Raw genomic sequence first — 70,903 nt, forward strand, 5'->3', positions numbered from 1 at the left:
CCAACTAAAGTCCAACTAAATTCTTCAAAGAATGCCAGGTTCAGTTTTAATATGAGCTTTAGGTTAATGCAGAGAAATATGGGGCTATACCTAGTTTGACCTCTTTTGTGCCAAATTGCAGGTATTAAAAAAAACTCCAGGGTCCTAGAGCTTTCCAGTTAGCAGTGTTTACATGGAAATTCCAAAAGAGCAATCAATGTATCAATATATGTGTGTGTGTGTGTGTGTGTTTGCTATGCTAGTACACAAACACGGATTAAAAACAGCTCATCACACTGTGCCTTCATACATGTGAATGGATAAAAGATGGCGCTTCAGCAGTGCCTCCACATGAAACCATTGTTTCTTTTTTCCCCCAGATGAAATAGTAGTCTCTCTTGTTCTGCATTTGCTTCCTCAGCCTCAGAAACAGATAAGAAGGGACACTATTGCAGTAATGTCAGTCTTCAGCCAAATGGATAAACCTGGATGGCAGGCTTTTTGCTGCAGATAAGCATGTTACCGCCACAGATCTGCGGGAGACAAGAGTCAGCTATCTAAAAGCCGGGGAGAATGAGGCCCCGCTGGTTTGCTCACAGCTTCACAACACGGAGACTCGTGAACTGATGCTACTATTGTGTATCTAAGCAGTATCGCAGTGACGACAAGCCCGAGGTATCTTTATTCTCGCCGTCTTCTGGATTAATGATAGCTTGGTATAAAATGTAGATTATTGACAGATATCCTGACAGCTAATGTGACTGTGGAGACAGTTCAGATGCCTCAGACTCAAGCCTGGCTTCCCATATGGAAAAGAAATAGTAAAAACTTATATGATTTACTCATGAAAGTGGCCACTTTCTCATTACTTTCATATATTGTTTTAGTAAGTATCCAAAACATACAAGTTTCATTTATATAATTTTTCAAGGGATCTTATATCTGTTTTCACTCTTGTATGCTTTTCATACAAATTTCACACAAGACAGATACAAACTTTATAAGATTTATATATATCTTTTCCATATGGGTTTATTTCACATACGTGCTGCCTTTTATGGATATGATTAGGCCTTTAGGTATAAAGAGTAGGGAAAAGTTTTTGGCTGGTTATGCAACCAGTTGCCATGCCAACTCACCCCAGACAGAGTGGGAAGGTGTGGCGTTTCCGACAATCACGCCCCAAATCGCCGCTTTTTTCCATTTCATCGGTGCTTTGAAGCACGATGCGCCAGCAGGGAAAGCACGATTATTCGGCTAAATTCTGCGAGGGAAATTACAGCTTTGTGGCAGCAGGTGCATCTACGATTCCCCCCACTCTTGTCCCCAAGCGTAAACAGGCATGCAAACGAGTACAGGGAGGCACATATTCTACAACACACACCTGTACATAAAATATATATGCAGGCGTCAAAACAAGCTCACAGAGTCACACCTGCTCTTTTTTTTCCTGCTTGCCTGTTTCCACACACAAATCCTCCCCTTCTCCTCCATTGTTGGGAAAAACACACAAAGCACTCGGCGACACAGATTCGTACATGATCTTGTCACAATGCAGCAATCGAACAGGCGGGAGCTCCAGAAGAGGCAATTCTGCTTCTGTTTGTTTGACATGGAAAAAGAGAGGGGGGAGATAGAAGTGTGTTGGGGGTGGGGAGTAAATCTAACATAGGGGGGCCTCGTGGCAGAGTCCCCAGGATCAAATCCAATTCTGGCAAGATACACATTAAGCCCTGTCTATCACAACAGTGTCCTTGGAATGTGGCAGGATGGTGATCCCAGCAGCAGGGGGGCTCTGTTTTCCATAAGAGCCAGGATGAACCTGCTTAAATGTGTGCAGGCACATCCAAGATCCTGCATCACCTTGTAAGGGTTCTTGTTTCTAAAGGGTTTGTAACACTCTGTGAAACAACGCTTGTGACCTTAACATTTCGTCTGATGGATAAAGAAAACCAAATCTATTTAGACTCTTAATACAGTGGCTACAACAGTCAACTGGCTCCTTTAAAAGCATCAATAGAGCTGAGTAGGTAGCAGCCTAATTTTAGCAGAAAGTAATGTTTTGACAGCAGGCTTTACCTCATCCACAGCACGAGCAGTGACACTAACAGTGTAATCCTGCCTGCTGGTAATTTACAAATGGCTACAGCACGTAGCTCGTCCAGCAGCGGGCTCCGACTCTGAATTTTACAATACCTTCAGCACGTACTGCCACATGCAGCAGGCACAAAATCGCAGCCGAGAAGGTCGTGTGAATATTGGCCCATAAATCAATACCGCTTTTGTTTTACTCCCTAAAAATGGATGAAAATTTGATCACGGATAGCCACACAAAAACTCAGCGTTGCTGTCCATACTTTGCATAGGATGGACAACACCCAAAACGAGCAGAGCCTGTGATGCAGCTCGTGTATTGATACCAGTGAGATTATCGAGTCGGCTTAAAGGTCAGATTCATAGTCGATTCCCTTGTTGATTCCCAATCAATTTTTCTGTTTGGGAGCAGAGGAGAAAAAAAGGCAACTTTTTTTTTAATCATCTCAAAGTTCGCACACAGGGTAGGAATACGGTTGAAAAAACATATGCACATGAATCCTGGGTGCAAAAGCTCCACTGATAGATTAGGAAAAAGCTGCTTGCGATGAGCAAGTGTCATAATGGAGTAACAGCATCGATAAAGTAACTCAGGAGCCTGGAGGGTGTAGAATTTCAATGGATTGGATGATCTGAAAACTGTTCTCGATCCTAATCCTGACATGGCGTCTTCTTTTTTTGTTGTTTATCCCTCAAATGTTAAAACACGGATAACACATGACCCACCCTGCAACCCTACTCCCCATATAACCACCAGATGTGCCAATAATGGCCAACAATCATTTTGTTGAATTTACAGATTCTGCCCCAGCTGAGGCGACTCTAAATAACATCACCTTCTACAACTTTTATGCAGTTTCAAAGCACGCATCCAAAATGTAAACGCACACAATACACACCGCACAAAGTCCGAGTGCTCGTTCCGAATCTTATTTCACTTTCAGCTGTGAGGAAAATCACACGCTGTTTGGCTCGCAGCTTGAGTTCATTCAGGCTAGAGTGGAAGCGACAGTTAGCCTATTTACTTTTATTCTGGACTTGTGCTAATTATCTTAACTACACAAGTAATTATCTTTCACATCAAAGGGCTGTGCTCCGAGGCCTGCTGATCCCCCACCTCCCTCCCCCGCAACTCACCAACCAGCCAGCCAGCCCGCCCCAGACGCGCGCCATCATCGGCACGTTTCCGGAGCCAGCTGAATCATGACATTAGCAGATAATTAGACGATCGCCTGACTGCGTTTGATGGGGGCACATGTGACGAGCAGCCGTCTGCGAGCTGAATTATTGAACGGGATTCCAGAGAGATATTATCCCCCAGATTTAACCGTAGCTATTAGATCTCAGGTGTTAAGCTGCAGCCTCAGTGAAAAGCCTGCATAGCATTTTACAGATTAGCAGTAAATAAATGACATCCCAGAGGATCGTTGATTTTTTTTTCTTCTTTTTTTTACTCTCTTTGGTTTATTCCGTGCTGAGCATCTCTTTCATCTCATCCATTACCACTGCTGTTTCTGATCACAGTCCACTCTGATCAATGAATAATGCAGCTGCTGGTTTGACTGCTGCCCAGCAGCCACGACTTAATGGCACAACCTTATGGCTAGGAATGTACGGCGCATGTTTGTGTGCGCATGCTTTCATTAGCTTCATCTTCGCCAGTGCCTCCGGGCTCCTGCTCCAGCAAACAGACAATAATCAGGTCATCTGGCATCAGGCGCAAAATCCTTCATTAACAATATAACGATAAACTTTGCAGAAACATGTGACTGTGGGAGAAAATTTACATGAACTGCATTTAAATTCCTTTGAAGTTGTTTGTTTTGCTCACCTTGGAAACACTATTTCTACTTCTCCTCTGTGGTAAGAAGTAAACGCACCCCATAAATATTTATCTACCTAGGGCCCGTGCTATTCTGGCCCAGTGTTTTGAACATAGCCACTGGAGACTGGGCCTATCAGGGACCTGCCGAGAGAGACCGAGAGAGAGAGAAGGAAAGAAGCAGGGAGGGAGCGGTGGAGGATAATATTTGTGTGTGTGTTCCAAAATGGAAAGTGGATAGTTTGCGCGATGTTTAATGCAGGAGGATCGGGGCACAGTTCATAGTGTTTCCTTTACGAGTCACCTCACACACCTCTGAACTTTCAGTCACAAACAAGATGATTCTCATCTGCATTTTTGAGGCTTTTGTGCTGGTTGGAGAAATATTTTTGCCACAAATTCACAGTAAAACCCAAGATTTTTAACCTCTGGCATGTCTGGCAATGTGATTCAAAAGAACTTTAAAACGTGACTTTTGAATCTAATGTCATTTTGAGCCAACACTGAAGCATGCCCGTGCTGACATATCCATTTTGGCAGGTATTTAAGAGCAGACCAGAGCACTTATTAAACATCTTCTGTTTAAAAGAACAATCACAAAGCGCCATTTAAGAAAAGGAATCTGATCAAAGATTCTTTAAAAGGTAAATACGCATGGAATGAAGATCTGGAAACTAAAATCCCAGCAGAGGATTGGAAATCAGCTTGTGATGGGAGCACCATGTTGGGCAGCGCATAAACGCTATAACATTTTAGGAAGCGGTCAGAGTGACATGAGAACATCTCAAAAGAAAGTCACTCCTGCTTAGTTTCACAGCTACACAAATGTGACGAAAATGAACAAAAGCTATTAAACTCGAAATTAAAATTTCATGCAAAAATACAATCATTACTACCTTTGCTGGAAATTAATCAGCTACTCTTCAAAAACTGCACTCAAAGAACTGTGTGACATGTGACATGCTAGCTGGAACCTAACCAATCTATTGGCAGACTGATGGTATTGCCTGATATTAGCCACTTGTATCAGCATTCATAACTGCTGTTAAATGAAAACCTGAAAAGTAAATAAGAAATGGGCAAAACACCCTACACAATGTTATGAGTGTTGAGATTGCACTTTATTCACTGGGGGAACATCTGCGACTGCAACACGTTTGAAACGTCCCAAACAACAACCAGCTGATTGTACATACACATAACAAATGTTAGCTAGACATAACAAATATTAGAGAGGGTTTTTTTAATGTTTAATTTGTATGAAAGGAAAAAGGATTTTTAAATCACCAAATATCAATTTCAAAAAAGCTTATCTAATGCTGTAATGCTAGCTGTAACTAGTAGAATTTACACTGGACCTCATCTTTGCTTAGTTTTTAGAGGGTCATGGCTGTGCTTCTCCTTTTACTAAGTAGCATCTAACCTCACAGTATCACACTTGCTTTAACACGCCACATCTGGTAGTTAGCAGTGAGTACTGCCGCCCTGTCCCAGTGGTTCAAATTTCCCACAGAGCTCATGGTAATGCAGGATTGTTTTTGTTTTCATTATAGTGAACTTTCTTTGGAGAAGAATTAATGATAAAGTACAGACTCAATCTCCATAGACTCCCATGTTATGTACCCCCATGTCTTGAATTCACATAACTGAAAAGTATGTTTATATCCTGGGGCAAAAACAGTATGGGCATCTATGGATATTTTACTTTTTCATAACAACTCTGAGTAAGTTGAATTCTTTTTTAATACCTCACCACCTGAATTCTGGCATGGAAGGCATGGCTGCACTGACTGACCGGTGTCCTGACATTAGCAGCTGTAGCTTCTATGTGTCTGCTATGCCTCACCTTTGCTAAACTAGATCATTCCATTGTGCTTGTGCCAGTGGTGCCAAATGAACTATGTTGGTTTCAGCAGCTTTTACTTTATAGGCAAACATTCACCATTTCTCCCATCATTTAGTCTATAAAATATAAAAAACAAACAAACAACAACTTCTCACAGATCAAGTTGATCAGGGGCCTCTGTGTTATGTTCTTTACTGTTATAAAAATACTCATGGCCGCCAGTGATACCCCTCAGCATTCTAGAAGATGCAGCTATGGTATAAATTTTTAAGTCCTCTGTGACTTCCTTCTTGAGGTCACAATCAAGGTCATAGGTCAAGTTTTCTGAAAATCGCCTAGAACTTTGAGGTCAAGGTCACTGAGGCTTGAACTCGTCAGAGGTTTTTAGTAGATGCCAATTTGAAAATCCCAGGTAACATCTTTCCCAAGTTATCATGTTCACAAGATTTTCAGAAAGCTTGACCTTTGACCTTAACCTTGAGGTCATGGTCACCGGGATTTTAAGTCATCCAAAATTTTTAGCAGATGGGCCTATGGTATTAATTTGAAAATCCTACGTTGCCTCTTTCTCCAGTTACCGTGTTCACTACTCTTTGTATCCACGCCGCACACCTGGGTGATCACAATGCCTCATCGGCTTTTTTTTAAAACAATTAAGGTGTGAGTGAAGTGCAGACTTAAAGCTTTACAGCCAAGGGGTAAAATACGATATGATTAGCCAATTATCAATTAGCCATTGTTTTTTTCTTCTTCCTCTGCTTGCATTACCTTAACTTCATGAACAAAAAACAATAAAAATATCTTCAAAGCCATAAAAAGGCAAATGCCAAATAACAACATCTCTGCTGTGGGTTTGCTGACAGAGAACGTGCGACACCAGCTCAGATGCAAAATGCATCTGCTTGACATTCTTCCTTCTTGATCTGGTGCGAGAAGTCAAAAATGCCAGGTGCCATATTCTATCCCCCCTCCCCCAAAAAATCTTGGCGGCAGGGTGGGAAAAGTTAGTTGCCAGGTCTGACACCTGTGTGCAACGCAGGCAATTCTTGCTGTCACTTGCTGACATGGAGCCAGGAAAAAAGGGCAAAAGAAAAAAATAAATAAAGCTGGTGGCACAAGCTCATAACAATCGGCTGCATGACTACGGGATGCACATTTACACCTACGAACTTGTGCTGTTCCTCACGCCTTCATGCAGAGAAGCACGCCTATGTGGGGAATGTGACATTTCCTCCCTGAACCCTGTTGACACTTCTGTGAGGGCCAGGTTTGGGGAGGGGAGCTTGGATTATAGATCCGCAGGCCTGTTACCTGGTGAGCTCTGCAGACTTCCAGAACATCAGAGCCCTACGCCTGGATGTTATTGCCACCCACAGCACCCCTGCCTGAACCACATCTCTAATGAGGCCTGCCTTCAACTCAGTCAAAGTCATCTGATGACACTGATGTGGGGAGATTGATATTCACGCTTGACTCGCCGTCCTCTCCACTTGACTGCCGTGTTTACCTCCCCGCGCAATTAGTATCTGGTGAAGACAGACAGACAAAAGAGAGGAGCGAGGGATGGAGTCAGACTGCTGTGCGACTGCATTAGCTCCAATTGTTTATGAAGATGGGAGATGTCTTTCAACAGCGGCTTGAAGGTGGCCTTCTATATCACAGGGCCATTACTAGCTCATTTAATCCCCATAAAACTGCTTTACCTCTCTGAATGTCAGGAGCCTGAAATAACAGAAACTGTATTGGCTTAAGTAAAATGCATATTTCAACAGTTTTTCTGCTAAATTTGCATCGAAGACGTGCCTCGCTTTGGCCTTTTAAGATGCACTTAGGAAAAAAGAACCCACAGAGCAAAACTCCACAAGCGTGACGGTGCAGGTTCAACTCCAGCCCACACAAAGCAGTTTACATGCCCCCCCTCTCTGAGCTAACTTCATCGCACTATTAGCATATAAACAAATAAAACACTTAAGAGAGAAATTGTCTGCCCACTCGCTGTGGCAAAAAAAAAAAAAAAGGAGAATGGAGTTAAGGGTAGAGATGGACAAGGATTGGCATTAGCAGACTTTTTATCTGAGCTGTTGGAGAGAAGCGCCAAACCCGTGTCTTCGAAGTGATTTAGCGTTAATTGACAGTCTTCTAATCGGCCGCATTCACCATTTGAACACAGTAATAAAAAACTGTTTGTATGCTGAATACTGATGCCTACCCGAGAGGAGAAACGACCGGGGCTGAGCAAAGCAGGTGGACACTCGGCTACGCCGGGTGTTGTCACGGCGGAGGGGGTGTTCGGATGTGTGTGTGTGGAGCAACAGCGCCCCTCTGTGGAAAGTGGCTGCCTTAATCAGAACAGATGCAAAACTTGTATCCACCAGTTAGCTTAACTGGTAGGGACTCCGACTGTAATTTGTCTTTTTTTAAATATTACTTTAGTACGTTTCATAGGTAATTATATAACTTTTATTACATTTATTTATCTTGAGCGTTACTTTTATGTTATTTTTAACTCCCATGTGTAACTCCACCAAGGAGAGGAGATACAGTGTGGGACTTTAAAAGAGACAAAAGCTAAAACAGGTAGCTTAGGATAGAGAATTGTGACACATTAAGGACGAGTACATAAGTGCGCTTGTTTTTTAACTGTTGGGGTCATAATTTGTTAGAAGGCGACTCTGTTTTTGTAGTTTTTTCCTTTGTATGCCACCACATTGTATTTTAAATCAGTTAAGGCGTGAGTGAAGTGCAGACTTTAAGCTTTAATTTGTATATATATATATATATATATATATATATATATATATATATATTTAAATTAACTGCTTAGGACAGGTATATCAAACATAAGGCCCAATTGGCCCCCGGCCCCCGAATCGATTCCAAGCTGGCCTACTGGACAGGTTTGCCAAATCTGAGGGCATGTGGAAAATGGATTTTGAAATTTCACCTGTATTTTTGTAGGTTTCATTTGTGGCCATTTGTAGTACACCAAAGTAAACAATTAAATGACAGAAAGTTTCCAAAAAAGGACCTTTGTTGTGGATTAATGAAAATCTTTTGCTTTATAAATACAGGACAGTCTGCACAGTCTTATATTAAGACATCTCAGGGATAATACATTAGTTAAAGTTCTTTACACTGGCAGAAGAGGCAGCTTCCAGTCCACCCCACTTAACGTTAAAGTGAGCCACACATGGCAATTATTGATGTGGAAATTATTTCTATGGTTAAGAAAAACACAACAGCTAACATTGTGTGGGGCATTATTATGGCATGGGCATGTATGTCTGCCAGTGAAATCGGGTCACTAGTGTTTATTAATGATTTGACTGCTGGTGGGAGCAGCAGGATGAATTGTACTGCATCATACTGCAGAAGTAGTCCCAGTTTCTCACGGCAAAGAAATGAGATATTTTTCAATGCCCAAGTTAAGCCACAATTTCAATCCACCTGACGCAGTAAAGGCCTTAAAGAACAATTCAAAGGAAGAAACGCAACATTTGGTGAGGTTCAAGATCGGAAAATGCAAAAGGATTTCATTCAACAATTAAAAACAGCCATTATGAAATTATGCTAGTCTAAGCCTCCGATGTATTAAAAGGTTGTAATTAGTTGACAGTCAATACAAATTATTGTTAATCCCTTGAATTCAAGTCTTTAAAGTCTGCGCATCAATCTTTGATTTAAAATCTACTACGGTGATTCACAGAGGCAAAACTACAAAGATTGTGTCTTTATTCAGCAAATTATGGATCTAACAGTATAAATGCACTCCAAGAGAGCTGAGAGCTTCATGTGGACCAGCAGTAAAACACCACTTACACACTGATGTATTAGCAACAATCTAATAACCATATCCACGATGGGCAACATTTTTCACAAGCACTTTAAGTGTAACAAATAATTAATTTTACTAGAGAGAGCATAATAAAAGGCTTGTTCGAGTAGCTTTAGATTATTAAACAGGTTTATTACCTATATGACTGTACAGTATGTACTAATATACATCCAGAAGCTGCATAAAAATTAAATTGATAAAACTTCTTGAATGCAATTTTGTACAGCAACAGAATTTTTTTTCAGTTGCAGATTAATTAGAAAATACTGAATGAGGCTTTTAAAAGAAAATAATAAATGTGCACTAGCTTGACAGTATACCTAAAAAAAAGAAAAAAAAAAAAAGGCTAAATGAGTTCTTATTTGTATGTTTTATTTTTTGCTTTACTACAAAAAACAAACAAACAACAACAAAAAAAAAAAAAAACAGTCCCAGCAATATTTTTGCATCATCTGATTAAAAAAAACAAAACAAACAAAAAAACTACTACAGTTAAATACAAAATGAAATATACCAAAACTACCCAATGCTACCCAGAAAGAAAGAAACAAAAATAGGCAAGAGTATAAAATAAAATATCTGGAAGTCTACAACTACAAAAAAAAGTTAGAAAAAGGTTACTTAAAAAGAAGGCAAGTATCCACCACAAAATGTGCCACTTTACCACAATCAGCTTGCACATCTTTCCTCGAATATAAAGTAATGCAAATACTTTACAATAAGTTAACGCAGGCGCATCTCCCTACGACTACAGCAAAACCAAGTAACAGTCTAATGTATCACATGGAAATACACCTTTTTTTTCTCCTTTTTTGTTTTGTTTTTGGCAACAGTTTCAACACATCACACAGAGAAATCAATCTAAGACTTCTGGGTAGCAATGTTTTTGTTTTATGTTATTTTCTTGTTTTTCTTTTCTTCTTTTGGTTTCTTGAGAACATATGTTGTGTCCACAACATCACACACTGCCTGTATGAGCTTCAGAGGCTTACAAACTGTATACTATGTATTCAAATCATATAAATATATAATATAGATATATATATATGTGTGTATATATATGAACAAAAATATACTAAAACTATTTGTAATACAAAATGATTTAATGCCAAATGGAAGCTTACGATAGAAACTTCAATAACTTAAAAAAAATGAATAGGTTGATACTTTTCAGAAACATGACAATTTAGCCCTAATCTCCTTAATACAAAGGCTTTTGCGTTTGTTTTACTTTTTTAATTCTTGTTCACACAGCACTGGCAAAACAGCACTCCCCCTAGTGCCAAGAATGCGTCAAGTATAAATACTAAGAAAACACCTGTACAGTACTGATTCCTGTCAAACCTACAAAATAAGTTAATGTCAGCCAACTGTACACAGTATTTACATTTACAATACAAATGGAGCTGACTTGAGAATGTAAAGATAACCATAACATCAACACAGGCTTTGGCCACAAATTTGATGCCAGTGAAAAGCCTCTGTGAAAACATGAAATGTACGATCTTGACCACTTGAGAAGTTTTGCGGCCCACTTTTTTTTTAGCATGAGGACGACTGTGGCTGGATGCCAAATTAACGGTTTAAAGTTTAAGTCAGTGTGACAGTTTTCGTTTTACTCCGAGTCTTGACACCACAGACTGATTTGGTAAAAGGCTACCAAAAACGTATGAAATTAATCACTGACACTTTTTTTTTTTTTGCCTTGAAATGATAAAACGACAGTCAAGGGTGACTAGAGTGAGGGAGGCAAGGTGGGATGACAAAAATAGCAGTCTCTAAGCCTGGAGGTGGTGAGGAGAGATCGACACATTCATTTCAGCAGCAGCCGTATCCCGTCGGGACGTGGTAGGAGTGTGTACAGACAGGAATGGATAAGGAAGAGACACCACCTGTTACAGCAGGTGCCCAGTAAACATTTCAGTCTCCTGCAGAGACAGAGGGGGTCCGGGATGGGTGTGAGGGTGAGGGTAGTCACAAGCTATTTGGTACAGGAGAGGTACAAATCTGTGTGTGTGGCAGAGAGTCAGAGTCAGTCTACGTCGCTGAGGTCGCTGACTGGCTCGTCCTGCACTATGCTCAGGTGGTTCATGGCACGGCTGAAGGCGATCTGGACAGCCTTACGGATGCTGGATGTGCGTCCTTCCATCATTTTAATCTTGTCTATGGTCTTGTCTATCCCCAGAGGAACCATCTTGGATCTAGGAAGCCATTGCCTGAAGGGGAAAGCAACACTAGTGTCACATCATTGGAAAAGCAGCTAGAGGTCAATGTTTCCTATGATTCTTGACAGGAAAATAGCACCCTGCTCACAGGAAAAAGCAGGAGAAAAGCTAAAAACACAACCTTAACATGACAACAACCATATATATTCTGGTTTTTCTTTCTTTCTTTATTTTAAAGTAACTGACCACAAAAAACTCTTTAAAAAAAAGTTTAATATTTGTGGAATACAATAAGCATCTATAATTATTTTCCCCTTCACAAACAGCTTTAATTATGACCGTTTTATCATTATTAGAAATGTTAATGTCTACACTGGCCCTGTGACATATCAGCAAATATCTTGGTATTTACCAGCATCAGTGGAGACTAAGCTGTTGTGTCATATCAACTTTGTGCTTGGTTTAAAAAAAAAAAGAGAAGATGTGATTAAGAGCTGAAAGACTAACACAGGTCAGTTCTGTCTAATATAGAAAATGTTCTTGTAAGAAAGCACAAAAAAATAAATTTTGCAATCAGTGCATCCCAAGTGTACATACAGGAAAGCTAAAAGGTTTTCTGCACGGTAACGGGAGTCATGCCAAAATAAATGTGCGTGTTTAGGAAGGTGTGAGGTTTTGCAGGTTTTTTTGTACACATTTAAACGATCCAACTACCCACTTTACTGACTGATAAATACAGACACTGGCACTCACCAACTGCGCTTGTTGTCGAAGAAGAGGACGAGGTAGAGTTTCTCTTCTGCTTTGTACTGCATCTGTTCTCCAATGCGCAGCACGTCCAGGGGGGGCATGGGGATGGAGACCCCATTGTGCTGGCAGCCCACACGTGGCATGTGGGGGTCGATGATCTATTTGCAGTAGGGGAGGTAAAAGGGGACGTTACAAACACACACCACTTATAAAACAAATGCAAAGATATAGCAGAGAGACGTTTGCAATTTACACACACATGCACCTCCACTACCAGCTTCTGCCACTAAAATTTTGCTTCCTCATTTGTCCCTTCACGCAAAGCTCAAATTGCTGGTTTACAGAGAAATGCTGCCACCTAGAGCAAAAACTGAATATTTTTACAAGCAGCAATCTAGCCACGTTGCTGCTGAAAACAACAGCTGTAGTGAAAGGATTGCTTCGTCCTGTGGATAAAAGTGTCATAAATTTGCTATCAGTGTGTCCTCAGACTGGGAAGGAGGAAAAAAAAAAACGTCAGAATAAAAAGATTACAGTCAGCGACTGTCATGCTTTCTCTCCCACAAGCACTCACCAAGGCAGGGTAGGAAGGGTATCCACTACATTTGGCCCAAACTAGCTTTAGGGGTTCCAATGCAACAGTTGCAGCACTAGCAGGCATCCAAATATTGCTGTTGCCAACCTCTATGGAAGTGGGAACAACACCAGACAAGTTATGTGTGAGAGTTTAAACGCACACAGAAACACATTTCAAAAAAATAAAGCCATGCTGCAAGTGCAGGGGCACCAAATCAGGGTGGGAAATTAACTTTGGGAGCCACGGTGAGAGACAGATATTAAAATTTACCAGCCACCCTCAGCTGTTAATTAACCAAAAGGGAATTTCAGATGAGAGCCGAGTCTCCAGATGCTGACTGGTTAGATGCCACGGTGGCAGCAGCGTATAAAGACTAGCCAGTCAGTGCCAAAATTCACGAGAACTTGGCTGGTAGCTGCAGTTCATTTCCAACCCTGATTTTATATGTATGTATGAATACCAGGTGTCTGCTGGTTAAATCAAGTTAAACCTCTGAGAGCGCTTTGACACACAGTAGCACAAAAACACAGTTCAGCCACATTATTTAATTTCAGAGACGTTTTGAAATGTACGGGACCAGCAGACAACTGGGAATATACATAACGATGTTACTTACTAGTCGTACCAATTCAAACAGACTACAATAAATATTTTGTTAATGTTGTTAATATAATCCCATTTTCACATATTTACATTGGATTGTCACGATACGCACTGTATATTTTGGTCCTGAAGAAATTGGAGCCTTTTAACCCTTTAATACTAAGTTAATCATATTTTATGCATGAGTTTTTTTGTGAAACTTTGAGACATCTATATCATCAGGGTAATTTTTTTTCCTGAGAAGGCTGCAAATTCACACGTTCACATATAATCAACCATGTCAACGACTCATTTTGAATGCCTTTTGGGGAAAAAAAAAATCTATTGTTATTCAGTATTTTTTTTTTTTGCACTTGCCTTATTAAGAAACAGTTAATAGCCAGGAGGCATGGCCGACAAGAGCAAATAAAAGAAATTCCCTAAATGTAGGCTGTCAAAATAACGTGGACAGTTAACCTGCCATTGTCTGTCATATGTTTAGTTAAGGGTAATATTTGAATCTAATAAAAACAGGAATTTTATCGCCACTTTTTCAAAACCATGCTGATTCTCATCCAATTTGTTTTTTTTGCTTTAATCCCATCTGGTTGCAGTTTAACAATAATAGCTGTCTTTAATATTTGAAATGAATACTAGGATCCCCAAACAACAGCTTCCTCAAAAATAAACATCTCTAAAGGGATCTTAGTTTCTGCTTTCAAGGTAAATGACCTGCTTGGCATTGTTTTCAGCATTATTAATCTTTGGCTCTATTCTACAGTGTGTCTTTTTCCCTGTCTCCCTCCCCTCACCACCAACCGCTCACAGCAGCCTGGACCTGCCAGAGGTTTCTTCCTGTTAAAACAAGTTTTTTTTCTTCCCACTGTCACCAAGTGCTTTGCTCACAAGGGGCAGTCTGATTCTTGGAGTTTTCTTTGTATAACTTAGAACAGAGGTGGGGGAAATCCAGGACTCAAGGGCCATTGTCCTGCAGGTTTCAGATGTCTCCTTGATCCAACACAGCTGATTTAAATGCCTACATTACCTCCTCAACATGTCTTGAAGTTCTCCAGAGGCCTGGTAAATACCTAATCATTTGATTCAGGTATGTTGACCCAGGGTGACATCTAAAACCTGCGGGACACCGGCCCCGGAGGACTGGAGTTCCCCACCCCTGACTTAGAGGATATTTATCTTACAATAAAGCACCTTGAGGTGACTATTGCTGTGATTTTGGATATATAAATAAAACTGAACAGAATTGAAAAGACTGATAATAACCAAGTTTAAAGACTACTCGTAAAATCTGTTTACACCCTAAAGTTGTTTAAAAAAAAAAGTTTCCTCTCTGTTGTTAACCTTGCATTTACCTCAAAAACCCAGTTTCACTATGGTTTTAATCGATTTTGTTTGCAGGACTGAGTAAGTTAATAAAGTATATTACAATTTAAAATAGTTATTATTTGTATTTCTGTGAAAGATGTCTACCCACTCCCCACACATGCATTTAAATTCTTTTGACAATCTGGTCACGTTACCAGCAGCGATTCGTGCAGCTTTTGCAAAATTCCCAGTTTCGATGCAGGCGATTAATTCGCTCTTGTCATCCACAGTGTTTCTCCGGACTAAGGCGGGTTTTCCCTTCCCACATTTTGGAAGACTGAGAATGGTGCTAAAAGCAAAACACAAGAAAAACACAACACAAAGTCAACTTTCAAAAATATCTGGTGGCACGCATGCTTTGATAATATAGATCAGATACACAGCTGCCTAAACAGGCAAACTGCCTGCAGCAGGCCTGTGTTACATTATCTGCTGCTTCTTCATTTGTATTCAGCTGCAGATTATCGATGGGGAGGGGAACAAAAATTTTTACCTGGTGTTTCCCTGCAGACTGCTACATGAGGATATGGATGACTCAGAGGCGCAGCGTCTTCGAGGCTCCACAGGTCTACTAGTTCTGCTGGTTTCTTCTACTTTTTTCTGCTCCTCGACCTGAAGAGCACCACTTGGCAGGCCTAAAAGAAGCAGAGCAGCGAATTCCAAAAATATTAGACTGAGATCTAAAGGCCACAATCTTAAACCCAGCAACTCCTGCCAAATGACGATGATCAAGCTGCAGATTGTTAAGCCATTCTCTGATTAAAGCCAACAGATAAAAAGGAGTAAACAAGGGAAGTTAATTAGGACTGACTGAGATGACTTTTGTGACAACTCTCTGCATTGTTTGTGATGGTAGATTAAGAGGTTGGAGGTATAGCTCAATATTAATGTAGTAATTTAATCAGAACCTTTCTATTTCTTAAATATCAGAACACAAAAGCAGAATTTACCCCATGTAAGAACTTTAAAACAAGAGACCATATGCAGAATCAATCAATGTTTATTTAAAATCTTGTGTTTTCAGAGGACTTCCTCAGTAAACTTCTCACCAGTGTCGAGTCGTTTAACTGGAGACTCGCCCGACTCTTCACGCTCTTCCTCTCCTCCCTCCTCCTCTGCATCCCTGCTGCCGCTGTGCTTCCTCTTCTTGCCATGAAGCAGAGTCTCCAGCCTGGGTATGACCACTGACAGGAAGGACTTGGAACCTAGCTGTGCGTCATCTTCATCTTGCTCCTCCTCGCCCTCTTTTCCGTCAGTCCTGTCGGACTCTTCGTCTCCGCTCCTGGGTAGCTTCTGCGGGCTGGCTGCCTTCGACTTGCGGAAGAGAACGGCGGTTCTGCGGTTAACCGCGCCTGTGGGCTCTGCGAGGGTCGACGTTGCCACCACGCTCACATCACCTTCTAACAAAGGGTCCTGGAGGCTGTTGTGTGCGTGGCCATTGAGGCATGCGGGAGAGGAGAGCAGGTCTGGTATTTCCCCATCCAGCTTGGCTCGCTTGCCGTGAACCTTGTCTTCACAGTCAGGGGCGGCATCTATTGGTTTTAGGGTGGGGGGTTCGGGATCTGTGTCTGAGTGGATGAGGGGAGGAATGGTATCCGATGGCTCCAGTTTTGGAGGAAGAGACTTATCTCCTGTGGGGCAGTGAACAATGAAACAATAAACAGTGGTGAGCTTTATCATCACACAGGGTTCTAACAGTGTAGTGGTAGCTCAGTCGCCTGCCAGGCTTAAGTGAACCACTAAGCACAGTGGATATTTTTTAAAGACCAAAGCAACTACCATTTAGTTAGCTACTGTATAGGTCTCTCTGTGTCTCTCCTCCTGGGTGCAGGACTGTTCTGGCTGAGGCACTGCACAATTACCAATTAGCATTACAGTGATGGAGTGCTGCACATGAGTCAAATACAAAATTAAACTATATATGAACCACTAGCGCTTCCCAGTGCTGCAGCAGCAGACGGGTCTAACAGGAGTCCTTGTGGAAAAATGATTTTAAACATCTAAGTTTTATACATTGTATTTAATGTAAAGGAATGCTAAATTACTAACCACCGACACAATGAGTTCAACATACAGTCCCACATGTATAAATACTGTTTGAAGCCCATACCATCTTATAAAAAAACAAAATGTAATCCTAAAGCGTCCATGACAGAGACCTTTCACTAACAATAATTTGCCGCAGTGCCCACACTTTCACCTTGTGTTTGCACAAATGCTGATGTTGCACATTATTATATGACCTTTTGTTTATCATACAAGTAAAACAAGCAGTGTTTAGCATAAACAGGGTGATCTTTATATAAAAAAAAAAAAAAAAAAAAAAAAAGAACAATGAATTTTTCCTTTGCACTAGCACATTGTAATGCCATCTTTGAATTGCAAACTCTTAATTTCAATAAGTGGCTTTAAGCTTGAGGAAGCCACTGCGGTCACACTCTGTGTGTGTGTGTGTGTGCGTGCGTGCGTAACCATGTCAAAAGATGCTGGAAGGTGATGCTGGAAGGTTATTTTTCCATAGATGTGGACAATGCCACTTCCTCAGACCCATTCAAGGATGAGTTCCAAGAGGGAACACACGAGTGTTTTCGGGATTTAGCAATAACACCTTTTATCTGATGCTAAAGCACAACCACCACTGACAAGTAAACCTCGAGTTGTTCCGATTTGGTTCAGCGAGTCGGAATAAAGACTTCACAAATCGCTTTGTGTATCAGAAAGCTCTTTGAACAATTCTAGTTTTAAAGTTTAGCCATCCTTTACAGAGTATAGATCAAAGCTAGTGAGTTTTGTTTTTCACACCTGTGAAACTCTTCCTGAATAAAAATGAAACAATACTGTATTTTTATACATTTTGTTTCTACAGTCAGACTCGTGGGAGTCTGCAGTAATTATTTAGTGTTTTTTTTTTTCATATCATTTATTTATCAAAATATACACTCATGGTGTGCTTAAAGCAAGGAACATTTCTGTGACTGAAATTAGAGGGGAGAGGGTGCAAATGTCTGAGCATCTTTTTTCTCTCCTTACATTCAGGTCAATTTATATGCACCAATTTGTGGCTTTTCTGCTGCAGTCTTTTTGGTCACATGTTCCAAAACCCTGGACTTTAATAGCTTGTATGTGTTTCTTCGAGATTGCTGCTCATGTTCAAAGACGTTTAGCATAGTAACAAAATCCTAATCACATGTTTCAGATATGTTAGTCAAACTATTATTTTACAATTAGTGAGCAAATAAGGAAGGAACCAATCCAAGTTTGAAAAATATCACCTAATAGATAGCTTTGTTGTATTTGAATGTTTTATTATGGATACCTATGATTATACAAAGCACATACAAATGTTATTATTAAATGAGTAGGGAATATTGGTCTCCTGTGGCTGTAAACATACATAGTTAGCCATCATCTTGCTGGATGACAGACTGTTTTTGGGACCAAAATTCAGATAAATGCAACAACACGTGTGTTTTAGTATTATAGGTAGCAGCGTATGTATCGAGCCTGCAGTTCTCCTAGGAAATGACAGGGGCCGCCTACACCTTTAAGGAGTCTAACCTAGCCTCAAAATTAAGTGGGAGGGGGACACCCACAAATAGTGTAGATACCACAATAGCTCCACTCCAATTTGCTGATAACAAAGACAGTAAGAGTCGGGTATGAAAATATTTTTCTTGTTGTCCATTTTGTTTGTTATTGTGAAATCGGCTTTGTTCCATAGGCTAGAATGTTTGCAATGCCTAACAATAGTTTTTGTTGGGTTTTTTGCAGCCACGTGACCGTGAGCCATGTGATGTTCAATTGTCTGCCATTTCGATGAGTGTAACAGTGTAGTGACAGAGAATAAAGTGTCTGTTACACAGAGTAATCTGGTGCATGACCATCTGGCAGCCACTGGTCGCTAGGAAAAACATGTACTCTCTGACCAAGTGGGAGAAAGCCTCCTTGGGATTGTTTTGCTCACTTACAGATATCTACATTTACCTGCCACTAGCAGGAAATATGCAGACTTATCTGAGAACGCTTGTCACACACTCTGAGTGATAGTGAAGCTGTAAAAAAAGTTTGACTTCAAAGTAAAAGCTGTGCCTCAGGGCTGCAGCCAACACATGCAACTTTTACTTTGTAACTGAGTGTTCTTCCTTTCTGGTTTGTGTGACATTTTTTAGTATCTCTCAGCTAGTAGTTAGAGAATGTTTGCAGACAAAGGCACATCTTCCTACAGGTGACTGGAACAAAGCAACCACATGGAGGATGACTGTATGTTTGGGGATGTGTAAACATTCTCCAATTTTACCGAGCAGCAGACAGCATCCTCCAGGAACCCACCAACCAGTCAGGGAATGCACGTTTTACCTTTGTGGTTGCATCACATTCAATATTAATTAAACAGTCTGTCACCAACATGTCAGTGACTTAACACGAGTAATTACTACTCATTTTGATACTGATTACTACACTCTTGTATTGTAACCGGTCTACTAGAAATATATCTATTTATCTGTCCATTTATGAATTTGAAAAAGCTTCCTAGGTGGAAAAATTACCAAATTTTACTCTAAACTTGTGTTAAACATTAATATAAAGTAGCTACTTGTTAGAAAATAATATAATAATCAAAATGCTCTAAGAGTTTTCACCTCATCAACATAGTATACAATTTACAAACATCACCATATCTGAAAGAAATGCTCACTTCCATATTAACAGAGCAGGTTTCATAATCATTCTTAAAACTAAACTGTGATATTGTGATTTTCCCATCCTCCCGACATGCTTTATAGAGAAAACATCATGGGACTTTCTGGTTGTGGTTAGGCTAGGTTAAGGCTTAAGTCTGACCTTTGACCTTTACTCGTGATTCTCTTTACAATCGCAGAGACTGTGACGACCAGTGGGTCAAGCAGAAAACCAACTTCAAAATAAAGCATTCACACATACCGTCATCCTCGGAGAAGTGCCCATTGGGCTTCAGCCTTTCTTCCTTAGCTGTAACCAGCTCTGGGAGGGAGAGAGCTGTTGAAGATGTTGCTGAAGTTGTTGGAGATGATGAGGAAGAACAGTGGTGGTGAGAGGGTAGAACTCTCTTCAGGCTCATTTCGTTGCGCACATCATTGATGGTCTTTTTCAGCAACTTGAGCCGCTTGCTGCGGGAAGGGCTGGACTTCATGGCACAGGTGAGATCAAACTTCTCAAGTAGCTGCTGCAGCTGCTTGTCCAGAGGCAGCTGCTCCCGATTAGCTGGTACTAGTAAACGGTCCACTAAGAAGAGAATTAAAACAAAAAACAAACAAGGAATCATTAGAAGATAGATTTACCACAACTACTTTATAACTAGTTATTCAGAGAGGCGTGCTCTTCCCTTACCATCCTCCCAAGAAAATGATGGTGGTGCTTTGACTTCCGGAGCATCTGCAAAATGCATGCCGCTCTCCGTGTCAAAGCCGATTTTCTCTGCATCTCGACGGGCCTTTCTGAGCAAGGCCCCACCCTGGTCTCGGAGTCGCACAGCAGCCCGATAGAAGTAGGTGTCCTTTGAGTTATATTTCATACAATTTTCAATAATGAGGTTAAAGTCATACTCAAATTGATCAAAGTTGTTGTAGCCTTGGGCATCGATGCGTTTCCGCATGGTGGAAAAGTCCATCGGGTGTTTGATGTGGTCGAGATAATCAGGCACCTAAAAGAAAGCATCAGAAATATGAATATTTTGTAAATTACTTTTAATAATGTTTAAAAAAAAATTAAGCAATGTTTGAACTTGGCTTTTTAAATTAAAGATTCTTGACAGCAATTCAACCATGTAGAAATTCCACCCACTGTCCAATAACAGAGTCTATTCCAAGAATCAGGAACCTACTCAAACAGATTCAAGATCAAAAGCTGCGCCCAACGTGGGGCTCGAACCCACGACCCTGAGATTAAGAGTCTCATGCTCTACCGACTGAGCTAGCCGGGCTTATGAGGAAGAGCACCCTTCACCTCCAAGGCCTCCCGACCATGCAGCAGACCATGAGCTCTTGTTACACATTCACCCTAACAGGAAGTCACATTGCTTAACACTTTTACAGGATGGGGGGTGGGGTGGAGTAATGTCTAACATGAGTCACAGAGATCAGAACATGTGACTGGAGCAAGCAGTTGAGCGCTGGTTGCTTGCGTGAAGCTTCTAACAAATGTTTGAGAAAATGCAGAATAGAAAATTCTTTAGTAATTTTAAAAAGTCTTATTTTGTGTGCCGATGATTTATAGTCAAGATGTTCACAGACATAAAATGTATTTTACCAGAGTACAAAAGTGATCTAATTGACCTCCACAAATAATTTATGTCAATGTACCATTTCTGGTACACTCATCTGACAGTCAGGAAAAGGAACTAAAGGCAAAACACAAGGAAAAGTGTAGAAATCTGAACCAATAAGCCAAGTTTGAAGCTTTGTCAAACAGCATGGCAGCTAAATTGCATATTTAAATTTTTTCTTTTTCTTTAATGGACCCATTATGATCGCTTTTAAATCCATGGCATTATTCTTCAGCTCAACTAGATTAACATTTAAGAACAACCAATATTTATCATTACACTGGATCTTGGTGCAGCTGCTAGGTTCTAGCTCCTAGATCCCTGCCCCCTCCCTCAAAGCCAGTTTTCTTGTTATTGGCTGCCCCTCACAGACAAAATGTCTATCTAGATGGCAGGCTGATGGGGCTGCTGTGCTCACACCCTGATTGATGTGCCTGGGATTTAATATATGCCCTATCCATGATATTATAAATGTTCCAGGGGGAGAAAAATGTCTAAAATTGTCAGTTTTAAGCAGTCTGAAGCCTGAGTAACTGTCTCACTTTCTCACGCAAGTCTAATATGAGCTGCCACAACTGTAACTATATATAGCAGACAAACTACAATAAGCCCTCTTTATAGCCAAATTTTACAGTTCTTTTGACCAATAGTCTTCTGGCATCTTAACTTCCTCTGTTCTCTTTTTTCCCCTTCAGCTTCAACAAGTTGCAGCAGATGGCTGCCCCCTCCCTGAGCCTGGTTCTGTCAGAGGTTTCTTCCTTTTAAAAAGGAGTTTTTCCTTCCGACTGTCACCAAGTGCTTGCTCATAGGGAGTTGTCAGATTGTTGTGGTTTCCCTCTGACATTGTAGGATCTTCATCCTACAATACAAAATGCCTTGAGGCAGCAGTTTTTGTGATTTCGTGCTATATAAATCTCAACCAGCACACACCTTAACTATCTATCTGTCAGGGTGTTGCCAGATATTACAGTTGTTCCTACAAGAATGTCAGCACTTTTTCTTATCCACTATTCTTCTTCAAGGAGCTGGCATAATGATACATGGCACATCCCATGTGTTATTCAGTGTTTGAATTGTATGTGTCATTAGTGAAAACACAGCAAGGAACTTGGCAGAAACAAGGCAGAGCCAGAAAGAAGCCTACAGTTTTAAACTTTTGCACAGAATAATTAACAGTACTACAATGTGAATTAAAGTACAATCATAGATAGAATAGATGGAAATAGGGCTGTTCGATATAACGATATATATCGGACGACGATATAAAAACGTCTATCGTTTCATTTGACGCTATCATTTGTTTCGTGGTGTCGCAAAATAAACTGTTTACGGCAATATTTTTTCATCGTTTTGATGGTCACTGTAGTGGCTATATTAATTTCTTAAAGTTCTCTCTTTCTCTTATATTTAATATAACCACACTACTGACGGACAAGCGCCTGTTTTTATGCGTTGTCGTTAGCAACAACGACGGTAAAACCATTGCGTGTCCGCTTGTTTATCTTCCATATAAACCTTTCACAATAAAGCTCAAGATCCTGTTGAGACTTTTCAAAATAAACTGAATCACATGAAAGAGTATGCAGAGTGTTTACGGATGAGAAGCAAAAAAGAGCCGCCAGGTGCTAAAAAATAAACCTTAGACTCAAGTTAGAACAGGCTTTTCCCCGCAGCACGCCGTATAATAAATACCCACAAAGAAACGGCGGCCGTTACAACTTATGTCTAAAAATGTATCGTTTCATGCTTTGGTTAAAACACTCGACTCCAGGCACACGACGACCAGCTGGAAACACTTCACGCAAGTCGAGCTGCCCGAGATTCACAGAATTTACAGAAAATGTTACATTTTTGTGATTTATATCGTTATCGGGACGATAGATGTCTTATATCGGGATATGAGATTTTGGTCATATTGCACAGCCCTAGATGGAAAGTGTTTGAATATCTGCTGCAGATCACCTCAGTGACATCGACAGGCTGGGTGAAGATCCTGGCCTGATCTTTTGCCTGGAGCTGGTCCAAGAGGGCCCTGAGCAAAATGCTAAAGGGTGTTAACTGCATCTCTAGAAGCGTCTCCTGCAGTTTAATCTACAAGAAAACACAAAAGATAACAGTGAGCATCATCACATTTCTGTTTTGTTTGAACTTTTTCTTAAGATATTAAGACAAGCACAACTCTGCCCAACCATGCATCACTCCCCTGTCCTTACCTCTTCCCGCTTGAGCTTCTCCCTCTTGCGAATTAGTTCCAGCAGCAGTCTGGCTCTCTCTAGGTCATGTCGGAGGCGGTGCCATTCCTTCAGCTGTTCCTTAAGTGCCCTGCTTTCCTCTTCACTCTGCCTCTGGGGAACGCATGGAAATAAAAAATATATAAGACACATAAAAGAACTGAACACCGGAAAATTATCAACTTGCACAAATTCTCAACAAACAAATGCAACGGCAACTTCTTTCATTTGGCACATAAGATGCCCATTTCAAAGAAAACTGCTACTGATTCACACAGCATGGTCAAAAATCTCATTAACACAATCAATAAAGTGTTGAAAGAAAACATTAAATTGTAACAAAAGCATAATTTATGACTGTGCAAATAATGAGACAACATATTTGAAAACCTTGGGAAAAAGATAAATGAAGGCTACAAGTCTTGTGTGCTTAACTGACAGAGGAACAAACCGGTTGCACATTCTTCTGTGACTGCAGTCTTGTCTGAAGGCGTCTGATGAGGGGCAACCCATTCCTGGACTGCCTTTTCAGTCTCCAGTAACTGAGGACCAGCTCTACAAAGACTTTCTTCTTCTGTATTGATACTTGATTCAGAATGGTTTGTAACCTAGAGGGATGAAAATGAGGGATTTTAGAAAACCAAAGCCATTTCCCACTTAAGTAGAAGGTTGTAAAAAAATATACCTGTGAGCAGGAAAAGTAGGCACAGTAGCAGGCGGTACAGCTTCACTTTCCACATCAGGCTCGGGCTTCTTGCTCTTACTCTTCCGTTTCTGTTTTCCTTTGGACTGTCCTTTGCCCTTGTCCCCTTTCTTACAAAGTCCATTTCTGAGTTTGGCTTCATCATACATGGCAAGAGGTCTCCTCACGCACCCGTTAGGTGTGTGGGCGCCACAGTAGGCCGTCTTTTTCACAGAGAAGGTGGGCTCTCCTGTTTCTGTCACCTCTTTGATCGGCTCCATCTTCATGAATAGACCAGCCTTTTGGGCACAGCTGACATGGAAGGCAGTGTAACAGTTGGCTTTGTGACACTGGATGCAAGCGCCGACCCCTTTCTCCTTGCAGAGGTAGCAGGTGAGCTTCCAGCGCGCCGGAGGAATGTGGCTGATGCCGTCGATGGGCTCAATGAAGGTGGTATTGGAGAAGCCCACCTCTGGGACCCAGAGGGCACAGACTACATGGCCCCAGCGGTCATCATCAGTCTTTTTTACTGCTCCGCCCTTATTAGGGCAAAGGATGCACTCTGCTGGCTGAGTCGGCAACTGAAGGCAGTGTCTGCAGTGCCACTGACCCTCGGGAATGTAGGGCACTCCGTAACACTCTTGGTGTACGGCCACGTTGCACATGTCACAAAACAGGATCGCGTTGCTGTTGTGACACTCTCCGTCCATGCAGATGCAGCAGACAGCATCATCATCGATAGGAGCTTGCCTTTCGCTCCCTTTGTCCAGACTCTCCAGGTACAATTCTTTCTCAAAGCGATCAATAAGGAACTCAAAAACATTGTGAGACACCTGACTAACCCCTTCGCTTCGTCGTTTTTCATTGACCAAATCCAGCCAGGCGTAATCTTCTTCATCCATGTCATACTCTGTTTCCTCATCTAGTTCTTCCTCCGTCTTATCTATATATTTATAAAAGGCAGATGGGCGTTTAGGAACAGCTGGAAGATTATATTCTACAGTTCGGAATTTAGGCTCTGGAAGTTTTGGGCTAGCGTGGCTACCAGCGTGGTGTCCACCTCCCTCTACATGGCCTGCGATGGCAAGTGCGGCATTCTTCTTCTCCTTGTTTTTCAGTCTCACTGACCTCAGGAGGACCTGCTGCTTCGATTTTTCCGCATTCTCCTTATTGCTGGTGCATTCCATTATCTCTTGCACCATGGGGTCATCATCCGAGATCACGTCCAGCTTGTCATATATGCTGAGCCGGTGGATGCGGCCATCGAGTTCGAACTCTACCATGCGCTGCGCCTGGGCATAGGTCAAGATCTGCTTGTTGGGCGAGGGCTTGATAGGAGACGGCGGCCTCTGCACCGCAACCCGGTGCTGCCGAGCCTTCTTCTTCATCTTGACGCTCCGTGTTGCTGTGGAGATACACGACAGGGATAGCGGTTAGACATGTGTATGGGATGCCTGGAAGCATCCCAGTTGAATTTTCAAATAAAGGTCATAACAGTTACATTAGAAAATTAGGTTATTTACCTAATCACAGTAAAATACAATAATTTCACTGCAAACTTAAAGACAGACTTAATTCCCTGATACAGCTTCTTTTATGCGCAACATTGCGACGAAAATAAAGTGTAAACACGCAAATAAGACGTCTGGTAAAAATAAGTGTACCTGTTTAACTGACAAGCAACATCTTACTCCAAGTTATGTCTTTTAAATCAGAACGGGGGGGCGGGGTTCAACACTCTGCGGGTTAAATGTATTAGAAAGTACTTTAACAGAGTTTTGGTGACTAAGAGGGCAAAAGAAACTTCCAGTTTTCACCGATGCCCCTGCCCCCCCCCCCCAAAACACAGATTAGCTGTTGTAAATTAGAACATAGCAGCCAGTTTTTACGTTACAATTTTGTCAATGAGCCCATGCATTTAAATGGGGGAGGGAGGCGGTTACACGGGGCAATATGGGAGCGCAGGAGTTAGCACTTGCCCATTTGCTGCAGAGGTGTAACGCCTTTTCAGCAAGAACTCGCAGCCAAAGTGGCCAAGGTGCTAACAATAACATTAGCTAGCCAGCTAACTAGCAGACGGAGCTAACCGTCCGCTAAACGGAGCGAATCGCGTAAAAAACAAAACAAAAAAAAACAGTAGCCCTTAAAAGGCCGCACTATAGCTAGTTAAGCCTATACATATTTTTTCTTTTTTTTCTTTTTTTGCATTTGCACAACATGTCCCCTTTTCGCCAACGCACCGACCACAGCATAGCAAATAAAACCCAGCACATACCTCAAATTCACGAGCAGTTTTGCTAGCTAGCAGTCCTACAAAGCAATGGCAATACGGCCTACTAAGTGGCGCTAATTCCGGGCACAATGTTCTCATCCAACGGGCGATACGGGGCTCTTTTCAGTTGCTAATAAAAGAGGAAGAGGCCGCTTTGTACCTTGAAGTTTCGATATTAAACTCTACACAAAGCACACAAGTATTTGCTGTGTGGGCCATTCACAGGCTAGAGTCACTCGCTAGCCACAGTCGAGCAGAGGCAAATAGCAGTAAGAGCAGCAGCCGCACGAACGGATCATCCCCCAACACAACAATGCGTTTCAGCAGACAACTCCCACCCGTACGCACCGGTCTACGTGTGACGCTGGAGGTCATGTCTGTGGTGAGTCGTAGATTTCACACAAAAGCCCATCTGTCACACAATCAGTGCGTTGCCTTTTGTAATAACCATACTAGCCTTGCAAAGACAAAGCTGCAAACCTAACAAAGCGCGAATACGGACAGTAGCGCTGTGTGAGGAAAGCTGAGACATGTCTGTTTTGACTCTGAGGGCCGTGGCTATCAAGTCATAAGAGCAGCGGATAAGAAGACTTTCAGAGTGTCATGCCTGTCTGTCATGCTCTGGCGTTATTATTTGCTCTTGTAGTAATAGAGGACAGGTTGGAGGACATAAGCAGAACAACATGCCCCACCCCAGAGACCGGTCCGCTGGGCCCAGACGTCTTTTTTAAGGGCAAGAACCCCCCCTCGGTTTAGCGCAGTTATAATTTGCATTGATTAAAATCTTTTGCATTTACTTTTTCATTTGGACCCCAACGTGGCGCTCCAGACCGTGAACGCAACACACGCGAAAAGTTATTAATTAACTGATTTATTATTTCGCAATAACGAATGGATGTGTTAGTTTTTTGTCCTGTTACACCTGCAGCATGCGTAAATTTCTAAAAAAAATCTAATTATTTTAATTTCTGTGAAAATAGGTTATTAGGTGGTGTAAATGGGTCGACAAGTTAACTGAATACGCAAATGAAGTCAATGAATCTATCATTAGAACGGACTAGTTAAACATTTCAGTTTATAATTAGTGAAAAGTCAAAGTAAAACACCGTGTTATGTAACTTAATACTAAAATTTATTACCCCCTTCGCCATACTGGAGACCCAGTGCCCGGTGACATCATTAAAACCTGTTCCTTCCGTCCGTCGCTGTGTGGAGCTGCTTCGGCCGAACGCGAACTGCTAGCAAACCAGGAGACAAAAGCAACAAAAGTGAACCCCCCTCCGGATCAATCAAATGTGTCATATTTAACCGTTTAGGAACCGAAACCCAGTGAACAAGTCGCTGTACTCAACAGTAAGTATACCGAACTCGTGTGTGTGTGTGAAAAGGGCTGAATGTGGTGAGGACGTCGCGGTGAGTCTAGGTCTGATTCGGATCCCGTGTGGTTCGTGTGTCGCCACGGCTGGGTTCTGCCTCGCCAGGTTAGCTAGTGTGTCCTGTGTGTGGCCTAGCTGGCAGCTAACCAGCTAGCAGTCATGGTGTGGTCCGAAATGTGCCGAACGTGTTCCTCGGGGTAATGCAAGGCTAATAAGATAGTTGTAAATGCTGTTAATTTTTGTGATACAAATCCACGCCACACAAGTGTTGTGTCTGCGTGGTTTTTTGTCTGTTATTAGCCTTGCGGCTAAGCCAGTTAGCACCAAGATAGCCACCGTGGTGTTTACTGATGATGTAGCTTAACTGCCAGTAATGTTTATTGTAGAACGTATTGACATATATTGGTGGTGCAAGTTTAATGGTAAGTGTGACTTTTTGTTGGTTAGGGGTTGAGTCGAAAGCCGGTGTGTAAATACCCATTTACAAGTTCTCTGCTAAGAGAAGATGCAGGCTAGTTAGCGTTGGCTATTTCTGCTGTCCTCTCGCATCTTCCTGACTAGCGCTTTAGCCAAACCCGGAAAACTGGTTTGCCACTGCTCACGTAGAAAATTACTTGGTTATTTTGTTACATTTAAAAGCCCCATCTTGTCCTAGTATTTCGTTTTAAAGTTGGTTGTTTTTTGACACATTTTAATGTGTGATTTATATCTAATCTAAATGTGAATTTTAGATTTTTTTTCTCTTTTTTTTTGTTTGTTTTACTTTGTATTAGAAAGCTCATTTAAAATAACCAGATTTACATTTGAGCGAGTACTTAAGCTAATGTTCTCAGAGCTGATGTATTTTTTTAGTTGCACACATTTGGGTGTTAACACTGAGTGAGTTTTGTAGTTAAGGAAAAATTGCTTCAGCACTGACCCTAGTTTATTTTATTTGGTTTACACAGCATTCTCTCAGTTAGCTGGCACATAGAGGCACTATGTTATTATATGTTATTATAAATTTGGCAGTAAATATTACTGCCAAAATTTACCGAGGTAATGGAACAGAGGCATAACATTAATTTGTCATTCCTAATGGACCACATTAGACCTGATCCCATGGCCTATTATGTGTCTGCAGTCAGGTTGAATTGTTTTTTTTAACACCTTTCAGAATGAAAATGCCTCCACGAATAAGGCTCAAGGGGCTCACAGGAATGATTTGAATATTGAAAGTATGAATGAATCCTATGCTATGGCTTTCCTAGTAACTGAATATAACACTCGAGGGAGATTTTGTGCTGATGTGATAGAAAGCTACCGTTATGAAAACACCAAATGGCAGCACATATTGGACAAGACAATAATAAGAGTTTTTGTTATGTTTTTCCTTTAATTTTTCACTTGCTTGTTGCACCTGGGTATATAAAATTGTATTATATCAGATTATCATACTTTTATACCAAAAAAGGTTATTACATTGTAGGTTAGTACTCTCAAAAGTGTTTTGCTTGCAGTTGTACAGGTTTGTTTTTGCTCATAAACTGCTCAAGGATTTCAATACAATATCTACATACTCAAGGATGTACTTGAGTAAAGTTTTAAACAGCTTGGCTGTTGTGCAGCATATTTTTAGCGGTACATAAATGTGATATGTTACTTAATACAATCAGACAAATTGTAAATGGCCTGTATTTGTATAGCGCTTTACTTAGTCCCTAAGGACCCCAAAGCGCTTTACACTACATTCATTCACCCATTCACACACACATTTACACACTGGTGATGGCAAGCTACATTGTAGCCACAGCTGCCCTGGGGGTCACTGACAGAGGCGAGGCTGTCGGACACTGGCGCCACCGGGCCCTCTGACCACCACCAGTAGGCAACGGGTGAAGTGTCTTGCTCAAGGACACAACGGCTGAGACCGTCCGAGCCGGGGCTCAAACCGGCAACCTTCCAATTACAAGATGAACTGCCAACTCTTGAGCCACGACCGCCCCGTATAGCCAGATACGGGGCGACGATGAGGAAACGGTTCAAAGCATTACTTGTGTCAAAAGATTTTTATCAAGTCTTGCGCTGTGGAAGTACAGGATTTTGCAACTTGGAACGATGATCGCATGAAGCAGCAATTCAACGGAATACACTTTGAGCAGTGCTCTGCTCATGAATTTCCTAGGTAGCCGAGTGTATTTAAAAGCTATGACGCAATACTTGAGCCTCACAATGATCCTTAAAAGTGCAAGCTGCACCTGAATACTGCAAGACTAAGCCTCAACCCGTCTGTGTCTATTCCGACAGAATGGTTTACCCCTTGCAAAATCAAAATTTCTATGTTTACTACAACAGTGCTTGCAGAGTCAAATCAATTAGCAGTCAGTTCTTGTTGTAAATTGTACGTTTAATGAAACCTGATTTTACATAAGTGGCTTTGTTTTTTAATCTCTATACTTTCTTGTGGCTGTGTGTGGCTAAATGAAAGTACAATCTGTTGTTTATGGCACAACATGTTGTGTTACTGGTTTTTGGAGTTGTGTTTATTTTTAGAATACCCTTATCTGATCTATTTTCTCTCGCTCCCTATCTTTCTCTAGATCTTGTACGGAGGAGTGGAGCTACTCCAGTCATAAATGGAGAGGGACGAGCACGCGCTCTGTGTCCTGGACGGCAACACCCACATCCCAACACCTGCTTGAGAGCTGCTGTATCGATGACCACAGTTGAAAAAAGCGATTGCATTTGACACCGCAGACCTGACTATTCTACAGAAACGCTTGGGCTGCTGCCATGGATGGGGAGGAAGAGGTCTCACATATGGGCGAGGAAATGGTCAGTGAACCTAATGGCTCCATAGAACGCAGAAAAAGAGAGGCAAAAGGGACCTGCCTGAAAATTGAAGGGCAGGATGGCTATGTGTTCAAATCCTACAGCATTAGCCCCCGTGAAACTGCTGATGCAAAGTCACCTGCTTGCTCCTCAATAACACTGGATAAAGACTCTCTTCCTTGTTTCAACTTTTCTTCTCAGGGTGACGGACTGTTTGAGACAGACACGGCAAATAAGAGTGCTGCAGCTTCTCCCACTCTTTCAGACAAATGCCTAAACATTGACACCGAGGGAAATGCAGAGAGTGAAAAGTATGAAAATGGCAGCGAATTGAGTGAACATGGCAAAGGGGAGATCCAGGATGCTAATGGAATGGAGGAAGAAACCCAGGATGATGACAGACTACCCTTTGGTAGCTCAGTTGGCCCTTTTGTAACTAAAGATGGCGATGACTATAGCAATTTACTAAGTGGATACACAAGCACCCTTTATGATGTCGCCATGGACGCTGTCACTCAGAGTCTTTTGTCATCTATGAGGAGTCAGACCAACCCACGGAAAAAATCTCCAGCATGGAATCATTTCTGCATATCACCACGAGACAGTACCAAAGCAATCTGTTTATACTGCATGAAAGAGTTCAGTCGGGGTAAGAACGAAAAAGACCTCAGCACGAGTTGTTTAATGAGGCACGTACGAAGGGCTCACCCCACTGTGCTTTTGCAAGACGGAGCCGATGCATCCTCAAATAATCTGACTAGCCCTCTTGCCTCATCTTTGATACCTCCCTCCCCAAACTCACCAAAAAACGGAGACTTGACAAATAGCATTGTTAGCTCTGCCTCAAAGAACACTTCACCGTCCACCTCCTCAGCTGAAAATTCAGACCTGTCATCCAAAGAAGTGTTACCCAAAGTCGAACCAAAACTAGAACCGTACGCCAATGCCGACGCTGTTTGCAGCACCCTCCCATCCTCACATTCCAATGAAAACAATGCCGAAGACATGTCAGACGGAGGGCCTGAGCGCCTTCCAGGGACCCCAAAAAGCTCTAGCTCCCGTCGCAGGTCAGCTGTATGGAAACATTTCTACCTGTCGCCTGCTGATAATTCCAAAGCAGTATGCATTCATTGCATGAATGAATTCAGTAGGGGTAAAAATGGAAAGGATCTGGGGACAAGCTGTCTTATCCGGCATATGTGGAGAGCCCACAAAGAGGTTGTAATTGAGGAGAATGGACAGGGAAATCACATTCCACCACCCTATACTAACCCGCCCTCGCTGCTGTCCCGCACTCAACTACAGGATCCACTGGAACTCAAAAAAGAATCACCCCTTCTTCCATCATCACCAGAAACCATATCAGATGAACTACCCCAAAGCATGGAGGAAAGCATGGATATAAAGGAAGAATCTGATGAGGTGATGCATCTCTCAGGGCAGGAGACCACACTCAACCTCTCCTTCAAAACTCATGGGGAGGACACACCCCTGACTTCATCACCATGTGACCTCTCTGAAGGCCCCAGCCTCAATCAGGATCATTCAGTTTTTCAGCAAAACAAAAAGATCATGAAACGGGTTAAATCAGAAGTGTGGCACCATTTCATAGTGTCACCTGTTGACCAGTTAAAAGCACTGTGCCGTTACTGTCCTTGTGTCATCAGCCGGGGGAAACGGGGCGATTTTGGTACAAGCTGCTTAATGAGACATCTAATGAGACGTCACCCAGATGTCCTCAAAAACCAAAAAAGCACAGATGATAAGGAATCTTCCCCTCATCCCTACACCAATCTCACTGCAACAGATCCAGTTTCAGCCAAAGAAACTGAGAGTCCCCTTAGTGAGAAAAAAACACAAACCCTGCCTGTTTTCAGTAAAAAGACGTCAAAACTGTGGAATCATTTTTCCATTTCGCCTGCTGACCCTACAAAGGTGGTTTGTTTGCACTGTAGCCGCACAATTAGCAGAGGCAAAAAGACTACAAACCTCGGCACAAGCTGCCTTTTTAGGCACATGCAAAGGTTTCACGGACATGTTCTTGAAAGTAACAATACTATCTCAGGTGATGTGCCGTCTGCTGAAATTCATGTTAAACAAGAGCTCATGGACACTTCTGTTTATGAAACGGAACAGAATCGTGAGAGATTTGATGAACACCACCCGGTTGCCAAAAAAATCACCAAACTTATTGCAGAAATGCTCGCACTGGATCTTCAGCCATCAGCTATGGTGGAGAATGCTGGACTGAATCGACTGCTAGAGTACCTCCAGCCTCAGTATTCTCTACCACCCTCTTCTTACTTTACCAGCACTGCCATACCAGATATGTACGAAAGGGTGAAGGAGGTTGTGTTGACCCACCTGAAAGAAGCTGAAGGTGGTGTTGTCCACTTCACAACTAGTATTTGGGTCAGTAGCCAGACAAGGGAATACCTAACCCTTACTGCCCACTGGGCAACGTACGAGTCAAGTGTCAGACCCCAAGGTCAAGACTTTCACTGTTCTGCTCTCCTAAGTGTCTCACAAATAGACTCTGATCACGATATGCATGACATCCCAAAGCAGCTCGAGTATCTGTGGGATTCTTGGATCAACTCATCAGGGCTGAAAAAGGGGTTCACTGTAACAGACAACACCACCATCAAAAACATTTTGGAGGACCACGGTCACGTCACCATGCAGTGTTTTGGACACACCATCGACCTCATCGTTAGTGAAGCCATAAAGAGCCAGCGAATGGTTCAGAACCTTCTGAGTATTGCACGAAAGATCTGTGAGCGTGTGCACCGCTCAGCAAAGGCCAAGGAGAAGCTGGTCGAGCTCCAGAGGGTCCATCAGCTGCCAGAGAACCAGCTCATTCAGGACGTCCCTTCCAAATGGATGACCTCCTTTTTCATGCTGGAGCGACTGGTTGAGCAAAAGAAAGCCATCGACGAGATGTCGATCGAGTGCAATTTCAGGGAAATGATCAGCTGCGATCAGTGGGAAGTAATGCTGTCAGTCTGCAATGCACTGAAACCTTTCGAAGTCGCCTGCAGGGAGATGAGCAACCGCACTGCCACTCTGGGACAAGTGATACCACTCATTCATATTCTCAACAGAAAAATAGACCTGCTGTTTGACGAGACCGTGGGAATAGACAACATGCTCAAGTCTCTAAAGGAAGCGATGGTGAGCAGGATGTCTGCAACTCTTCACGACCCTCAATACATCTGGGCAACCATGCTGGACCCACGATACAAAACGTCATTGTTCACAGAGGAAGAAGCTGAAAGATGTAAACAAGATCTGATCCGGGAGCTGGACATGTCCTGTTCTACCTCAGTTGCAGTCAAGCCTCTGCTGCACAACGGCTGCAACGAGGCCAACGTTTCATCCAGCACCGCAAATTCAAACAAGGACAACCTCTGGTCCTTGATGGCTGACATCAGGCAAAAGATAAAAAACGAGGAGAAGCCAAAGTCCTCAGAGCTGGCAGTGCTGGAGTATCTTGAGGAAGACATACTCGATCAAAGCTGTGACCCCCTTGACTACTGGAACCTGAAAAAGTTCCTATGGCCTGATCTTGCCAAAGTAGCCGCCCGCTACGTGGGTTGCCCTCCGAGCATCGTCCCAGCAGAGACACTGTTCAGCACAGCTAGTGTCAACTGTGCCCTGAATCAGCCCAGGCCTTTGCTAGAAAACATGGAGGGTCTGCTGTTCCTCAAGGTCAACCTCCCCTTGATTTATTTTCAGTACTGATCATAATTATTTTGTTGAGCATTAACTTGAAACCCCTTTATTTAAGGACCAAGTTGCATAGCTGTGAAATGGGGGGTGGGGTTCTGTCGGGCAAAATGTAAAATATCATTGAATACACTGATTTTCAATGCAAAGGCCAGATCGAGGCTTTATTGTATTCTCTGTACTACTGTTAAAACACTTTGGAGCTGTTGTGATGAAAAGTCTCAGAAGTGTATCAGGGAGGGAGGGTTTTTCTAGCTGTAGGGGTTGGTGATAATGTGTTTGCTTCTAAATCAATGTTTTTCCTTTGTCTACTCTCTCCTTGTGCCTTATCCAAAACTACTTCAGGTCAAAAACGCTGTAAATATTGTTGAAATTGCGCAGATCACGTCAGGATGCTTTTTTTGAATATTATGATTAAAGATAAGAGTTGTTTTCTGAATGAAAACATGGCCCCCAAAAAATAAATAAATGCTGTGACTGAAAGATATTTTAAGTTTATATTATTTAATTTTCATTGTGAATTTGTGGCTCATGGTACTGTCATTTAGAATTAGATTTTTTTTTTTTTTTAACTTGCTGATATGTTTTTAATGAGATCATGTATAATATTGCTGTATTTTCTGAATAATGGGGTTTGTTTGGAATATACAATTTGTCTCTCAAGCACAATTTAAGTTTATGTCCAGGGGTTTAAATTATGGGTTTATTATTGAGTAAAACAATGTACTGTACATTTTTATATTAAATGACTTCTGAACCTAATTTCATAAATGTTTTAGCATTGAGACTGGAAACATGCAAATTTTGGTCATTTGTAAATAAAGGTTTTCCTTACACAATATCGTAGAGTCTTGTTCTTATCAATGAGACAGAAAAGCTGGTGTTTAGTGTGGAGCCTTAAGGCATACGAGTACAAGAATTCAATGTTTTCACTTCATTTTAAGCATCGCCAGTGTTCAGTGAACTTTATTTATTTTTGTTATCCTCTGAGCTAAAAAAAAAAAATAATACAAAGATTTATTCAGAAGACAAAATAATTTCACGGAGAAAGTGTGGTAGCTCGTTTCCTTGCATGAGAGCAGGATTTACAGATTCATGACTATGTTAATGCAACGCTGATCATGTTCTGTAGTGGAAATGTGATACCTGGAGAGATACTTTTTATTATTCTGTAAAAGCACTGGTCTTACAGTAGTGGGTCAGCAAATTTAAAGAAAAAAAAATCCAACACTTGTTTAAGTCACTGTTTTGGTGGCCTTTCTCTCCATCAGCACAGTTTTTCTCTCCAAGTGCACTCTGACAGGAGGGAATTGAAACACACTGAAGGCAATGTTGCGGTAACCTTCTATGAAGGTCAGAGGCTGATGGGTGTCCTGGAGTAAATCTATCTTGGTCGCATTAGCCTCCATCAATAGGTGCGAGTACATCTGCATAGCTGGGCTCGTGGGGCTCAAGTCCTCACGTTTGTCATATCTGTTGAAAATGGGAAGTGTTAAAAATGTTTAAAATAATATTTGAAGTTTACTTAAAAAGCTAAAATAAAAAAATAAATAAAGCTTTATTTATTTTTGTCACTTTGGTCACATTTGATAATGTAACCTGCTTCATAAGGCTTTCACAGACATGTTTATTAAGGTCCAGCATGTCTGACCTGCCTTTCGAAAGTATTTGTACTGCAGTACCTATTCTGAGATTGTAACAATTTCCCCATTTCCAAATGTTACCCATGTTATAATATTTGAAAAAACTAAAACTGACAATACAGATACTGAAAACTGAAGTGAGGCCAAAATTTTTTTCTGAATTCTAAGCTTAACTCAAAACACCCACAAAAAAATAGAAAATCTAAAACTGTATATTAAAAAAAACAAAACAAAGATTGGTGGACAGATTTCAGATCAAAATAAAACACCAACCTCCAGTTTTTGTTTAGTTGTAGGAAGCGTGAAACTCCAGTCTCAGCAGTGTAGGTGTCAATGTGAACAAATACATCTGAGGAAAGACAGCAACAATGAGAGTTCACTAGAAAACCACGATTCTTTATCTCCTGCATTTCTGACAGACTTTTAAATATGTAACAGTGTGTGAGCGCTCCCTTCAAAAAAGGAAAAAAAAAGTTTGATGTGATTCCAACCTGCTGAGGCTGGCAACAGCCTGTGTAGTTCCTGCATTCCTCTGCCTCCAGGGTAGTTGTGGTGAGAAACATAGAGGCAAATACCAGAGTATGTCGTGTTTGCCAACAGCTGGCCAACCACAAATGCGGAACCCAGTTTGTATATCCAGGATTTCTGGTAGTTGCACAAACTAAATCACATGGAGGGAGGAAAAAAAAAACAGTAAAAAGCATGACAAACAGCTTCAGCTCTCCAAATTTCAATGTCAATTTTAAGAGAAAGGAAACTTTTTAGGATCATTCACTCTTCTTTCAATATAAGGACAGGTGCCGTACGTTTCAGCTTACATGAAAGAGCAACCACGCGCAGCCACCAAACTGAGCACGGGAAAAGTGTATATGATGAAACGCAGCTCTTTGTGGGGCAACAGTGAGTAGAGCAGAATGAAGCCCACTGTGGGCAGCAGCAGTGCTCTCATTCGCCTGTCAAGGAGGCCAAGGGGGACAAAGAACAGCGTGCAGCCCAGGGCGCGAGGTACAGCAGAGTAGAAGTACCAGAGAAACGGAGAGGTTTACTGGGGGGAACAGTCAAGGACTGCTATAACCAACCAACAATAAACCAACAACAATGTCATAAAATTAAATTCAGCAACATCCTTACCTGAGTTTTAACTGAGCTAGAATGCTAAAGGAGACTGGACTCATACAGGAATATTTTAACAAAGGGCATCAACATGCTGTTCATCAACACGCTTTTAAGATACCATGAAACTAAAACATTTATTAAATTAACAATTATAACCATTATGTTGTTGTGAAATTCTACAATACAAATAAAATGACTGAAATATTCAGTCCAACAAGGAAAGTAATTTTTCCACAGTCAACAAAGTCCTAATTCTAACAGTTATCCTCTCCTACTATTTCCATAAAGTGAAATGTCACATTTCCTAATACATTTCTGTGTTTTTCTTGTGGTCGTCATTTACCCCCCATAATTTCCCAACTATCAAACAGCTAAACAAACAGGAGTGTGCTGGAATAAATCAAAGGATATTCCCCAGCTGGAACTTTTGTTGAGAATGGTGTTGTACCACAAAACCTGGCCTTCAGGCCACAGGAGCTTCCTCCAGAAGAAGGTATCAACAGCCACTGTCAGAGCTGCAGGAGACAAAGGAAAGCAAACACAAACAGTGATCAGCATGTTTTGATTATTGTTAGACATACACTGTATTTATTATAGACGAACCACTAACCTAATGACAATATCCCAGCAGGAACAGCATATTTCAGCAGCTGTAGCAGCCCCAGCTTCCTGCTCAGGAGCGACATCAGTAACATGAGGCCCATAAAGATGCACAACTCTGACCGGAACACAATGATGACCAAAGCAGACAGGGAGATGAACCGGCCATATCTCTGAGCCATCCATGATGTGAATGCTATAAGAACTGGGCCGACAGTTTTACTCATCATTATAATGCTCGATTATTTAAGTTCCAAAACTAACAAAGAAAGAAACTAGAACTCAAATGAGAGCTGATGGGTTACCTAATGGCAGGGCGAATACATTGGGCAGTGTCCTTGTGCTGTAGAACATTAAATGAAACTGAGATGCACATATAAGGCAGAAAAGGTCTGCAACTGTGGAGCCAAACTGCCTCCTTGCTTCTCTCTGCATGTGCCACAGTGCACCGATGACGCACACTCCCAGGGAAGCTCGGACTGTGCAGAAAGAACAGCACATTAAACATCTCTTTAGAGCTTTTAATTACCTTTACATCTCAGTGGTTTGGATACTAAACTACAAAAAGTGAGATGGTACACTACCTATAAGCTGTGTGTAGAACTTTGGTGCATCCAGCAGGAAAGACAGAAAAACAAGAGGGGAGGAGAGCGTGGAGAGGAAGAGAGGGCCAAGGAAAGTCCGCGGCACCACACCGGGAAACTCATGATGGTCATACTGAAAAGAAAAACAAGGTACTTTGTAAGATTTATACAGCCACACTACCATACAGTGATTTTAAGGAGCTCAAAAACAAGAGTAGATAAAACAATCTAATCTCTCGCTTTTAATCACATCACATGACCCTAAGCAAGACCTGGAATTTACCCAGATGTCATGGATTTTTTCTCCCTTTTTATCAGAACAAACAAGTAAACTGTATACAGCATCTCTGTTATGTTAAAGTCAGGACTCTCTTGGCTGTTCTAAAACATGGATTTCTTCTTTCTAATCATCCTGTAGTTGGTTTTTCATTGTCTTGACTCAGCCTCTTCTAAGCTTCAAATCATGGAGTGATGCCCCAGTATTTTTGCTGTAAATGTTTTTGACTGAATTTGGAATGTATTACTCTCTGCATGTCCAGATATCCAGACCATAAAAAAACAAAAATAAAAAGCCAAACCATGATCCTCTCTCCACCGTGCTTTACAATATCTTCACAGCATTGTTTCACCCCCTACAATGTACAGTGCATATCTTCTTATAAAGGTAAACCTTTGTCTAATCTTCCCAGAGAAGATTTATCTAGTAAATTGAGCAACATTCAGGCATTCTCATGCAAATTTAAGATAAGATAAGATGACCTTTATTAGTCCCACAGGTGGGAAATTTGTTTCGTTACAGCAAAAGTGCAAAGTTATGTAGCAGAAATTAGAAAACACTGGAATGCAATAAAATAAAATAAAATAAATAAAATTTGAGATGTGTTGCAATGTATTTTTAAGTCATTCTCACATAACTCTGTCATCTGTGGAAGGATACTACTGACAGCTCTGTGCCATGTAGTGTAGTTCATCTTGTAGTGAACACCTAATTAAAAATGTTACAAGCTGTAAAGACTGCTGCAAATATTTTTGCTGCCTATTGGGTTCTTTTTTGTTTTTCCTTTTTTTTTGGGGGGGGGGTCTCTAAGTTTCAGGACTGCTTACTGTGCTCTTGACTTATTATTTTTCAGGACACCCTCATCACAGGGAACACAACAGTCCTGCATGTTATCAAGTTGTAATATATTGTGATAAGCAACATTGTAATAAACAATAAAATAGAACAAAAGCACTGATGCCACAACAGAACAGAATAAAGCCCAATAGATACTGATATTGAGTGATTTAAAAATTCCGATATATCAACTTATTGTTTTTCTTTCAGACACACAAAACATAATAAATGTCAGGGAAATCTGTTTATGTGTAGTTATTTATGAGTCTTTACGAAGGTAAGACATTTCTGTTTAAAAATGTTTTATTGTCACAACAAGATCAGCTGGTTGTTGAGTTTGTGGCATTTCAAACAGGTTTTGCGGCACTTCAAACAGGTTTTGCCAGGGTAGTTTCAGAGTGCCCTCTGGTGTACATGCAATCCAACATCAATACTCCGAAAGGTGATTCTCCAGTCTCTTCTTTGGATTTTTTAAATTTCTTATAAATCTTGATAGTGATATATCAAAGCACTACAATGAAGGCAGAAAAGAACTGCAAAGCAATGTTAATGCTGAAAGCCAACACTGTAGGTCAAGTCTAGTCAGTTACAAAATTTAGTGACCCTAATATTAGTCCTCATTAGGACCACAGTTATTGGTGGCCTCCATGGCATAAATTCAATAGGTCTCTCTTTGTTTGAGGCTTTGATTTTATCCCCAACCCTGGCATCAAAGCTAGTAGTTCCAGTAGGGTCGAGTTACTCCCATGGTGTGCTTATGTGTAGTGTGTTTTGCCTTAAAATAAATCAGGTTAAATAGGAACAGTACACCTATGTTCAGCCACCCTGTCCCTCAGTTTTGGTCACATTTTTTCCCATTTTTCAACAGAGCTCCTGTTATGTTCTCTTGTTTCATTGTGAATTAATGTATTTTTCTAATATTGTGACGTGAATGGGTGAGGATTAGACCACATTTTAAGAGTAATCAATGCAGATTTATTTTTTCCTTGTAGCTATAGGTTTACGATGGAACAGTCCACACCACAGTATAGCTGTCAAACTACTGGTGTGTATGATTTTTATAGCAAGCACCAATAGCAAGCAGAATGTTTGGGACGTAGCATTACATCAAAAGTAGGATTTAAACTGTACCCGCAGCTGTCACATTTTTTTTCATAATGTACCTTATATTTAACATCCTTGGGGCCGTAAGAATGGTATTCAAATTTTTTTAATGACAAAAAAGGAAATTAAATATTACGAATGTTTTATTTACATCCATAGGTGCTTTCTGTGTCCACTTAGCTTATTAGCACATCAAATGGCTGCATGCTTACCTTGTCAAAGTCAAGTCTGTGATACAGAAGGTCGTGTGCCGCCTGTAAGTTGAAGCTCTCCTCAACTTTAGTGAACGGGCAAATAAATAAATGCAAGAGAGCCACGGAAGCTAATAAAAACAACAGTGGTAACCCCAAAACAGTCCTCTTTTCAGCCATGACAGCTGAAAAAAAAGGCTAGTTTTCACTTCCGGCAGTCACAGGAAGTGAACGATGCAACTTTTACTTTGGCTAAGGTGTTGAGGGGTTTTTTATTAGTAGGGCTTTTGAGAACTATTATTGAAACCAAATTAAAAAAAAATGAAAAAAAATATTTATTTTGAATTTACCTGCAAGCTTCCTGAATTTTCCACGTGGGGATGGATTTTTTTTTGTTTTTTTCTATTGTCCCGCGCGTGGCGACTCACGATTGGTTTTCCATTTTATTGACAGGCGGTTACAGCCAATCACCACAAGCCACAATTCGATTAAAACGCTGACGCGGAAAACTAGAACCGATTCGGGGTTTTTTTTTTTTCCCCATGTAACCGGCATGTAAATACCATTTTGTCACGCTTTGCATAGATAACGCTATCTTTCGTCTAATGTTAGGAACACCTCGCATAGATGTGTCCGACCACTGCAGCACTTTAACATTAGTGGAAAGCTTGCTTGCTAGTGGCTGGAGCGCTCGTCTCCTGATATGAAATTGTGTGAATTGATCTGCTGAGATGCTGTCCACCGGTCCAGAGCTGCGGCTGCTGCGCCTTTTGTCTTACTTAACTCTTGTCTTACTTTGTCAAGTTACTGACGCCAAGAAGGATTTAAAAAGCTCCTGCAACACCTGCCGGCAAATCACCGAGAACTTCAACAAGGTCAGTGAGCGTTTGCAGACCTTCTTCCTTTGTGTTGGTTTTCATTGTGTTGACGTGAAAATACGTCAGTCTAATGTAAGATGCCTGGGTGCCCTTTACTCAGTGCAGGGTCCTTCCTATTTCTGGGCTCAAAAATTAAAATGTCTGCGTTGTATGTCAGGGCTTCGAGAAAACAGCAAACCAGAACTTTGGAGGAGGAAACACAGCCTGGGAGGAGAGGAAATTGTCTAAATATGAGACGAGGTGAGACAGCCAAGAGCCCAGCCTACAGGTCACCCTGCCACAGGTCCTGTGATCTGAGCTGTTTACTTGTTTACTTTTCACCAGACCTGCAGGCTTTTGAGCTTCTGTGCTTTCCATCAAATGAAGTTGTTTTCTTTATTTTTCATGCAAATATAAATCTTCTTGTACATTGTGAGATGTATGTTTACAATCTCAAACTAACTTGTGCACTCGTCTCGTCTGCTGCTTTCCTTCCACCCCAGCGAGATTCGGCTGATGGAGATCGTGGAGGGGCTGTGCGACAGCAGCAGCTTTGAGTGCAACCACATGGTTGAGGAGCACGAGGAGCATTTCGAGACTTGGTGGTTCAAGAGGTGGGTCGATGCAAATGAAGTGGTTGGATTTTAAAGGGGACCTAATGAGTGATGGACACATGATCAGGCAGGCTGGCAGATGCTGATCAGGGTTGTTTGCGTTTTTAAAGGCTTGTTTGATTTGGTAACCTGCTGTTAAACCTCGTCTCTTCCTGCCTTGTTTTCCTGTTGCAACACAGGAAAACGAAACATCCCGATCTGCACAAGTGGTTCTGCATAGAGACCATCAAAGTGTGCTGTCCAAAGGGAACATTTGGACCCGACTGCAATGGTGAGAATTTACAGATACACCCACCAGTGCTCCAGTTTTTTTTCCCCCCCGTGTTTCATCTTAATTTCAGGGCTTCCAACGTTATTATGAAAACAGGTCGCTTGTGTCATACAAGTTTTGCATTTTTCCAATGCTGTCCCAAGTTGTCAGATCTATTAAACATATACTTGCAAACAGTCCATTTCTAATTTGCGCCTCCTCTGTTCTCCGACTGTCACCCAGAAATAAATGTCGGTGTGTGTGCAAGTGGCCCTAAACATGAGCTACGTCATGAGCAATGTTACACCTGACATCTTAAAGGCAGTTTAACAAAACAGTTTACGATGCATCTGTGGCACACATCTTATTATACTGACATCGCTTTAAAATGAGGCTCACTAAGATGTGAGATGAGGAGTCAGGGACGGTATAGAGTGGGGGGCCATATTTGTAACTTATCAGCCGTATTTGAACGCCTCCTTTCAAACCAAATTAACATGGACAACGACTACTTGGCAACCACCTACAGAAGTGCAACACATGAGGAAAAAGGATGTAATACAAATTTATGATTTCACACATTACCGATCTTCTCTTGGTTGTGCCACAGGACCTTTAAAGAAAGATGCTTTTATATTTAGTGAGAGTTTTTGACATAAACATTACCATTACTGAACCACAGTGTTCAAACAGCAGTGGTCTCTATATTACTATGTATAGAAAAACAGTGGCATTGAGTGTTTAAAAAAAAAAAAATCTACCAAAAAAGCTTACAGAAGCTACCGTGTACAGAAAAAGAGAGATCCCAAGAGCGAGTTGTAAGATTTGGTTTAAAAGCACAAAAATAATTTGTCTGTCTTCATTTTTAAGCCTGTGTGGGGGGTTCTGAGCGACCCTGTCACGGGAATGGTGCGTGCGATGGAGACGGGACCCGTGGGGGAAACGGGAAGTGCAGCTGCCACCACGGTTATACAGGCGAGTTCTGCCTAGACTGCATCGACGGCTACTTCAACGAAGTGAGGAACGACAGCTTTTCTCTGTGCACAGGTAAAAAAAAATAAATAATAAAAAATTCAGTTTACCTAAATAACTTACCTGCTGTTACACCAGAAACTCATCACCAACATTAAAGTACTGATGGAAATTTGGTCTTCACTTCTGCAGAATGTCACTCCTCTTGCAAGACCTGCACTGGAGCAACCAATCAGGACTGTGACGAGTGCAAGGAAGGCTGGGAGGAAGACGACCAGAAAGCTTGTGTAGGTAAGACAACTTGGACTAGCTCTCCATGCTACATGACATTCTCTTAACAAAAGTACTCGGATAAAGAGGTCATCTGAGCTATTGTTCTTGCTGTTTGGGTTCCATCATTGCTCCAACTTTGATTATTATACTACTGGTTGGATAAACCTGCAAATCTCCGATCTTTTTGCTGTTTCATAACAATTTATTGACTACACAAATTGTTGCGAAATCAACCAATGATGGACCAGTTAGTTATATTTTAAACTCAGAACAGTACCAGACCTCCTAAATTCTTGAAAATGTTATTTTTAAGTACATTTATGTTCATTTTAAAATTTGATGCTAGTAGCACAAGTCAGAATGCTAGCACAGGTTCGTCCAATTTAGCCTCAGTTTTCTGTTCTTGGCTGATACCCAGTGTGGTCTTCTGCTTCTCCGAGGTTTGATCTGCTGTTTATTTAGAGATGCTCTTCTGCATACCTTGGTTGTTTGTTTGAGTTAATCTTGCCTGCTTGAAGCAGTCTGAGGGGTATATTATGAAGTGAGATTAATGGCCATGTCAAGCTTAAAGTGGACTAAAAGGCTACATGTATAAAGGCCAATTTATACACCATGGAGTAGGGCTGCTCAATTAATCGAATTTTAATCGTGATTACGATCTGGGCTTTCAACGATCATTAAAAATGACTGAGCCGATTATTAGCTCCTCCTCTTGCGCTGCTCCGTGTGGCAAATCGAGCGCACCTCTCTGCATTTCGAACACGCGTCACAACAATTAAGAGGACCCGAGGGAAGCTCGGGACGCTCGGAAAGCTAGGAAAGCTAAGCAGAAGTTATTTGGTGAGGAGAGGATAATGGCTGCTGAAGAAAGAATGCCGTTGGTTGAAAAGAGAGGTAAAACGACTTAAGTGGTGTGGAAACATTTTGGGTTCGCGGAGTCAGACGTGGATCAAGTAGACATAGTGTGGAAACTTTGCTACGGTGTCGTAGCTGCACCACAGAGAAACACTACAAATTTATTCAATCATTTGAAGACCGCTCACAAAGTCACATACGATCAAACAATGAAGGAACATAGAGAAAAAACTCTTTACAACACCTGCTTCATCCTCACAGACTTCCATTCACGCTACCCTGTACAACGCAACTAAATATCCCACCAGCTCCCAGAGACACAAGGAGATAACAAACGCGGTAACGTTTTCCTCGCCAAAGACCACTGCTCAATTAACACAGTGAACAACCAGTATTATGCAGTATTTTGAAGTTCACTAAACATAGATGTTTACATTTTTCATTTATTTTTTATATTGCAAACATTTGCACTGTTATCAGTATTTGCACACTATTTTATATTATTTTTTGACATCTTTAAAGCCATTATTCAATACATTGTTATTGTTAAATAAATATCGTCAAATAATCGAGATCTCAATTTCAGTGAAAATAATCATGATTATCATTTTTGCCATAATCGAGCAGCCCTACCATGGAGTCCTACTTTAAAGAACTGTCATAGGTTTAACACTGTCTATTAGGCTGGATTTAAGAATCAAGAGTTTAAAATCATAACTCAGTGGAAAAATGAGACTAAAACTAAAACGTGGTGTTTCATGTCTACTTTAAAGCAGGGTGATGCTCCTTCACCCGTACCTCTGCCAACCCCTGCTTGATTCGTTCCGTTTTGTACACTCTTTTGGCTGTGTACACAAATTCAACTCTCTAACTCAAACGGCAGCGGCCGTCAAAGTAAACACAAATCACTCAGCCATCACATCTCTGGCATGGGGAAAAGGAAGCTGACTTGGACTATTTGGATTATGCCTGTGAATACAACATCACTCACCTGGCTTTCAAAGGGAGATTTTTTTTCTGTGGATTTCTTGTTGATTGTTGGGTCAATATGAACACATTGAACATCTTAGTTCTTTTATTAGAATATTGTACAATCAGTATGTTTAGATTGCCACAAATCACACCCACTTTGAGACCTACTTGAAACACTGCCAACCTGCTCGTTGGCACCTGTGGTATGTTTTTGTGTTTTGGGACTGGGGGGGGGGAAGTACTCTATAATAAGTAGGTTTGGCACAAAAAGCAATACTCTGATACTAACACTTGCTATCAAATAAGATGCTAATTTGCTAATTACCCTCCATAATTCAGGGCAATTAAAAAAAATAATAATAATTTTGATCAGAATCATCTAAATCTTATATACATTAAATACAGGATGACAGAAGTGAATAAATACCACAGAAATGGAATGAAAGGGGAAAAAACCACCAAAATCATATTTGAGCAACTTCATAATCAATACTTCGTTAAAATGCTACACTAGTGTAATTACAATCAAATGAGGTGCGTGTGTGTGCGTGCGTGCGTGCGTGTGTGTGTGTGTGTGTGTGTGTGTGTGTGTGTGTGTGTAATTTTACCAAATTTGATGGAAATAGTTTAGCAGAAAGGTCAGTGAAAAGTGAATCTCACTTTTCTGTTAAGTTGCCTTAACCATATCCTATACGTCAGCGGTCCCCAACCCACGGGCCGGTACCGGGTCGCGAGAGGTCAGGGTGTGAAATTTATGATTTTCAGAGTTTTTATCTTTTTTTTTTTTTTTTTATTGTTAACTCGGTCTCCCTCGGTCTTTTCCCGTGTGTTATGAATAAATGTTCTTTTTTTTTTTTCTTTTTTTTTTGGTACAGGTACTGGTTTTAATTTGGTGTATTTATCCGCGACACCTTATATAAAAATATTGTTGGACATAAACCGGTCCATGGCGCAAAAAAGTTTTGGAACCGCTGCTACGTGGGGTGTGAAAATGAATGTTGACCTCTTGGCTGGGGTCAAAGAAGGCATGCCCAAGAACATAAAGGGTTTGATCCGCCGGTTAGCATCCAAGTCCAGCATTTGTTTAATCAGGCTCACCAACAAATGCTGATCACTGTGGCATCCTGTTCTCATTTTCATTCATTCTTTCAGGTCAACAAGACACTTAAGCTTTAAGTGTCGGGTTTCTTGTGGGTGAGTCCTGTCTGATATTCAAATTATTCTTTTGTTTTAAATATATTCAGCTGTGAACACTGCAGCTTTCTTCTTTTTCTCAAGGACAGTCTCAAGGATAGCCTGCTGGCCTGCCCTGAGTGTGTATGATGAACCGAATTACCCGGGTAAAGCAGCAGCCTCGTAGCACGCTCCAAAGCTATTTAGCCCAGAGACCACGTTTCAATAATTTAAATGGAATCTGAAGCATAACCTCTGGTGGTCTGTACCAAAGAGCCTGTGCACAGACACAAGGAACTACTGCGGACACATGACATGATAGGCCAAAGTCCATAACTTTGACTTTGACGGGACACTGATAGTGGTCCACAACCATTATGTTATCAGGTTTGCAGGCGGCACGTATGATTCTCATAGAACTCAAGTGGGATTTATTCCAGGAGTTCATAATTTAAGAATATACATTGAGCAATGTCAAAGGAAAAAGCCGTTCCACTTTACAACACTGGAAGTGTCTGCATCCAAGCGTTTCAACTTCTCCAGGATGGAAATGTCACATTTTACCTGTTTACCAAGGTTCATGGTGGTTCTTGCTGTATTTGATAGTCACACATTGTGTTGTGGCATTTGGTTACAAAACAAAGTTGCCTTCTATAAGGAAAGCCTCCACCATGTGGGAGGCTTTCCTTATAGAAGGCAGTTTTAAACGGGGACCTTGACACTGTCAGGAGAATGGCTGATGTCCATTTGATCAGGTTCCCCTGGAGACGGGCACCAACTGCTCTTTGAATGGTCACAGGTGAATCTTGAGGCAGTGTAATAGTCAAACATTTTTGCTTTCACCCTCATTCTGCACCCACAATAGATAAAGCCAGAAGAAAAATGTTTTTGAACACAATTAAAATATAATGATCTATATCATATATATGATGCATATAAGATTAATCCCACAAACTCTTTGAGGTTTACAGAGAATGGTCTGAAACATAGAAAATGTCCAGTGAGCGGAAGTTCTCTTGATGAAAATGCCAAAGTTCAGAAGAGAATGGCCAGACTGCTTTGAGCGAGTAGAAAGGCAACAGTAACTCAAATAACTGCTTGTTATAACCAAGATATGCATAAGAGCATTTCTGAATGCACAACACATTGAAGTTTGAAGCAGATGGGCTACAGCAGCAGAACACACCGTGTGCTACCCCTGTGACCTAAGAACAGGAATCTGAGTTCTCACCGGCTCACCAGAAGTTGGAATCTAGGAGTTTGGAAAGATGTTTCCTGGTCTGACGAGTCTCGATTTCTGCTGCAACATTCAGATGTTGGGGTCATAACTTGATGTCATAAAATGATAAGTCCTCAGAATCCACAATGTTCAGAAAACCTTAGAAAATACTGATACTGAATATGATTGCAGTTTCATATTGGCATTGATGGGCTGCCCCAAACACACCCATGTGGTGACTACTAAAGACTTAGCATTACCTATTGACTGCTACTGACTGTGATGAGCATCAGTTCATCATTATTAATAGGTGGATTTAATGCTAGTTTAGTCCCTCTAAGTGTTATATAGGAAGCGTTTCCTATAAACAACACTCAGGTCGGTCAAAATGAAAACCTACGTGACAGTTTTATAAACTGCCATAGATTTTTAATTAGTTATATAGTACGATTCATTTTGCATTCACTCAATCAAAATTAATTTCCTATCTTTTTGGGAATACAGTATAGCATACGTACACACAGAGCCAGAATCAAAACGCCTGGCTTAACAGAGAAAGTTGATAACCACAGAGGTGATACTTATTACCTCCAGCCAAGGCTTTAATTTTGTCAAACCATTCCCCTTTGGTCATTCTCCTCTGACCTCCACCATTAACATCCAGTTTTGCCCCTGAGATCTTTATTCAGTAACTCTACGTTCTAATCTGCAGACACTCACATTTTTTGTGTTTTCACTCTGATGTGGTAAAGCGCACAAAGAATGATCAGCAGATGGCGCTGTGTGGTTGCCAGCCTGTTTGATGGCTCTCTGTGATGTGTTGCAGATGTAAATGAGTGCTCCAAAGACCCTGTTCCATGCAAAGAAGATCAGTACTGCCTCAACACAGAAGGCTCCTACTCTTGCAAGGGTAAGAGGTCATATGCCAAACAGTAGCTTTTGGAGCAGTGTGGAAATTTGCTTCCAGTGAACTTATCGCTGTTAGATGTTTCATATTACAATGTCTGATTGTTATCCATTTATTGACAGTTTTGTGAGACCTGTCTAACTTTATTCGGTGTGTTTGTTCCTCAAAGCCTGTGATAAAGTGTGCTCCGGCTGCACTGGAGCCGGTCCCGATAACTGCCAGGCTTGTGCCAGCGGGTACCAAGACACAGAGGGAACCTGCACAGGTATTATTCACTATTTGAAAGATTTCTGACACTATGTTAAAGTGTCCACTTTGAGTTTAATACAAATGAAGCCAAAAGAAGCAGTCCTTGGAAGGAAATTCTTATTGCTTCGATGCTGGCGACCTGTCCAGTGTGGACCCTGCCTTTCGTCCTATGACATGTCATTAATGTGCATACTGTAAGCATGAGTCTCTCATCACAGTTGGATGCAGGCTTAACTTTAGATCACTTTATATTTGCATGTTTACATCTTCCTTTCATGTCTCTTTAATTGTTGTAGGAAGAAAGGATATTGAGAGCTCCAGACTGCTGTGGATGGACAGAACCTCTTAATCCAAATATTGAAAACTACATTAGTTTACTGTTTTATTTGGATCCTAACCAACACAAAACATCCTCTATATTTCATACACAGTTTTATTTTTATTTCTAGCTGTCTATCTTAGCACACACTTGTCAATGAATCTTCTACCCTTGGAAAATCTGTTTTAGTTCCCCTTAACTGATGTCATGTTTTTAAGGATAATGCATTTGCAACTTTTGTATATTTTGTCTATATATTAGATTTTTTTTTTTTTAATTTAACTTATTTAAATCTTTGCCAGATGTGAATGAGTGTTCTCAGTCAGAGCCAGTGTGCGCAAAAGAGCACCAGGAGTGTGTTAACAATCAAGGCAGTTACACGTGCATCTGCTCTGAAGGCTACGAGGAGCGAGATGGGGAGTGTGTGCAAACACAACAGCCAGGTGAGGATGAGTGTTGGCATGAGGTAGCACAATACCCATTCTAACAAGTTTTACAGTAGTAATTTAGGATGTGAGGATGTTATTTAAGCAACATGTTTACTTTGTGTGCTTCACTGACTGCAGTGTGATTAATGCTATAAGTTTTCCTATGTTAGATACAGCCGAGGAGTCGGAAGCATCTGAGGCAACCGCGAGTCCGCACGGAGAGCTTTGATGTCACAAACGGGGACCAGGATTAACAAACTGTTGACATTGCTGCACATTCGAAGCCCCTCCTTCATAAAACTGTCAACCACATGCACTTAATGAAACAACGAGAGCCGAGAGGACGTCTATTTCCAGCAGAGGATGATGAACAGAGAAAAAAAAACAAAGAGACCTTTTACGCTCTCACCATGCTGGATGTTGCTTTTCTCTAGTGTGCTCAGACTTGTTGTCTTTGTCTTATATGGTTTTAAAAAGCAACAATGTTTCAATAAAGATTCATTATGTGAAGTTTATCAAAAACTGACCGACGTCATCGGAATGTGGATGCTTTCAGCTTTGGGATTTTTTGTGTATGTTGCAGCAATCATGCATGACCACAGGATGGCAGTATAGTCTTATGAAATAAAGACGCTTCAGCTTTAAACCATCTGGACAGGACTAGACGGTGCTTCTCTTGCCCTGATATCTCATAAATATTTTGAAGCTAGGCCAGATTATAGCTGCGTATTGTCCATTATATTCAATATCAACATCATTCTTATTTCCACCAACATTAACCCTCACTTATACCACACGGCCTGGTTCTACATGACGTCTGCTTGGTCTTGCAAACCCGAACCATCACCTACCCTTGATTGGCATGCTTTTTGGAAAGGCCCTTCCTCTGGCCCTGTGTGGATCAAAACACATTTTTCTAACCTAAGTCTCACCTTGCGGTAAATCTTCCCAGCTTCCTCTGTGATGATGTCAGCTGTTTTGACTGCAAGGCCCTCTAAGACATAAGAAAGGGCAAGTAAAGGCCTGTCTAATCTAGCAGTGAGGCAGCAGAGAGCCCACCTCTCTGCCTACTGTTAACTCCACCACCATATGGAAAGGGGTTTTCTGGAGGCATAGGAATATGGGGTTCACCAAATATATATATATATTTGCCAAAGCAGAAAAATAGTAGAAGGAAAAAAAATGAGCAAACTTGTCCTTTAAAATTCATGACTTATAGCTCTAGCAAGACTGTTTTTTCTTTAGGAGAGGGCTTAGGAGAGCACCAGTATGAGTCAGCGTACTGACTAATACATGAGTCAGTGTACCTATTATTGATGCTACAACACCCATCTAGGTGAGTTTAGCTGTTATGAGATGTACACTGTATTTGTTATGATGCTTCCACCACCGCCTCAGCCGCAGACCAGCTCAAGCGGGAAAGCTCGGAGATCATCGTGTCGCGGCGAGCTGATGCAGAGTGACCAGGCACCATGAGTAATCACTGTAAATTCACCTGTTTTTTTTTCTCTGACGCACAGGGCTTTTCTTATTTGTTGCACTCTGAGGCAGTGGCGCAGCAGAGATTTTGTGATTCACTCACAGCGCCCGTCTTATCAGGCCGCGGCACAAAGTGGGATTCATTTCACTTATCTAAGATGCACAGTCACTCCGTTTGGACTTCTGACTTTCTGGAGTCGGGGGTATTTCTTGAAGCTGAATGCCAAAATGTAAGATAATTTTCTGCGATTATCAATGTGGTTCTTGTTGTCACAGTTTGTGAATGTTCTGTGGTTCATGCTCACTTTACTTCCCCTGAAAGTTAATCATCAGTGTCTCAACAAAGTCAGAGAAGCAAGTTTCACAAGTCTGAGGCTATCTTGTATTACGTCTGTAGACTCATTTCAGATTCTTAGTACACTTTCCTGTAGTAGGTTTTACACGTCATGTTAAATACTGTGCAAAAGTCTCAACCCGCCTATCATTTCTTAAAATATTTTGTTTCCAAAGAGCCAGACCTTCTTGTCACTTTAAAAGTGGCTTTGAGCAATAGCTTTCCAAAGGTGTCTGAAGGTCTTTCAAAGTTTTTCTTTGTCCGTTGGTTAGTTTTTCACTCATGTTCAGGAACTTTGCGCTTTTAGGGCTTTGGAAATTGAAGTGAGTGACGTTAGGTTGAGGGTCTGAGGACACCTGAGGAATGGAGAAGAAGTGTACTGGTGCGTGAGCATCATTCTTGTCTCAGGAACAAGAGTGATTTGAAAAGCTGTAGTGACTACAGAAGGTTTTGATGAGCTGTACCATGAAGACGTGGGAAAGAGTTTTCCAGGTTAAGAAGAGAGGTGACAATGAGTGGGCAGCAGTGCTGATGGAGAAGTGAAGAGAAGGTTACGAGTTGCACTGTGTCTTTGTGGATCCGTAGTACTGTAGTGCTGGGCATTTTTGAGGACAGTGGTGAGGTGTGCAGTAGGAGTGATGGATGGATTCGAGTTGGGGGTGGGACTATATCAGGGATCGACTTTGTAAGAGAGTGCCAGGAGGGTGGTGACTGCTTGAAGGATAGCAGATTTACAAAGATGGTAGTGAGAGCTGCTATGATGCATGGTTTTGAAATGTTGGTCAGATTGAAAGACTGAGGTGGCAGAATTGAAGATGTTATGGTTTTAGTTAGGAGTGGGCATGACAGACAGGATGAGAAATGAGTACATCAGAGGGTCAGCTCAGGTCAAGCAATTTGGAGACAAAGTTGCAGAGACAAGGATGAGATGGTTTGGAATGACAGGAGAGATAGTGGATATGTTGGACAAAGGATGCTGAAGATGGAGATGCCAGGCAAAGGGAAGACCACAGAGAAAGTTAATGGATGTAGTGAGGGGGGATTGGCATGATACAGGAGGATATTGGGGATAAGGTGAGGCAGATATATCGCTTTGGCGACCCCTAAAGGGAGCAGCTAAAAGAAGTGTCTCTAGGGCCTTTATTACTAGCAACCTGTTACAAAAAATCATTGCTTTCTTGTCACTTCTTTAGTTGAATCTATGAAAAGTTTTGTACACTAGTACAGTAATAGAACATTAGTTCAGTTGATAAATCTACTATTCACCGAAGCCTCATCAGAAATAGTTTTGATGGAAGGGAAGAGAAACAGGGAGAAAACACCGAGGAACACTGCCTCAGTGTTACAGTGACAACAGGTCTTATGGAGTAAGACCTGTTGTCACTGCCAAATTGTCACCAGTATGTATGTAGGAGGTCCAGAGTGATGTAGAACAGTGTCTATGGCCATCTGTAAAGCACAGTGAAGGCTTGTGATAGTTTGGTACTGCAGTTCAGCCTGTGGTGTTGGGGTTTGTCAAAATTGATGGAATTCTAAACACAGAAAAATACCACCTGGAAAACACCTGATTGGCAGAGGCTTCATTTTTCAGCGTGACAATGCTGTCAAACACACTGCCAATGCGATAAAAGCATAGAAAACTATAAAATGAATCACTATCAGTCATGGATTGGCCTCCCCAGAGCCCTGAAGTCAACATTATTGAATCAGTGTGTGATCATCTTGATGGAGAACAGAACAAAAGTCAGACAACATCAATAAGAACTTTGAATGTCCTTCAAGAAGCAAGTTCAAGACTACTTAAAGAAATGCAAAAAGAGAGTTCAGACTGTGTTGAAGAATAAAGGTGATCCTACCTCTGATAATACATAACACTTTAGGTCATGCTCAATCATCCAGGTAAGTAAATCCCTATCTTTTTCAGTGGGAGAAACGTTTCATCACTCATCCAAGTGACTTCTTCAGTCTCAGCTGACTAAGCCAGACATTAAGAAGTGTGCAGAATCTCACACTCAACTTTTACCTGGTACCTGGTGGCAGGAGCACCTGTTCCAAACACTTTTTTGATTGGAGCAACATTTCAGTGTTTTGCACTTGTGATCTTTCAGATACAGGCCTTCTGATCACAGGACTCGCCCACTTGTCTGCTGTTTAAATGAGGGTATTGTTTATTCCTGATGCTGGCCTTCATTTCGTGCAGTGTAGTGAATCCCTGGTCAGTCTCCACACACACACACACACAAGAAAAAAAAAGAACTAAAACGTGCATCAAGATGTGTTTATGTGTCTACTCATGCATGTGGACCAATCCTCTGTGGTTGGAGGGGCACCCTGCTCAATTTTCTCTCGACTTTGTGGTGGTTTTTTCTCCTGCCAGTAAACTCAGCTGTGAAACACATGGTCCGGCTGTAGCGGGGTGACTGCGAGGACGCTGATGGGGTTACCGAGAAAGCCTAGCATCAAGCAGAGCAGGAAAATACACTGACAGTAAGCTGATGGCACCAGGATCTTCTACACTCAGAAATGCCTTTTCTTTTTCTTTTTTTTGTTTTAGCCTGCCAGGACACTGTGCCCTCTATTTCCTGGCATCTCTGATTCTCCTCCTCCTGCTCATTCATCAGCGGTTAGATCGCAAGGCTGCTGTTTCTAAAAGCTATCCTTAGACAACAATCTTCATTGTTCCATTGTAAGGCAGTGGGACAGCGATAATCACAGTCCTGAGGTACACTGAGGGAAACTGCATGCTTAACTAGAAGCCAGATGTGGCACCATGTGTTTTTGTTGTCTGTTAGTGGTCTGCGCCGCCTCTGATGTGAGGCACTCCTTAAACTTGGTGCCCTCTCTGATGCGGTTGGGTTTGCCTTCCTTTTACCCAGCTGGATGCTCAGCCGCCAACAATTAAGCCTGACAAAGTGGAAACTCTGCAGGGCTGACCCAAACTGGATGCAGGACTCCTCAAGGTGCCGCTTGGTTGGTCACTTTGAGGACCCTTCAAAAGATGTGCAATGAGCCTGAGTGAAAGAAACCAGCACTCCTGCTTTAGTATGCTTCATAAAATGTAGGCTTTGGAGAGAAGTGAAAGCATCGGATAGATTACAGAGAAGCAGCTGGGGCCTAGCTGTAGCTGTTTGCTTCAGGTGAAGGAGGGGGAAATTAGAAATTTGTTCTGTGTGAAACAGAGAAATAACGCACTGACTTGCAGTCCGTATGACCCTTGAAACACAAATGACCAAAAATCCAGTTTGGCAGTTTATTATAAAGTCTGTATCTGAGGCTCCAAACAGGGAAGTGCGTGCACTTTTGTAACCAAATAAAGGCTTTAGATGAGAAGCCAGATGGTTTAAAGTATATTGGTGATCTAGACTGCAATGTGAAAGACTCCTGGGATAGCTCATCTGATATGAAATATATAAATCTGAAATTAACTTAGTTTTCACTCATATGTACTTATTTGTAGGGAGCAGACTATCATATTACACAACAATACCAATCCAGCACACAGTGATATTTAGCAGTCAGTTTAAACAGCTCCCATTTGAATATGTTTATTTGTTTTATATACTTTGGTTAATCTCCCCTTCAAGTTTGCCTTTTTTGTTCACCTTCATGATTGGATTTTCACTGTGTGCCTAAACTAGAGCCTGATGAATATATGGTTTGTAAGACCAACATCTGATATTTGTTCTTTTCCAATGTTCCAGTATATTGGCCGATTTTTATTTCTAGACATATGAACTGTAAAAATATTTACCTAACCTTTGTTTTATTGACTCATTTACACTGCGTGACTGTGCTCTGATCAGCTGCTTGGTGTGTTTGTGTTGTTCCAAATATGTGTTGTCATCAGGGAAGAACTAGACAACATCAACACTTGTAACATGGCTGAAGCGTGTTTCTTCTTTACTCTTTAAAATTTTCATTTATCAACTGTTAGAAATGCTGATATCAGTACATCAGTAAATAGTTGACGTCTGTCCATAACATGAGTGTGCCGATAAATCAGTCAGACTCTAGCCTCAGCTTCTGTGTCACACTAATCGCACTGCTCATGGGAGCAATTTTGGTAAAGAATTCAAAGCATCCAAACGTGAATGTGGTGCATCAGGTAAGAAACAACCTCGTCTTAATCCTCAAAATGCAATTAAAACACCCACCATTTTGAGAATGGATGAGTTCCAATGAGATTCATCTTAGATGCACCAGTGCAAATGCTCAGTGGGCTTTGTAACTGCACATCCTATGCCATCCATAGCATCTACTACAACTGCCTGTTAAGAGGAGCCTGTGTGGAAGTGTAAAGTTGTGTCGCTACACAAAAACACTAAGCTGGAAGACGCTAAAATGCTGATGATAAAAATGTAAAATCTGTTTATATCAGGGAGAAAAAGTGGGAAATTACCACTAAATTTATTTTAGTGGTATGTTTGCAGCCCAGTCTGAAGATGAATGTTGAAATGTCACCCCCAAAATACTTTTGTTCGTGTACCAAAAAGCCATCCTTTCATTTCCTGCTTTTCCAATTCAGGATTTTGGGGTTGCTGGGGCGTGTCCCAGCTGCCATAGGGAAAAAGGGGTCAACCCTGGACAGGTTATCTGTTTCTTGTAGGGTTTATACGTGTGCATGGACATGAATCATCCCATCCATCCATCTGTACATCCATTTTTTTCCCACTTATCCAGTTCTGGGGCTGGAGCCTATCCCAGCTGTCGTACAGCGAGAGGCATGGTACCCTCTGGACAGATCGCCAATCTGCTGCAGGGCACGGCCATGAATGAATCATCCCTACCATCACAAATCATCAGTTTTTGTTTTTTGTTTTTTATTTTAACAGACAGCACAGCTTTGAAGTGAATCTGTTTCAATTGGCAGGATGTTTCATGTTCGTGTGGTGATGGATGTTCTTGAGACTCCTTATAGCGCTGTGATACTAGTATGAAAATGCCCTGTAATGAGGAAAAATTTGTGTTTGACTTTGAATGCGTTGCAATTTTTCATATTTAGAAACCTAATTTATAAACGCAGACAGATTTCCAACATGTTACAATCAATATGAGTCAGTCTGGACCGATGAGTGCGTACCGCCTTGCAACTCAGTTGGTTGCCACCCAGGTTTCTTCTAGTTAAAATAGTATAAAACCAAGGTTGAAGGGCATGTGAATCTTTCTGCAGTTGAATATCAACCAAGTCAATATTTGTGACGGAATTTCAGAATTTCTCTTTCAAATCTATCAGGTTCTGTCTGGTCTCCAAATGTAAGTAGTTAAAATGAATTTCTTCGAATGTAGCTGACAGCAGATGGCAACAGATTTGCGATTTTCACTGATTTATTATCACAGTTAATTGCTTTATTATCACAGATTACATATAACTGTCATTTTGACCCCATGCTCTTCTAGACTGATTCCATTCTTTCTCTGTTTTTTGCAATAAAATGCCAAAAAGACAAACAAAAGTTGGTCTGAAGACAGTAACTGACGGTCAACCAATGGGACTTCAGCATTACTGGGGCCTTGCTGTCCTGGCAACCAAGAAAACATGAAATAAGTGGCAGCTCTCATTTTTTAAAACTAAAACGCTGTCTTTTTCTAACCCAAGCCATATAGTTTTATTTCTTAAACCTAAGCAAACAAAGAATGACAAAGTAATTGGAGATGTAGTATCTGAATTTCAGGAGTGGGACCACGCCTCCAAACAAGCTCCTTCCGGTTCTCATCTACATATGTTCCCCCAGTTCTACAAGCTGTTCGCTTTCATTTACGTGCCCCACCGTCCGTCCCCTTTTCAATTCTTTAACTTATTTACTTCTGTTTAGTACGTGGGGATCTGCCAGGCCCAAGAGCTGCCGCCAGCCCCCTTCGGGGCCTTCCCCAAACCGCAACTCAATTCATGTCCAAGCCATTCACCTTTATCTACTATAATCAGGGGTGCACATAAGTGGTCCGCAGGTACGCATTCGCTGTCAAAATAAAAGACGCGCACCAGATAAGAAGTTGCAACGTGCATACATAAGATTTTGCAAAAGAAGCGCGTATTCTCGGAAAAGTGGTTGCAGACCACTTATGTGCACCCCTGACTATAATGCTGTCAAAACTAAAATGAGGACTGTTAGAAATACTGTTAGTATTTCAGTTTTTTATATGAATCAAATGAAAATCTAAGTAATCAAAGGTTAGTTTTGCTTAGAATATTCAGCTGCTGATGCTAAAAGTTAATGTGTAAGACATCTGGAATCAAGCACAGCTGCACAGTCTGCTGACTTCTGTGTTTTTGGACTGATGAACATGTTTTTCTTTAGCAGATTCAGTTCACTTTTGATGAAAACAAACAGGGAAACAAGATGTAAATCTGAATTATTTAGGTTGATGACTTTTTTTTTCTTTCCCCCACAACATGTGCCGGTATCTGATGCATTAGCCAAGCATTCAATAACACTGCACTTTTCCTTTCATGTGTAAAAACGATATTCTACCTGGGACTGCTTGGTTCAATAAGAGAAATCCAAACATTTTTAATTATTCATCATGTTATTTGGCTGTGTTGGTTCATTGGGCTGGGAACAGGAAGTCAGTGAGAAAATGGTCACTTTTCTATTTTTCTTTTTTTAAATGTAACCCCGGCTTCTTTTTTACCTGCTGATATAGAGTATGAGTAGTAAAAGTGACACTAGGTGTTTTGCTGTTTTCTTTTATTAAAAGCACATTGATAGCATGAGTTTAGGACTCATCATTTTCTCACTACATCTCAGAGTTGCGTTTATCAGCAGAGCAGGAGGAGGATGAGGAGGAAGAGGAGGGTGGGAGAAGACAGGGAGTGGAGCTGCAGTAGCAGGAACACTCTGTGCCGTGCAGAGATTTCACAGACAGGTTGAACAGACTGACACTACCCACCTTTGTTTGATCTTAAAGCCAGCGCCCATGTCTGTTTGTGTCTTTGTGCGCATGCAGGTATCTGTTTGTATTCTGCGCCTGCATATAGCAGTATGATGAGATTTGGCTTGTGTGCGTATGTGCGCAGCACCACCGTGCGACTCGGTCGTCTGGCCTCTGATCTCTCGCGCCCGTCAGGAATGAGAGGAGACAGAAGGGCGACTTTGATCTCGTTTTAAAGAGATCGCTGAGACGGAGAAGTCAAGAGAGAACGAGCACTTGAATGAATCTCCTCCCTGCAGTGCGTTGTCTCGTTTCTCACACTGACTCAAATCAAACATTCAGATTAGTGGCTGGCCAGATGTGCACGTGCGACACATTCTCGCTCCCACCTTGCCACATTCTGATGCTTGGTCTGAAACTGCTGCTTTGTTTCATTTTAAAGTGTCACTTAATATTATGTTTTTGAGGAGCAGGCAAAACAAAGCCTTAAAACACTCAATTCCTATCATGTACCAATGTTTTCTTTGCTCTTCCACTTGTCACTCATTCTTTTCTCCCCCCATTTGGTTAGGTATGGGCATTAAGGACATCCAATTATGCATGTAGGCTATAACAATGGAAACACAGTGGTGCAGTAGTTAGCACCATAACCTCATACCCAGAAGATTCTGGGTTCAAATACAGGCGTGACCATTGTTACCTTCCACACTTCAAAGATGTGCATGGGGTTAAGTTATTTGGTGTATATGTGATGGCTAGGTTTAAGAGGGCACGCACAGTTTTGGTTCAAATATGTACTTTTACTTCATTAAAGATGAATAGCTAAAAGATAAACATGTCCTGTTTGAAGCATTCATTGGTTATCACAGTGATAACCACGGTTCTCGCTGCATCCGTTTTAGATTTCCTATCAGGTTGGTGTGTTGCCGGGGTTGTGGGCGGGTGGGTGTATGGGGGCCCGGCCCTGGCGCGGGGTGCCGCAGGTGCATCGAGCCACCTGGGGGGCTCTTCAACTGGTGGTGGAGGATGTCACATCTTGCAGGAGCTTTCCTCTCCTCAGGAATTCTCTCTGCAGGAGGGGGAGATATAGGAGAGGTGGAGGAAGATCTCAGCCTGGGCGTCTATTGTCTTGTGTAGTCTGGAAGATGAGTGGATGATGGGGTGGGTGCAGTTTTCTCTGTGGTGGGGTCGGGTGGACTGTCCCGCGCTCTGTGGGGCCGGGCGGCGCTGCTGCACTGGGCCCCGGTCCGGATGGACCTGGGCCCCCTTTCCCTGGCGGGTTGCGGAGTATGGGGGTGCCTACTGGGGTCAGCGGGGGAGCTGGCCCCAGGGAGGGGTCACTTGCCCCTCCCTTCCTTCCCTCCCCATCTCCAGCTGCCTCCCTCTTCCCGCTCCACCACAATCACCCACACATGCAGGGCCTTGGGGTAGGGGTGTGTCATCAGGGTGCAGAGGAGGCATCCCCCCCCTCTGTCCCCTTCTGGCTGCCTGTGCCTCAATTTTATCCCACGACTTAGACATTCACATTACTCACACTCTCATTACACATACATATAGGATCTTGGGGGTGGGCACGCTACACGGAATCCAAATTACCATCAGGGTGTACAACCTCACCCCTGGCGTCGTTGCCCACCTCTCAATTTGAAATACACGTAGACATTGAGGGCTAGCAGGAGGGGCTATGCCCTTACCTGCTGCTCTGGCAGGTAGCTCCATGCCCTCCTGGGTTTTAAATGCACCTTAGAACACATATACATCAACACTACATATGAGCGGGCTGAGGGAGGTTTGGAGTCTTCTCACACCCCCGTTCTCTGCGGCCTGCTGGAGCGGGGGGGCTAGGAGGAGGAGTTGGCCGTCCGACTGGGGTCTGGTGTGTGGGGCCTCCCTGCTGCTGCGGAGTCGGGGCGGTCTGCTTCTCTCCACCGCAGGGAAAAGGGTAACAGCACCTGGGTCTGGGTGCAGTTTCCCCCTCCAGGGGCAAGGGTACCTAGACCCGGTTCTTAGAGTACGCTTAGGGAGTGTGATTGTGTGTACAGCGTCTCTTTATGTCTGTCTCCACGTTGGTTGAGTGTGGAGTAATTGCAATTGAGAGCATGAGGGTGGGAGTGGATGTTTGTATCTGTGTGTGCCTGTATGTCTGCCTCTCGGCCCGGGGCTCGGTCACTCTGGCACAGCTGGCTGCCGGCGGAGCCCACGGGCACGTCACTGCAACCCCCCCGGCCTCTGCTCCGCGGCTGCTGAGTGACCCCTCATCTGGGACTCTCCTCAGCTCTTTCTGGGACAGTGGCGCGGCTGCCCCTCTGTTGGTCTTCCTTGGTCTCTTGTGTTCTGGGGGCCTCTGGATGTCTGGAGTTTTGATCTCCTCCACACCTGCTTCATGCCCTGGAGGACGGGGCAGTGGCCCCCCACACCCTCTAGCAGATCATTACATGAAGGAACCTTTTTAAAAAAATCAAGCGCGTCCATGTCCACAGGTGTACACACAGGTGATCACACACACAAACTACACCCTTGTTGGCTCCTACCTCAAAGCACACTGTGCGCTGTCAATCTTACGTGCTGCACAACAATGTTTAACATTTAATATTTACTGCCATATTCCCATATATCATTGTGATGTTGTTTATTCTATTACTCTTGTTTTCTTCTGCTTGTTTTCTTTTTTCTTTCTCAACAGGTGATCCAGGTGGTCAATATGTATTTTTTTTGTCTGCTTATTCTGTTGGTTTTTGTTTTTTTGCCCTTTTTCCCCGTCCCTCTTCCCAGCTGTTTTTCTTTCCCTCTTTCTTTCTCCCCTTTCTTTCCCCCAGTAAAGTCTGTCCCGCATACAACAAGTAAAAATAAAATAAACAATTAAAGGTGAATCAAATAGACCATTACGGCAAGGCTGGGATGGTCCATTTGGTAAAGTAAATCTGTTGGGCATCTTTCTTCGCCTTTAGACAATAATTCTAATGGCAAAAGATCCAAACGGGACAGGCAAAAAAAAAAAAAAAAAGATTTCCTATCAGGATTGTCCAGCATTTCTTATCTGATTAAATACTGTTGTTTTGTTACATGCCACATGATACCTTGACCCATCAGAGGTGGAAATATTGGGCACCAAAAGGTTACAGTCCCAGTTTACAGACCTACAATGCACACATCAATAAGCTGGAAAAGCAGTAGTTTATCGTCCAGGAGACCGCAGTGAAGAATATAATGTTATAATGCTGTGTTTAGATCTGTTATTTTAAAAATTAAATACATAGCATGCAAATATAGCAAATAAAAATGTAATGACATCATGCATTTGCTGAGGCATGTGGCCCCTCTGTTGAAGTCCACCATATCACTTCATAACTAATCGAACAGATTTTGATGCTGAAAAGATGACTCGTGCTTGGATATCTCCAGAACCTAACAAAAAGCTCACATAAGTAAACCCAGCTGACAGTTCCAAGCAGATGTTCAGCACCTGGTTGGTTAGATAAACGCAGGACTCCACAGTGAGGCATGTGCTTATTGCTGGGAGCTGCATACCATTTGAATACTCTTTCCCCGTTGGTTGATCAAAATGATCAGTTTAAATGTAAAACCTAAGCCTGACAATAGGCATGTCACTCACCAGCGATAGCGCGACCTGCTTCACACTGAGGTTGTAAAACTTTTTGCTATGAGTAGGCAGAATTTTGCACTGTTAACCTATTTTAACACCTGCAGTAACATAAAACATGAGCTAGCGAGCCACATCAAAGGCATTTTTCTCTCTTGCTGTTGGACCCGACTTCAAAGTTGTTTCTTTTTTTTTTTTTTTTTTAACCTTTTCTCTGAAAACCAGCTGTAAGAACCCAGTGGAGGCGGAGGCTGGTGTTCCTTTCTCCTCACACTGGTGTGTGTTGCCATGGTGCTGAGCCGGTGTTGACACTGGAGGGTGTAAACAGGGAGGAGAAGGAACAAGGTGGTGGTGTGTAAGGGATCGAGGAAGCGTCAAAAAGACGATACAGTCTGGTCGCTAAGGTGGAGGGGCGAGGCTGGAAGGTTACAGGTTTGATTCTGTGTTTATCTTCAAGCATTTTGTTTCTTATGTAACTGATTTATGGTTAAACTCTAACAGCATGCACAGTGAATACTTCTGTACTTTAATAATCGGTGAGCATGTATACAAAAGATGGCCATCATTGAAATACCTTATTTTCTTTCTAATGACCAACAGAGAGCAACGCCTCTGGTTTCAAAAATGATTTATGACCTCTGTAAATATTTTGCTGATGAGTTTATAGACGAATCATCTTAGTCACCCGTTCCAGCTTTTATTTAGTACACCAAGCATTAAACACAATATTCAGCTCATAAAATTACTCAACTGGGCCATTTCTGCCGGTTCCTTTTCCAGCATTGACTTAAATGTCCACATTTGCGGATCATTAAATCAGGATCAGCAGCAGCATGGCTTGAATCTCCGCCATGTGGACTTATTAAACTGGAGCAATCTGTATAGTTGCATGATGAAAGTTTCGTGGGTCTTTTAGATCCTTGCAAAAAGTCCTTTTTACAAAAAATTCTTGGTACTTTTGGGTAAAAACGTGGCTCGATAAAACAACTAACATACACTGTGCTTTTGATTATGTTGTTATCTCCACCATTTCCATAGAGAGTTATGTTGCATTTTAAGCTAAATGCTCTACTTTTTGAACCATTCACTTGTGTATATTGGCTACTGTGTATCACAATCAAGTTGTGAGTCTGACTAATAAACCATATGATAACAACTAACAGCTTTATCAACTATTTTTTGCTTGAACATCATGTTTTGCTAAATGAGTTTGAGACCATAACTAAGGTCATAAATCCAGTGGGCACTCCCCATTATACTACAATACTAAGGAGATAGACCCCTGGTGAGGTTTTGGAAACACGTGACTGAAAAGGTGACATTAACATGTCTGTCATTTGGACGTGGAAGAGTGTGCTTCACCTTTATTCCAATCCCAACATCACCAAATATATCTGCAACCATCTATTATCTACAAAGGAAAAATATACCACAATGACATCTAAAAAAAGAAAACAAACAAACATCACATGAACCCAAAGACCCCAAGCAGCTTTAACCTACAGCGAAGATCAAGATCTAGTTGCAATCGAGACCATCGTCTAGAACCAGAAATCATGCAGAAAAGCCTCCCCAAGAGCCAAACACATACCTACCAAGATCTAGCATCCTGGACCCATACTGGCAGCACAGACAACCAGGAAACGGATCCCACAGCACCAGAACCCAGGAAGGACACCAGCACACAACCCTGGTGGCACACCACAGGGCATCCACCCAGCGCCCGATAAAGCAGAAAGGACACGCTCAACCTACAGGGGCCAGGGAGTAGGACCTTAGGCACGCACTGCCAGGCCAGCACGACTCAAGGAGGAAGAACAAGGGAAGTGAAGAGACAGAGAAAAGGAGAGTTGGCAGGAAGCTGGGAACAAGGAGGATGGGACCAGTGCGACTGACCCAGAACCTCCACCAATGAGCAACCCCTCTTACAGCATATGCAGCTGTTTGATCGATTTACTCAAAAATATTTAGATTCATGCAGCTTTGACATTTGTGTCATTTAAATAAATCAGATAAGGGTGAGAAAACACCCTTGGCTCCTTGTTGCAAACTGTGATGGACTTGCATGTTGATCTGGAGGCAGGCTTTTTGGCTGATGAATAGGTTGCTGAATGACCATATGTATATATAACTTCACTTATAAGTCTAATTAGTGGAGTTTTTTTAAATGTTAGAAATGGACTCAATTCCCCAGACAGCTGCAGAGTCAAAATATGGCCTTCTGCTGCTGGTCGGTCCCCAAATCATTGTCACATCTTCATCCAGCTTCCTAAACGTGACTCAAGTTGATCCATGTTTTATTGGTCAGTTTAGTGGATTTGTCTCATTGCGACATAATAAGAGAGGACAAGAGTCTCTTATGAATCTTCAAAGCCACGTGGCCACATGAAAGCAAGCAGCAGCCTTTTGCAACAGGCATCAATTCCATTTTCCCCTTATTATAATCGCCTGGATATGAAACAGGCCCAGCTTCTGTGTCGTTCTGTATGAAACTCATTTCCTGGCTGTTATCGGTTCATATGGCTTTGTTTTTTCTGGATGGGAACCCTAGAAAAGAGAGAGCAGCGATCACAGGAGGGCTCGGCAGCTTAGCCACGCTGACCACCCCACTGATGGCAGTTATGCAACCGGCAGGGCTACTTTCGGTCAGCTCAATGGGTGATTCACGTTCAGGTCAACAACCTCAGGGTAAAAGCAAAAATCCTTGCTTTGTGACTGCAGCTCTTGTGAAGGAAACGGTGCCTGCTTTAAGCTGAAGGTTTGATGGTTTATTAATACCAATCACACTCAGTCTTTTTTTTTTATTATGAAGTGTGGCTCAGACAGTTTGCAGGAAACCTAACTTTTGTGCATTCTGTATTGAGGGCTATGCTTGATGAGTCTGCAGTCAGACAGAGTGAGGCGGAGACAGGGCAGCACTGCTGGGTCAGCTAAGCGCTGGCTGTCTCCTCTCTGTCAGCTCAGCACTTTTAGACATATATCTGCCACATAGAGCCGCAGGTCCAGCGACATGCCACTCATTCCCCACTTAGGCCTGCTCTGCTAAAGCCTCTTACTTCCCGCATCGCTCTGATGATAACTCTGCTATCTCTACAGTTTTCCTTTATTATGGAGGGCAATGTCACTTATTGGACATAGAACGATGCTAATTGGGTACTGACTAGAGAAGAAGACAAGACACCTTAACTTTAAATCAGCTGAAGCACCTACTCCACTTAAATGAATTATTTGTTTCTTTTTCGTTATTTCTTTTAAAAAAATATTACAGAAAAAATATTGAAAATTTTTAGAAATTATGCAATTACTTATAAAATCTAACAAAGTGTGTCCAGTTCCCATGGAAGGTATGTTAACTGCCTCATTTTTATCTCTTGATTCCTGATTTTGTACATTTGAACCAAACCCCTGATGATTTCTGGGAAAGCTGCTCTTCCACCTAAGCCACAGCAGCTTTAAATGTTCCAAGTGTAATGATCTTATACTTCAGAATCACAAAACACATGATTTGAGTGTACACTGAGCGAAATTAAGTTTATGTGCAAAATCAGGGGAACGCTGCTTTAATGGAGAATGGCAGATTTTCCTCAGGGTGTTTTCCGAATACCCCTGTCTTTATAGAGCTGACCACTAGGGGGCAACCTTTTTGGAAGACGCAGACTGTCCGCTGTCCCACTGTGGCCCAGAGTTAATAGCTGGGAACATCTGGACACATGTGCAATTCAAAGGCTGGACACAGCTGTAGACTGAAATCATCCAGCTTTACTGCTCTGTGTTGCTGCCTGCACGAGCTTCTTTGCCTGAGGACCTGAATTTTTTAGTTTACAACACGCTGGTAAAGGACACCAAGAACACCATGACTTCCTGTTTTTTTCTCTTGTGTTAGAACATGCCCTTGGGGTAATGATCTTGAGTTGGATAAGCCTTGAGTTTGTGCTCGTTTAAAGAGGCACACGTAAGGAGTCTGATGTGGCCTAACTGAAGCAATGACTGGATCCTTGCATAAAACGTTGTGCATACGAGGTGCCGCTTTGGGTGAAAGGTCTTCAGTGTTATCTGGTAACAGAGGAAAAATGTGTATTCTGCAACCAGTTGGTTAGTGGTTGCTGGCTGTTGCTAGATGACATCAGTCAGAAAGTGGGTGCTGCATCAAAACACTCCTTGTGATTTCCAAGGTCACTAGAAGATTGCTGCAAACCATTTCTGCAAACACTTGCCTTATAACGACTGATCAATAATGAAACTGGAAATGGAGAATGTTTATTTTCAAAGTCAAAGCTCCACCTTACCAGCATGTTGCAAAAAGTGTGGCTTTTACTTTGAAGGGGAACGATATCTGCTTCTGTTTTTTGTGGGATTCTTAGCAAGGAGTTGGCGAATGTTTGCAGAGAAGTCAGCATCGTCCATAAAAACCTCCTGGCTATGGTCACCAGGCGGTTCAATGCTGCACTGTATACCTCTTTGCAAGCAATTTTCATCCATTGAGCTGTTAATGAAGCTGTAAGACGAACTGAGCATGTGCAGTTGAATTATACCTTGTGAAAAAGAAAGCTTTTTTTCATTACATTTGATTGGTGATACTATATGTGCACTTTTGACAACTAAAGTTTAGAAAATTTTAGATGGGATCTTCTAAATACCTGCCCAGATACATTGCCAAGATGGAGCGTGGTACTGCCTAGAGGAAGTACTTCTAGAAGGAAGTTCACTGATTAAAAAAATAAACAAAGAAAAACGATTAAATTAGGTGTGTGACTACAAAGCTTTAGCTGGCAGGTTTACGTAATGCTAGAATCTAGGCTGGCTCCTGCGGCCAATAGCAGCTCCTGTTTGGCCTACATCCTGTTTCTGAGGCTCTTTAGTGATAGCTGTGAATGGCTTTGGTAGAAAACGCAGTGGAAGTGATTGTGGAGAGAATGGAAGGCAGTGAACAGCCCACTCACCAGCCTGCTGCTGCCCCCGCACACAGAAGCGCACACACAAACATAAAAAATACATACACGCGTACGATGGAGTATTTGCATGCTGGCAACAAGGATGACGCTGATGCGCGGCCATTCAAATCGTCAGGTGGAAAATTAGAATTAACTAAATTCAATTCTGAAGTGAATTTGATTTAATCGATTGGACTCAAAGCAGAAGGGAGCTGGTGCGCACACACATAGACAGAAGCACTCTAAAAACACACACATTCACTCACTTGACTCTTTCCATCTTGCTGTCGCCCACACACTGACACACTCTTGCACATGTTTGTACGTGCCAATACAATAGTCCCAGATGGACTACTACCAGAGCAGGGATTACATAACAAAAGCCTGTTTCAAACTGCAAACTTTAAACTTAAACAGCGAGAAGCAGTGAGAAGATTTTCTTCCACGTGAAGAAACATTTATCATTAACAGCTGACACTGAGCACCTGAGAAATGTACCCAAGGAGTAGTGTCTTATTTATTTTTAGCCAACTTTGATTGGATGGAGGTAAACAGTCCATATGGAAATGCATTAGGCAAAATGCAATTTCATTTAACGATGGTGATATTGATGATGATGATGATGATGATGGTTGGAGGTAAAATGCCTTTGCGCGATCTGTCCAGCTACAAAGATGAATTGATTTAAATTTGCAGTCTCACAAAACAAGGGTTTGGCTGTAACATACCAAATCATACACTAGAGAAAAAAAGTTCACCAATAAAAATACTAACACAATAAACAATAAACAGATGACATCAAGTTGTGTAACCATGCAATCAATTTCCATGTGACGTCTCGATGTTCAAAAACGTTTCTCTGGCCGTTATTGAACTCGGGAACAGAAGGGAACATTGTGACCATATTTGTTTTGTTTCATTAATCTCAGCTAACTCCCTCTAAGTCTTCTACTACATACTGGATATTATATGAGTCTAGACAATCAGTGGCGAAACCTGCAACTTGAGTGGTTGGCAGAGGCGTATAACTACAGATAATCCGTCTGGCTCTCAAACTGGGTGGAAAAAATTTATCTGGCTAGTTTGGCCTACTTTTCATTGAATTAAGGTGATTTGTGCCTCCAAAAGGGTTACCTACATTCTGCCAGGAGCAGTAGCAAAGAACTACACAGTCAACAGTGCTGCAGTTTGCAGTATTCACCAAATAAAAGTCTTACACAGGTACACAATGCCTGTGCACAACATCATAAAAAATGATATGCATGCCTGGATTTCTAATTTTGGGCTTTTAGCCTTTTTTGAAAGCATGTGGGAAAAAAACCCATACAGTGTTAAAGTCCTGGGATGGAATTTAACCCGGCCTCCTGACATAGCCTTTCAGCACACTAGGCACTTGCAGGTGACAGTGGGTAATAGCTGTGGGCCCAGCTCTCTGAGAACTTAATGTTTGAATTTGACATCTTATCTGGACATGACCAAAATGGTGATGTTGAAGAAGACCAATTTTAATTTAGGTATGTTTTTGGATTTTTATAGGCCTGTTAGTAGAACCTTTTTAATCACATCACGTACACATATAGCACATACAGCTTGTCCCTTGTTCTTTGGATATAAGTATCTGTGATGTCAACTACCAAAATATACATAAACCCACTTATAGATCATGTATCAAAAAAGATGCTTCCTACACTGCTTGCCCAAAACTCACTGCATAATTATTTTTTAGCATTCAAATAATATATGTATGGTTGTAAGGATGCCGCATAACAAACAGAAACTAGTAATAGCAAAGCATTTGCACCACTTTTGAGCTGTCACCCTAGCGACGATTTGGTTACATAACTAGCAGTTGTTAGAAATCAAGATTTCCCTCCAAATTGGACGCATCTTGCCACATCTCACCCCAAGCAGCAAGGCCCTTGTCCCACACAGTGCAATTTAAGATATTGAGGAAAAGGGTGACTGAGAACAGAGGTAGCTTAAGCCTCACACAAACACACACACATACAAGAATGCTGAGGCCTTTGAATCCTGCTCACTCTCGCTCACGTTTCCTCACAGCATTATGTCAATATCATCTGCATCTGTTTCCATTTTTGTTTGTTTTTTAAATTCTGAGCCTTCCCACATTTCTTTCCTGGTAACATCAAGTTTCACCCCTATCCCTCGCTCTTCATGAGCAGGTTTTTAACAGCAGGGTGAGTGTAGATCACTAGTGTCACCTTCCTCCTCCACTGGACAGACAGCTGACTTTATGTGAAAGAGAACCAAAGAATAAATCTCACCTAGCAGCACCATGACTTGGGAGGTGCAGGCAAAATTTAGATGATATTTCTGTCTTATCCTTTTTTTGACATCTCCACTGTAACACACCTTCACTCAAGCACCCGTTGAACAACGTCCATGCTGTCAAGGGCGTAACACTGGAAGGTGTTGTTTGAAGGGGAATTTTCCCTCCCTGTCTCTTCCTTCTCTTTCCTGGGATATGTTACATAAAGAGTAAGACAATAACCTTGTTGTTAACTCACTCTGGAGGGAAATGCAAGGTTTTTGGCTGTTATTCAAGCCTAATGCAAACTATAATCTGAACAGTTGTTCTTTTATGAAACCTGTAATTTCCTACAGCTGTATGCAGATCATGGGGATCATATTTGGTCTTTTGGTACTAAATGAAATGCATCCCGCTTGTGCTTCTGAAATGTTGGTTTGGCCTTAAAGACATTTTGCCACTCTGATGAATCTCACATGAGTGCCATCTGACCTCAGTTGCTCTCATGTGACATCAAAGCTTTGGCAGTGCATAGAGGTTCAAATGCCTGAGATTTTGTTACAGTCAGCAGAGGAAACCTCTCAGATAAGTGAAAAATAAGAGCCATACTTCAAGTCTAGTTGTGCTGGACCTGCCGATACTCCTCACTGATTTCAATTAAATGTATGCTAATCCTAAGTGAAGACATCAAATGAAGTGAAGTAAGGTTAGAAGGGGATTTGTATAATTAAGCGATTAAGCCGTTTAATTTGTGTAGAAGTTGCAGCAGTAAAAGGTTTTGTTGACTAATTTCTCTGTTTTGTAATAGTATTGTCACTTAAAAAGACTCAATTTCTCCATATCATGCAGGACTGTGTCAAAGTCTTGAGCCAACCCTCATTTTTTCATATCTTGCTTCCAAAGAGCCAGGCTTTCTTGTCATTTTCTTAAAGTCATCTTAAGCAATAGTTCTCAAGGCTTTCTGTAGGTCTATCAAAGGTTTTCTTTGGACATCAGCTGGTGCTTTATGTAGTTACAGTCCACATCTTGCAGCTGAATATTTTCAGAAAATCTTTATTTCATTTTTCTGATAAGTCACTCAACACTGACCTATGACTCATTTAAGCATAAAAAACAGCACCTTAATCAAGGGATGAACCAGTGTTGTGTCTACATTTAAAAACTACTTAACAATTAATAAATTTCAACATAACACAGCTTTATTCATTACATTAGTATTAGTATTTTTGCACCAACAAAGTGATTCCCAAAGAGCTGCTAGCTGAAAGTGTAACATATCTCGGCACAGCGTGCAGTGTGTAACAGCAGTCTGGCGAGTAAGGAGCGGCTAGCAGGTCCAGCGGGCATGTTTTGTGGAGGTTAGCCGGATAACTCGAAGCCAGTCAGTTAAATCGAACAACAGATTTTTATTTGACGTTAGCAACATAAGACCATACAAGCCAGGTCTCCACGGCTCTACTCCGTCCGTACATACATGTGCGGGGATGTGTAGTTGCGGGCGCCAGCCCGTTACAACGGTAAGGTCTCTCTGAACAGACACACGA

General features: G+C 41.8%; 4 protein-coding genes and 1 non-coding gene across 11 annotated transcripts; 2 read left to right on the forward strand and 3 right to left on the reverse strand.

Annotated features, from left to right (window-relative positions):
- Nucleotides 1–9,474: 9,474 nt before the first annotated feature.
- On the reverse strand, nucleotides 9,475–27,749 carry brd1a (bromodomain containing 1a). Of its 6 annotated transcripts, none has more exons than XM_063460364.1 (13): nucleotides 27,659–27,749; nucleotides 24,251–25,652; nucleotides 24,005–24,173; nucleotides 23,548–23,679; nucleotides 23,297–23,425; nucleotides 20,401–20,713; nucleotides 19,975–20,295; nucleotides 16,083–16,664; nucleotides 15,527–15,668; nucleotides 15,189–15,322; nucleotides 13,066–13,175; nucleotides 12,495–12,649; nucleotides 9,475–11,792 (listed from the first exon to the last, which is right to left on the reverse strand). In XM_063460364.1, exons 2-13 carry the CDS (start codon nucleotides 25,633–25,635, stop codon nucleotides 11,609–11,611), a joined length of 3,756 nt encoding a protein of 1,251 aa, XP_063316434.1. In that variant the 5' UTR covers nucleotides 25,636–25,652; nucleotides 27,659–27,749; the 3' UTR covers nucleotides 9,475–11,608. The 6 variants fall into 6 exon arrangements, with proteins under 6 accessions (XP_063316434.1, XP_063316433.1, XP_063316436.1 ...); XM_063460363.1 differs by lacking the exon at nucleotides 27,659–27,749 and adding an exon at nucleotides 26,868–26,960; XM_063460366.2 differs by lacking the exon at nucleotides 27,659–27,749 and adding an exon at nucleotides 26,523–26,798 and having other exon boundaries at nucleotides 24,017–24,173.
- trnak-cuu (transfer RNA lysine (anticodon CUU)) lies at nucleotides 20,920–20,992 on the reverse strand. Its single transcript has one exon. It is a non-coding gene; the product is annotated as a tRNA-Lys (tRNA).
- zbed4 (zinc finger, BED-type containing 4) lies at nucleotides 26,793–35,211 on the forward strand. 2 transcript variants are annotated; one of them, XM_065469501.1, is made up of 2 exons: nucleotides 26,793–26,901; nucleotides 30,475–35,211. In XM_065469501.1, the coding sequence occupies exon 2, from the start codon at nucleotides 30,668–30,670 to the stop codon at nucleotides 34,448–34,450; it is 3,783 nt and encodes a 1,260-aa protein (XP_065325573.1). In that variant the 5' UTR covers nucleotides 26,793–26,901; nucleotides 30,475–30,667; the 3' UTR covers nucleotides 34,451–35,211. The 2 variants fall into 2 exon arrangements, with proteins under 2 accessions (XP_065325573.1, XP_063316430.1); XM_063460360.2 differs by lacking the exon at nucleotides 26,793–26,901 and adding an exon at nucleotides 27,765–27,872.
- A 224-nt stretch (nucleotides 35,212–35,435) lies between these two features.
- On the reverse strand, nucleotides 35,436–40,990 carry alg12 (ALG12 alpha-1,6-mannosyltransferase). Its single transcript, XM_063460368.1, has 9 exons — nucleotides 40,809–40,990; nucleotides 38,379–38,511; nucleotides 38,100–38,273; nucleotides 37,805–37,999; nucleotides 37,604–37,709; nucleotides 36,897–37,118; nucleotides 36,570–36,739; nucleotides 36,352–36,427; nucleotides 35,436–35,908 (listed from the first exon to the last, which is right to left on the reverse strand). Exons 1-9 carry the CDS (start codon nucleotides 40,965–40,967, stop codon nucleotides 35,671–35,673), a joined length of 1,473 nt encoding a protein of 490 aa, XP_063316438.1. The 5' UTR covers nucleotides 40,968–40,990; the 3' UTR covers nucleotides 35,436–35,670.
- Nucleotides 40,991–41,295: 305 nt separating this feature from the next.
- Nucleotides 41,296–50,500, forward strand: creld2 (cysteine-rich with EGF-like domains 2). Its single transcript, XM_063501198.1, has 10 exons — nucleotides 41,296–41,662; nucleotides 41,823–41,905; nucleotides 42,148–42,258; nucleotides 42,438–42,529; nucleotides 43,379–43,555; nucleotides 43,673–43,771; nucleotides 48,799–48,882; nucleotides 49,049–49,144; nucleotides 49,750–49,890; nucleotides 50,046–50,500. The coding sequence occupies exons 1-10, from the start codon at nucleotides 41,519–41,521 to the stop codon at nucleotides 50,102–50,104; spliced, it is 1,086 nt and encodes a 361-aa protein (XP_063357268.1). The 5' UTR covers nucleotides 41,296–41,518; the 3' UTR covers nucleotides 50,105–50,500.
- The last annotated feature ends 20,403 nt before the right edge of the window (nucleotides 50,501–70,903 follow it).

This window comes from Pelmatolapia mariae, linkage group LG17, assembly GCF_036321145.2.
Source record: "Pelmatolapia mariae isolate MD_Pm_ZW linkage group LG17, Pm_UMD_F_2, whole genome shotgun sequence".
NCBI lineage: Eukaryota > Metazoa > Chordata > Actinopteri > Cichliformes > Cichlidae > Pelmatolapia > Pelmatolapia mariae.

Bases quoted from the DNA above. Each gene is read 5' to 3' on its own strand.
- brd1a (XM_063460364.1), bottom strand. From the start codon at position 25,635: ATGAAGAAGAAGGCTCGGCAGCACCGGGTTGCGGTGCAGAGGCCGCCG. The intron at 16,665-19,974 runs GTATGTGTGAAT...ACTGCCCCACAG, and splicing joins GCACTTCTCCGAGGATGACG to GAGATAAGTCTCTTCCTCCA. The intron at 11,793-12,494 runs GTGAGTGCCAGT...TTTCCCCTTCAG, and splicing joins TTCGACAACAAGCGCAGTTG to GCAATGGCTTCCTAGATCCA.
- zbed4 (XM_065469501.1), top strand. From the start codon at position 30,668: ATGGATGGGGAGGAAGAGGTCTCACATATGGGCGAGGAAATGGTCAGT.
- alg12 (XM_063460368.1), bottom strand. From the start codon at position 40,967: ATGGCTGAAAAGAGGACTGTTTTGGGGTTACCACTGTTGTTTTTATTA. The intron at 38,512-40,808 runs GTAAGCATGCAG...TTTTCTTTTCAG, and splicing joins ACAGACTTGACTTTGACAAG to TATGACCATCATGAGTTTCC. The intron at 37,710-37,804 runs GTTAGTGGTTCG...TGTCTCCTGCAG, and splicing joins TGCTGGGATATTGTCATTAG to CTCTGACAGTGGCTGTTGAT.
- creld2 (XM_063501198.1), top strand. From the start codon at position 41,519: ATGCTGTCCACCGGTCCAGAGCTGCGGCTGCTGCGCCTTTTGTCTTAC. The intron at 41,663-41,822 runs GTCAGTGAGCGT...GTTGTATGTCAG, and splicing joins TCACCGAGAACTTCAACAAG to GGCTTCGAGAAAACAGCAAA. The intron at 43,556-43,672 runs GTAAAAAAAAAT...TCACTTCTGCAG, and splicing joins CAGCTTTTCTCTGTGCACAG to AATGTCACTCCTCTTGCAAG.